The 69695-nt window shown below is 37.1% G+C and overlaps 3 protein-coding genes across 3 annotated transcripts; all 3 read left to right on the top strand.

The window, feature by feature from the left end:
* The first annotated feature begins 17296 nt into the window (after positions 1–17296).
* Positions 17297–27657, top strand: LOC135201987 (alpha-(1,3)-fucosyltransferase C-like). Its single transcript, XM_064231264.1, has 3 exons — positions 17297–17335; positions 17487–18236; positions 26724–27657. The coding sequence occupies exons 1-3, from the start codon at positions 17297–17299 to the stop codon at positions 26904–26906; spliced, it is 972 nt and encodes a 323-aa protein (XP_064087334.1). The 3' UTR covers positions 26907–27657.
* A 653-nt stretch (positions 27658–28310) lies between these two features.
* Positions 28311–33664, top strand: LOC135201986 (uncharacterized). The gene is made up of 4 exons (XM_064231263.1): positions 28311–30118; positions 30235–30375; positions 30990–31183; positions 31740–33664. Exons 1-4 carry the CDS (start codon positions 28311–28313, stop codon positions 33662–33664), a joined length of 4068 nt encoding a protein of 1355 aa, XP_064087333.1.
* Positions 33665–40404: 6740 nt separating this feature from the next.
* LOC135202026 (alpha-(1,3)-fucosyltransferase C-like) lies at positions 40405–45636 on the top strand. Its single transcript, XM_064231303.1, has 5 exons — positions 40405–40556; positions 40781–40898; positions 41326–41464; positions 41809–42522; positions 45367–45636. The coding sequence occupies exons 1-5, from the start codon at positions 40421–40423 to the stop codon at positions 45553–45555; spliced, it is 1296 nt and encodes a 431-aa protein (XP_064087373.1). The 5' UTR covers positions 40405–40420; the 3' UTR covers positions 45556–45636.
* The last annotated feature ends 24059 nt before the right edge of the window (positions 45637–69695 follow it).

Below are 69695 nucleotides of genomic sequence, written 5' to 3'. Positions count from 1 at the left end.
TATATGTATATATATATATATATATGGAAAAATGGAGAGTTTTTTCCCGTAGACTTCATTAAATCGTCACTATCTTTTACCAAAATGATAATATAACACTCATTAGTCATTTATCCTTTTCTGGAGTCTCAGATAAATCTTCATTTAATCGCAACTGAACGTCCCACTATTTATCACGTGTTTTTCCCACAACTGGTTACGTACGGTTGCATATTAGCTTGTTACAGTCCCGTGGGTGGTTTCATGTTATCCAGTTTTGTACGAAGAGATACGAGATTTTCCTTTTAGCTAGTTCTTATTCAGCCTAGCCTATTTTTTTCCTACTTCTTCTCCTTCTTCTTCTTCTTCTTCTTCTCATAGAGTAGCCCGTAGAAGTCGTAAACGGTAATTGAAGTAAAACTAGCCTTTTGATTTTAACAGGGGATCCACTTGCTTCTCTCCCGTGACCCGGTGATCACGTTTAGTATAGTATCAATATTCCTTTATTTTGAATGGAAGTCAGTGTCTTTACAACTAAAACATCTTATTTAATAGCAGATTTTTTTTTTGTGGTTATTGCAAGAAAGACGCCAGTTGCAGTATGTGTTTAATCCAAGGTTGTGGTTCCCGTGTCTAGATTTCATGCATTTGCACTGACCTGTTTGAAATTCAGAAACACTTTGCATATATTTGTAATGTGTATGAGAGAGAGAGAGAGAGAGAGAGGGGGTGGTGGAGGGGGGGGGAAGTGTAGTGGGGGCGGGGGGTTAATCTATATAATTACAGGATGCCACACAGACAGCGATGTATTCAACAGCGCAGTCTGAGATAATTACGAATAAGGTTGTTAATTAACGTCACTGACACGAACTTTCATGAAAATAATTTTTTTTTTAAATCTATTTGTGTATTTATTTTATTTCATTTCATTTTATTTATTTATTTTTTGCACATTTATAGAATACGTAACTTGTGTTAATGTCACTTGAGAATTATTCTTATCTCTGACGTTTGCACTAGGCCGTAAACGAGATGCAAAGCGCACTGATGGCGACTCTATGACTCGCATCCTGCTCAAAACGGTCGCGAAGGTGCAGGGCAGCTGGGGAAGTTACAAGTTACACAGCAGATTTAGCCCGAGGTGCAAATGAACTCTGTGCTCCACTGAAGTTCCCAGTGACATGAAGTCACAAAATATCCAGTTTGGGACTTTGAGCTTTCGCGAAAGTTGCCGCCCTTCGCAAGCATATTAAATCAAACCCCTTCAGTTCCACTGTGTCGTCTATCCCTTCTACGTTCGCCTATCCGCCATCCTCCAAGTCTGTCCACTTTAAACTTCGTCCTGTCTTCCTCCTCCATGTCCGCGCGCCTTCGGCGGCTGAAATCGCATCCTAAACACTCTGATGTGTCTTTCCTTGTATGCTCATGACAACGTCTTGTCGTACCTCTACCAGAAGGGCAATGTTGGCATCAGTACCGTAAAGGCTGTTTGCAGCTTCCCTTCGGCAGAAATTGTACCCACTTTTTAGCCTTTTACTTGACCTCCAACCCTTCTTCCTTTCTTCAGTCTTGCCGTCCAACCTCTTAAACTATTAGATATTGGAGCATCATTTACATTGAACAAATTTGAAATGAACTTGTAATTAACCTCTTCTGTACGAGTTGCCGACTTATTATTATATTTTTCTGACGAAAAGACTTGTATGTATTTTTAGGTTGGACAAGCGATTTACATAAGAAATAAATTCTTGTCAGTATCTGAAAGCCGACAACGGATTACAGCAAATCGTCAGTCAGCTGCCACACGAGATATTAATAGTGTAACCTGGAGGCGGTTCTTGCAATTTAGGCTGCCGTAGAGAGCATCCCTCGTCGTTGCATGAGTACGCTATTCTTTTCAACGCAAAGATGCATAAACTGGGTATCCCTGTCCTTATCTAGACAGGCCCGGCGGAGAGTGACCCAAGCGAAGGGAGAAAAATGGATTTGTTCGACCAACCTTTCGAAGAGTGTCAAGGAAAACGTAAGCTTGGAGGTAAATTCAATAGCATCCGGATATTCGAGAAGTTAAGTCTTAACATATATTTTTCCGTGTAACGCTCCACATTTACTGTAGTCGTCGTCTAGTGCTCCTATGTAATTGCCTGTAATTGCATATAATTATCTTCCTCGAACCCCTGGCATATAGCCGTCAAGGAAGGTGATATATACTGTGGAAACAAGCGGCTGTTGTAAGTGAGAGTTTAGAAAACGGGTGGCCTCGGCCAGAGTCAAAGTATACAGGGTCTGCTCACGAAGCGCTACTAAAACCTATCCCCGCCCCTTGTGAATGTCATCAGTTACAAAAGGACCATATTCTTATGAAACTATATTTACGATAACATTTTCATATAACTATTTTTGCGATGGCGTTTTTTTATATAAATTTTCCTCTCATTGCATGTTGCCGTATACTACGTTAAAGTACAAAGAAATCTCTTTCAAATGGTATATAGCACATTACAATTACGATTACTTTCAAACCCACAAGCGCGCACAGAAAAAATTATCTACGCACACAAAAATGTGCAATTACTTTATCCGTCAACCTACATACATTCACGTTTCGTAGCGTATCTGACTAAGGGATGATTATAGAAAAAAACTGAAAAATGGATTAGAAAGCTGATAAAATTTACTATATAATGCATAAATAAAATTGATAGGTGTTCTCAGAAATTTTCGAGGAATTCTAGGTCAAGACAGACCAAAATTTTTAAATTCTATGTAAATATTTACCAAATTTTTCTTACATAATTTTTCATCTTATTACATTTTGCCATATACCAAGTAAAAGTACAAAGAATGCCCTTTCAATTGGTATATGACGCATTACAATTACAATTATTTTCAAACCCATAATCGCGCACAGAAAATATTATCTTCGCACGTAAAAATTTAAAAAATTAAGCATTCGTGGGAGATCTGAAATCTAGCCCCGCCCCTTGTGGTCATCATATATATCCAGCCTGACTGACGAATACCTTTTTGTACTTTTTCCGAAAATATTATAATCGTTTGAGGCATGCATAATTAATACCTTTATGTATACAGTTTGTGTTATATGTAAACTTATGTGTTCGGAAGTATATTTACGTGATATGAAGTGCTAATGAGAAATTTGCTGGAAATGTGTTCCCTGTATCATTTTCTTCATCATTTATTCCATTGATACCTTATATCGTATATGATGTAATTCTTATACTTTTGATATTGTTTTCTTTTTTGTGGTCAAGTCGTGCAAATGCAACTGCCATTTTTTACACTGCCTGTATCCACATTTTCTTTGTATTTATTGCATAACAATAAGTATTCATAATAAGATTTGGAAAATATAATTAATCTATCATTCTAACCTTTAGCATAAAAAGAAAGTTGTTTTTCAAAGTAAGGTATGAACACAGTGACAGACTAAATACATTTCTTAAGAATTATTTAAAATCTTGATAATATTACTACCTGAAAGAGAGAGAGAGAGAGAGAGAGTTGTCATGTTATAAGAAATGGACTTGAAGAGAATACAGCAAACCAGTATATAGGTAAGTAAATAAATAAGCAAAGAATAAACATATGAAGAAAACTGGAGTAGCTATGTGTGTGTTCAAACTGGTATATTTTGTGCAATAAAACAAGGTTTGGTGACTAAATGAGAGAATGGGTATTAAAACAAATCAAACATGTGGCTTCTCTACAGATTTTATCATCAAGATTTTATGAAAAACACCATGCGATATGGATTAAATGTATAAAAACTAAGGGTTCTTTAAGTAATTCAATGGAGAAGCACGGAAAGTGTTATTCTTGTGACGTCACAGTATTAGCTCCGCCCCCACTGCCGAGTTGAGCAGACCCTATATACTTTGAATGGGTATTAAAAAACATCTAGCATGCGACCTCTTTACAGGTTTTATCAAGATTTTATCAAAAAAACCATGCGATATGGATTAAATGTATAAAAACTAAAGCTTCTTTAAGTAATTCAATGGAGAAGCACGGGCAGTGTTACTCTTCTAACGTCACAGTATTAGCTCCGCCCCCACTGCCGAGTTGAGCCGTGGCCACCGAGAGTACAAGGCCATTTCACCCTCTGGCCGCTTCGTCCTAAGTAGGCTGACCTGGCTATCAAACACTGGGACGGGCTGGTGACATTGTAGTTCTGTGAGGAACTCATTACCTGAAGTTTTTATGCATTCTTACATACATACATACATAATACATACACATTATATATTTAACTAGCTAACGTTTCCCCACCACCCTAGAGGTAGTTAGCATGGCGCGTTTTTTATATTTATACTGCAGTTACCTTATAGGCCTAGTCTGCAGTGATTATATATATATATATATATATATATATATATATGTGTGTGTGTGTGTGTGTGTGTGTGTGTGTGTATGGGCCTGACCTCTAACAAAAAACATGTATATACACACACACACATACACACACACACACACACACACACACATATATAATATATATATATATATATATATATATATATATATACATATATATATATATATATATATATATATATATGTGTGTGTGTGTGTGTGTGTGTACTAAAACCATGTAATGAAATAATAATTATGCGCTTACTTTGCTAAAGTCTGCAGTTTTCTCTTCTTTTCTTGAGATACTTGTGTTTTTTGTGCTTGAATAGAGTCATTTTCCTTCTGACAATAGTTATTTAAGAGAGAATTCGTTGATGCCCAGACAATCATCTTTTCTATTTTCTCTAATGGATGATCATTCTCACATTTCTTCCAAATGGAAATGAGCATCATCTTCCTTCAGAATATCGAGAGTGATAATTCAGAAACAAGCTGCCTCTGGTTTCTTGAAGATTTGAAAGTGTCATTCTGAGTGAGTTTATTTACAATTATGTAGTTGTATCTCACTATATTTATTGTTGCGCTGTCAGGGAAAAGCAAGGACCCTCTGCTGACACCCTTTGTATAATCTAAACTCAAATCCTGGTCTTTCTCTTCATTGGTAACTTCAGCTCTTGTTAGGATCTCTAAGCATGATTTGCATTTCATTTTTTTATTTACACTGTAACAACAGTAACCTGCTAAATAAGTTATAACAGGAAGAACGCCATTACATCCTTCAATATCATGTTGTGTTACCTTAATATCAAAATCAGAAGATTCATCTATTTCAGAGTTACTCATGTTCGTCCAATTTATCTCAATAAATTTTTTCAGTGTGATACCTTTTCCCTGGAATGGTAAAACCATTTTCATTAATGACACATTCCTAATTTTCTTCTCGCATTCAAACATTTGCCTAACTGATATGTTATAATTTCCCCCAGCAAGTTGTCGATATTCCCCAAACCTGGATTCCAAATGATCTGTTTAAAATTTTCCTGGAAGAATATAACTCAGATTAAGCTCATCTTTACAATATTTGGTTAATTCTACAATTGCAGACGTTGTGTGATTTAATGCTGTGAATGTTTCCCTCGTTAATTTCCCTCCTGGAATTTTCCCCCAATAATCTAACCAGTCTAAAAATCTTAACAGAGAATTGTATTTACTATCATTTTCATCATACGTAAGTGGGGTACAGTATTCATTATTTATTCTTTTCCCTTTGAATACTGACTTTACATTAACTATTGACCACCAAATCCAAAATATCTCTATAAAATTTGCTGTATCATTGTAATTAGGCAATTTTTTCTCTTTTCCAATATTTCGCATTCCCTGAATAATATATTCATTAAAAATTTTTAGGACTAAATTCATGTTTTGTTTTTCAAATGTCGATGGCCGCAGTGCTTTTATTGTTAACTTATAAGATTGTCTCAACAATAATTCTGACTCTACTAAATACAAATCCTCCTCTAATGATTTCCAGGGAGCAAAGGATACATTTGGTTCGCTACAAATTTCGCTGAATGGAAATTTTGGAAATACCATTGTTTTGGATTCATCTTTGAGACCCAACCAGTTATTTCTGACACACTTCAGTATGTGTGCACTATCAAACAAGAAAAACAAAGGTCTGCATTTTGCAGCTGGATGGGGGTAAGCAATTGACAGCTTTGGTGGGGTTGCAAAATGCGACATCGCTTTTCCATTTATCGCATTATTATCAGTAATGACACTGATTACTTTAAATCCAATTTTTTCCAACCCTAGCATTACTTTTTTTATAACTTGGAATAGCGTTTCTGCTTTTATAGTTTTTACCGGAATAATATGTACCACATCTCGAAATTTTGATAGAACAGCACCTATCATGAAAGCATATGCAGTGGGTTGCTGCTTCATTGCTGTTAAATGCAGATCCATATTTTACAGCACCTCCCTTATAATAAAAAAAAGGCTTTAAATGGATCTCGTCAATCATTAATGTTACTGGTTTGTCTGTGGGTTGTAATGATTTTGATTTTTGCCTGATATACAAAAGAAAATGATCATCATACTGCTCTGTTTCTGGATTAAGTTGCTTAGACATAAAAACCCGCCTGATCGTTGACATACTGGGTAAAATTAACCATCTTCTATCCCTAAAGTATCTGTAAGCTCGAGGTGAAATATTGCATAGCAAAGATGAAGAAACCAAAAGATCTGTGGAATACTGAATGCTCTTTTGAGTCATCAAGTTTAGTTGCTCAAAGATAAATTTCAAAGTCATTGAATGCTTGAATGGTTGGTCTATTATGGTGATTAGAAAAGTTAAAATTAATTGAATAATAGCAACTGTCATACTTTCTTATTTCTTGTAACATGACTTCGATGGTATTTGTATCTTGCACATGAGAAGGAATGATATAGTCATGCAACTCACGTACGGGCACATTATCGATATACGCCTGGACAAATTTATCAGGATGTATTAGTACAGACATCATCATATTAGGAGAAGGTGAAAGCGATATGTGACTGATCAAGAGATAAGGTTCTTTATGAATTATGTCCCAGTACTTATCCAGCTTAAGTTTCCTCGAAAGTTCTTGCAAATCCCTAATCCAATTTGCGTTTCGTATGCCTTTGCATCTGATATACTACTTTCAATTGCTACTTTGACTGATGTCTCTTCTATTCTTTGTCTTTTAGAATCGGGTGACTCTCTTCGATGTTCAGTTAGGTTCAAATATTGAGGATAGTTTGGAAACATTGTGGGAACATCATTTTCTTTAATATATGGATGCTTTAATTTTGCAGTTATTTTCCTCCCAGTTTTTTCATCCACAATAGAAGTTTCCCTCACAATATCATCAGGATGAAAATGCTGTTCACAAACCTGCAAGTACAATGATATGCGACAGTCAGGAAACGTATCAACTATTTCATGAAAACGTATTTCCAAGACCATCTTTTCTTGATGTTTTAATAATCAGAGACACGACAGAATACAAATTTACCATATACAGAAAACCAACGTTCTCACTTTCATATATTCACTACTTTAGCTATCACGACATTACTATCAAGATAGGTGTAGCTAGCAACCTATTCTTAAGAGCCTTACGAATTTGTTCCCCAGATTTCCTGGAAAAAGAATTTGAACTAATTCGCAAGCAACTTTCATCTTTAAAGTATCCTGACCATATAATTGAGAAAGCAATTCAAAAAGCTAACATAATTTTCTACCGACCCCCTAAAGACAAGACCAGAGACACACCCAACAATAAAATAAAAATTCCTCACCTGGAGACGATTAAGAGAGTAACCCACACCCTTGGGAAATCCAACCCTTTTGCATTTACCTACCCAAACACCTTAGCCAAATCCCTGATTAACGTCCAACAAAAGACATCTCCCAAAGACTGGGGTCTATGAGATCCCATGCCAGGACTGTGACCAATCTTACATCGGATTTACAGGTAAATCACTTCCCCTGAGATTAATACAACACAAACGGTCAGTTAGGTATGGTCAACAGAACTCGGCTATTTTCAACCATATAAATGAACATAACCATAGAATAAACTGGAATTTGTCACGTGTAATTTATAGCAGCAACTGCCGGTACAAGAGTCAAATGATGGAACCAGCCTTAATAAAAGAGAAGCAGGTAATGAACATCTCAAAAGGCGCGTGGATTTCAGATGTCGTCGACGAAGTTTTCATTCAACCAACGTTTAAGAAGATTAAAGGAAGATTATCAGCGGGGGTGACCTAAATTGGCTTACTTGTGGACGGATCTCTTGGTATAAATACCACTTTTCTGTAAACTTTTCTCATTCATATACCTGAAGAGAGAGACAGCAGTCTCTGAAATATAGTACTTTTCTCTCTACATTTTGGTGTTTTTATGGGCTCCTTTTATTAGATATATATGTATATATGTATATATATATATATATATATATATATATATATATATATATATATATATATATATATATATTAAATGTTTTAACTATGCCTACCATAAAAATAGTAAAAGTGCTGTCCGTCTCTTTCTTTCATATATATATATATATATATATATGTATATGACATAAAGAGATGCACGGACAGGCAGAGAGAGAGAGAGAGAGAGAGAGAGAGAGAGATGCTTAACAAATTATCAGCATACCCGATGATTCTCCGTAGGACGAAAATTTTCTTTCTTGATGTTTCTTAGCCATTTCTCTTTAACTTGTCCATTTTCAGGAAACCTGAAGATATTAACTTTTGGTCCGTTGTCGTAAATACCCTTACATTTAGGTACGCAGCACTTGTAAGGCATCTTCTTCCAGGAGCAAGCACGTGTGGTACTGTACACAAAACTTCTATCAGCCTTTTTCTTCTTTAAATCTTATTTTTCAGATTCAATAATTGTTCGTTCGTTCACATAAACTCATATAGAGCCAATTAAAATGCACCAGCACTTGAATGTATTCTCCTAAATTTCACTTTAGAATTTGACTCCAAGCAGCGTGACCTCACTCGACCAGTACCCCGGAAGGACTACTTATCTTAGCCCAGGTCAGCCTACATACGAAACGTATTAGGGATTTAAATGCCCGGGTGAAAAGGCCTTCTACTCTCGTTGGCCACGGTTGAGCAGACCCTATATACTTTGACTCTGGGCTCGGCATCAATAAATCTTTTACATAAATAGGCGCTTTGGTTTTCAAGTATGGGTTGTGTCCTGTCACTCAGTTGTCTGATCGTTTCTCTCTCTCTCTCTCTCTCTCTCTCTCTCTCTCTCTCTCTCTCTCTCTCTCCACTTTCCACTGTTCAGCAAAGCAAGCATTTATCTCTACTGACACAAGTGTTGTAAGCCATGATTTACCTTTTCAGTTTTTCTCAGTCCCAACCTCCTGATAAAAAAAGAAAAAATAATAAACGTAACATTTGTAACATTCAATAGCAAAACTGGCAACTGAAGGGAACAGATTCATCTGAAGTGCTGATTATCCCCTATTATAGCGTCGCTGTTGTTGTGATAATGATGTTGTGATTGTTGTTGCTTTAGCTGTTATTCCACAGATTGCTCCCTGTTCCAGAGATGCCGCTCAGTAGTCTAGCTTCGTTTAATTTCTCGGATTCATCGCCGTGTGAATTTGATTTCAAGAGTTGTCAGATTATAGAAGAAGTGCTTTCTTTAAACGAAGTGGTCTAAGTGCTCTCACGCAATTCATTAACCCGTGAATATGATGAAAGAATAGTTGCTCACAACCAATTTTTCTCTTCGAAATGGATGGAAGGGGGAGGGGGAAGAACAGAAGGGGTTGGAGGACATGGTAGGGGGTTGGCGGGCTGGTGATACAAGGCTCAACTGTGAGTTAAATAACGTATAATAGGGACACGTGGGAGGAGGAGCTAATGCAGAAACAGTTATTATATGAAAATAAAAACGCTCTAACTGAGCAGGTGTCAAGTAGCAAGATAGGAAACGGTCTATGTGGCAGACAGATACAACAGTCTGGGTAAAAGATTCTTCTTAGTCAGACGTATTCATAAGCACTAGTGCTCGCCTATCCTTCTCTTCTTCGTTTCTCTCCCTATCGACGCAGGATTAATCGACGGTAGATACTTTCCTGGCGTTGTACTGTTCGGAAAGCAAAACATTAGGGTGCAGTTGGATGTAAATTAGGAATCTGTCTTTGCTGAAGAACTGTGAAAGTGGAAAACTCTGGAAAATCACTGGAATCATTATCTGTACGAAGAAATGAGAGACGGATTTCGCTAATTACATATTCTTTGTATTTTAGCTCGTGTGAGCAAGAGATAAGGCGTTGGAGTAACGCAAAACACTCCAAAATTCTGCAGAAAATTTCACAATTGAACCGAATGGTTCCAAGCTCAACGAAAGGGAAGCTATCTCGTCGAAGCAAAATGGTCGAACTCAAAATGGAAACCAAGCAGAGGAATAATCGCAGTTCATCTTCATCCATAGGTCTAGCCAACTGTCTCGTAAACCAACTTTAGACCTATATCCTGTGCGCATATTCCCGAACTATAACCGAGTACCGACCCCTCCCTGAAAAAGAGGGAAGCCATTGCGTCCCGTGCCGTTGCCCGTGCACTGTCTCTAGGCCCAAGGACCCTAGAGAATACAAGGTCTTCTCACGACTGACCCAAAATTGGGATCTATAATGCGCAGGTTGAGGTCGTGACGTCACGCGGTCTACTCACAGTCCTGATTAATCAGTTCGTTTACAAACAAACACAGCGTAGACCTCGCTTCCCTGTATTTGATATTAATTGTCTATAACAGTGTCGTTATATTTGTTTTCACTAGACCTTGATTCTCTAGACCTTGTTTAGGCCTATATCCTCGTTGGCGTCATATTTAATAATGACACTCGTTTGCCTGAACGCTGAATGGATTAAAAGATTCCGCCGTCAAAGTTCCAGAGATCAATCAGCCACGCAAAGGAGACATAAAAAAAAAACGAAAAAAAACGGCCATGGCTGCACTCCCGGGAAAATGCTAATCGCTTTTAATCCACGTTGCTTGCCACATGTTCAAAGTAAATGGGTCTATATTTCATTTTATATGAAATTAAGTCTGGAAAATCGAAAGACAGCCATAGGATAGGATGCGACAATGAAATTGATAAGTTTCTAGTACTTAACAACACCTATGAAATAATGGAAAACAATTTTGTCTAGAGAGATTTGGCACTAACGTAGCTGCCATATCTCTGGAAAGCAGAGCCACGTCGTATGGCAATTTGTTATTAAGATTCTCTCTCTCTGAGTCATACTTAGACATAAACATGGAATGGACATGCGCGTATAAATGTATTGACGCTGATTGTCACTGTGCGACGCCATTGAAAACGGTGGACATGACGTTGAAATAAGCTATTAAATCATACTCTTTTTTTACTCTGGCGTCCTTAATTTTCCACCGATTTTAATAAATATAGGCTCATTGGAAAGCTCTTGGAAATCCCTTTTAAATACATATAATTAAGCGTGTAGAATACAATTTTTTTAATATAGATTTTGATAAATTTATCATCTGTTAAAAGCTCTTGAAAAGCACTTTCCAATAAACCCAAATGAAGCACGTACTATATATCTCATGCAATAGAAATAATCATGCATGCCAAGTGCTGAGACTCTGTGATTTCATGTCTTTGCCATGGGGTTGTGTAATAGATTTTACCACTAAAACCTGTTGAACCCGTCGTATTTGATATCCTTCTGAGTATCAAAGTCTTTGTATTCATTCTACTTTGCATTTTATGTCCTACACCTAAGTCTTGCTAACCAGTGTGTCACCAAGGGATTAACCCTATCGCCTTTACACAGTGGACTTAAATTGTAATTACGTTGACTTATGCTTACTACTTACTTATATCAGTTATCATTACAAAAAGAAACACTTGTTGATATAAATCATTCATTTTTACCTATACTGAATAACGTGTACTACTAAATTTACTTTAACATAATGCAACAAATGTCATAGATGACCAGGTATTGTCATGGAAAATTGAGATTACACTCCAATTTGGCGAGTTGGGCATTATGATACAAAGCTCTCTCTCTCTCTCTCTCTCTCCACCGCTTGCAATGACAGCATGCTGCCCATTGCGATTTCGCTCACGTCCATTCCTTGTTTATAATTCCATGGTCACAACATTGATTTTCTTTCTCTGCAAAAAAGTTTGCATTCCGTCTACAAGGTGAATGATACTGTAGAAGTAATCTGGAATTATACTTCTGACTTAATAATAGCTCTGCTGTCACTAATTCAGAGGTATCGAAACATTAGAAATAGAAATAAAAATAAAATATCGAAACGTTAGAAATTGAAATAGAAATAAAATATCGAAACGTTAGAAATAGAAATAGAAATAAAATATCGAAACGTTAGAAATAGAAATAGAAATAAAATATCAAAACATTAAAATAGAAATAGAAATAAAATATCGAAACGTTAGAAATAGAAATAGAAATAACATATCAATACGTTAAAAATAGAATTAGAAATAAAATATCGAAACGTTAGAAATAGAAATAGAAATAAAATATCGAAACGTTAGAAATAGAAATAGAAATAAAATATCGAAACGTTAGAAATAGAAATTAACGACGTTACAATCAAATCCTACTGAAACCAGGAACACGAAGGCGTACATTTCTTATCGATGAAATACACGAAAACACAGAAATTGGATATGATGGAAACTGAGAGAGAGAGAGAGAGAGAGCAGCGGGGAGGTGGGGGTCGGGGGTTGCTGGGGCTACAGCAACCCCCCAACCCCCACCTCCCCGCTCTCTCTCTCTCTCTTCTCTCTCTCCTCTCTCTCTCTCTCTATATATATATATATATATATATATATATATATATATATATATATATATATATATACATATATCAATAATATCATCCCCTCGTTTACTGGGACCGTTTTCTGCCGATTACTTTCGGGAACACATCTCAATGTTTAGATTAAGGGGATATAGTTAACTGAAGTAATTATGAATTTTTTCTTCAGGAATCTGTAGCTTTGGGCTAAATGCTAAGTTTTTGCCATTGAACTAAAATGTTATACTCACATTTTATGAGTGATAAGATTTTCGGCCACTTGGCAATGGATTTAACATATGTGCACATTGTTTTTATATCATACATAATAGTCAGATAAATACAGTCAGTTATTTCTAGATTAAACAAGTCGGCAGGATTTCCTGCCACGGGGAATAATGGGTTAAGGCAGCTAAGAATCAGAGTTAGAGAATAAAACTGGGGCATATAAATAATGAGTGTTATGCGCTTTCCCTTTTAATCAATCAACCCGTAAAATGGCTTCATTGGAAGGTGACGATGTCGAGGAGATGAGCAGCCATCTTGGAGAAGTCTCCTTTCATGTTAGATGTCCTTATTCGTATCTGCTTTTGACGATTGTTGAATATTATTTTGGAAGATCGAAAGTATCATCGTAGCCTAGATTGAGATAGAAGAGGAAAGACTTCAATGGAAAGGATGCCATGAGAGTTGTGTTAAATTTAGCAAGCCTGTGATATATAAATTGTACCGAATTGGGATTTGGAAAGAATTCCCGCGTTGATTTGCCCGAGAATTTATTTTTTTTTACGATGAAAAGTTGTCCATTCCATTTACTTCATCAGAAGATACCAAAAACACTTGTACCTATCATACAAGTGACGTGGTTTTTTAAAAGTGTTCCCTGATGTATTGTAAGATGAAGCAGTCTTCCAATCATATTTAACGACCTTTGAACAGCGATCACATAAAAACAATATATTGCACTCAGATTTACGAACGAGATGAAGCCATCGCCGCCATCTTGGTGTAGGATAGAAACGCCACGCCGGTCTGGGAGTTGCAAAGTTTTTAATGCGCGCTTATCGAGTAGTCTGTGATCTAATCTATCTTATTCCCTACTTAGGAATAAGATAAAATTTTGAAAATTGTCTTAAGTGAAAAATACAATTTATGAACGCTAACAGTATCATTCAAAACATTAATAACTTCTTCTTTATAGTTTTTACAGTTAAAAAAATCTGAAATGTTTATATGAGTTTTAAATCGTGACTTGAAAAGGTGGTTCTCTCTGATGACATTTTTTAATTTTTAGGGCAGAGACGACACCAAAGCGACAAAGTTGTAGCTAGCGTTAAATATTCTGAATTAAATAAAAAAAATAAGTTGAGGGTTGTGTAGTTTGGCTAACATTGTCCTACGTTTTGCATTTGATTTTTTAGCATTTATTAAACAATCATAATACTTGTATCACTTCACTTATCACAAATAAAACCTTGGAACAAATAGTGAAGAGCAGATTCGTTGTAAAAAGCGAACTGTTATTTGAAATTCTCAAATGAAATTAAAAGAAGAAAACATTGTTCGTCCATATTCTAGTGACTATTGTACAATTTCGAAGGTCACTGGCTCCATTATCAATTCAAATAAAACTAACCTTTGAATTATTAATGCATCAATAATACATTTCGTTCTTCAAGCAGGCCACGAATAAAAACCACTAAACAACTTACAAATAAGTAATTTAACGTAAACTTTAAAATACACAAACTAAATCCACTTTTAACTGAGAACAGCCAAGATGATCCATTCATGATTTGAATTTCGTTTTTATTTTTATTTTTCTATTTTCATTTATTTATTTATTTTTAATAATGGAGCCTTTGAACTTGGAAATTGTACATTAGTCGCTAGACTAAGGAGAAACTGCTGACGGATTGACACGTAACCTAACGATCCATATTAACATTACTTTCATCTTTCATGAATAATCATTTTGCCATTGTGTGTGTGTGTGTTGCTTTTTCAGAAATGCGCAGTAAAGTGTAGAAAGGGAAAAGTCAGTTTCGTTTCAAACTGTTACTTGATACAAATATTAAATTTTACTATAAAAAATTAACACAAAATTGGGCTCATTTGATAAAAAAAAAAGCCTATAAAATGAATTATTAAACTATTTCAAAAATAATTAAATTATTCTGTAATAAAATCATTACAACAAAATGCAGTAGTGTAAGATAAATGAAAAATGCTATTCAAATTATCACAAAACATCAAAATAATAGATTAAATGAGGCTGTGACATTAGCTTCTTACTGTCCAAAAAAGTATTGTTTTTATTAGGTGATATCTGACTTGAGCTTGGTTTGGCTAGTGGCGGAAGCGCTTGCCACTTGGGCGAGTCATCCCACCGCCATCTTGAATTGAGTTCAAGATGGCGGTGGTCATCCCCGGCCACCGCCATCTTGGTGTAGGTAGCGCCTTGATAGAGCTCCCAGGCTGGCTTCACTCAAGGTTACCTTGGCTTCACTGATCGGATCCTATGCCCAATTTATTCTTATGTGATCGTTGGCTTATTTAACCCCAACGTATAAAACCAAGAAAACTATTAAAATATCCATTATTTATATTCAACATGAAACTGACAGAGGTATTGTCAACATATGTTGTTACAAATCGCATAACTCATACAAAAACGCTGACAAAAGTATTATCAACATATATTGTTACAAATCGCATAACTCAAACATTACCTTTATCTATGAAATGGGTTACGATTAAATGTAACTGAAAGATTAGACTAGTTATCAACAACAATATTTATAAATCACTGTGGAATTCACCCGCTAAAATTAGCTCTCTTTATTTTCAGGTGTAAATTTACAAGATAAATTATGAGGAAAGATAAAAATTTCTTCGTTTACATATTCGTATGTGTAATGTGTGTAGTAAATCTTTATCTCTTGTATCAACCATTTTACAACTTTCTGACTCAGCCTCTACGTAACGGTAAGTCATTGTTCATCTGTCAACCCTAGACGTTGCCTTTTGAATTTAAATTGTTTAATACATCCGAATTTTTACAAAGGCAAGACATTAGCAATGGTTAATCAGTATCTGTGAGAATAATGTTGATGTTAGCTCACTTTTTTTTTAGTTTTTTTTAAGTTAACGAAATGAATTCTTTTGTTTGGATTATTTTCCTTCTTCTTCTTCTTCCGCTTCATTTCCAGACATCATCCCGGGTCATCAGCTGAATTTCAAGATGTAGCTTTCGCGCCGTTGATGGAGCTCTTTCGAAAGAAAGCTACGGGAAAGCTCGTCCCGCAGTTAAAAAGGTATTTATCTCTAGTATCTAGAAACTGCTATCAGGGCTATTACTATTGATATCATTAATATTGTTATTACTGGAATTGACTAAACAACGTGTGGAGATGACGTTGCGAGGACCAGAGAGTAAGACAGGTAGCTGGGTTCTGATAATTTATTACAGACGAACTGGGTTGACATAGACAGGTGCGGACGGATAAGTAGTACCGACTCGCACCGAGAGCAGGAAGTGAATCTTGGACAGTAAGAAAGTGTGTTCTTACAGACATTTTACATTTAAAATAGTAGGGCATACAAATAATGAAATTACATGAGTTATACATCGGCGGCAAGGCCGCGGAACGCTCTATAGAATGGTTAAAGGAACAAAGCGGCTTGATGATGAGATGCAATAAAAATATAGAAAAAGCGTTGTCCTTACAACGTCATGGATAACGTTATCTCGCTTTACTTTCTTAATTTTTCAGTTTCCTTCTGATTCCATTTTCAAATTTCGTCTCTCGTTAAATTCTATTTCCACAAAATATTCTCAACCAATCATATTCCAGGTGCGCTGTCACCACGCTGCTAGAACTATAGTAGATTCACATCACCCGTGCATCTGATGTCTAGGCCAGCCGCCAGTCCATTACGACGCTCCTGATTGGCTGTTGATAAGCCAATCACAGGGCTGGAAACTCTCAGTCTTTCACGAGAGTTCACGAAGGCAGGATATATGTTCCACCTCTCCTGAGGGATACTTTTGAAAGATGTATCCCTCACACATCCTGCCTGTGTGAGCTCTCTCGAGAGACTAAGAGTTTCCAGCCCAGTGATTGGCTTATCAACAACCAATCAGGAGCGTCATAAGGGACTGGCCTAGACATCAGATGTACGGTTGATGTGAATCTACTATTGCTCGAGTTCTACCAACCCTCCCCTCTCCCTGCTGCAGCCTTGTTCCAATCTCATTATTGTTCCAAAGAGTCATAAGGGTTCCCCTTCACTCAGGTTCAGGTCGGGCTCCGTGCCCCGGGTACTGCTGTGGTCACGTCCCTTCGAGGGGAATGGCTATTGGGATGCCGCCTTCTCCCAAATCAGGAGAGGGGATTGCCCTCTGCCTTGTGAAGTCATCTACGACGTCAAGCAGGTGGTTTTACAAGAAACTTTCCTCATCCGCTTTTGTTTTTTGATTTTCTAAAAGCTTTTGTGATACTGGTTTCAGTTTGCGTGTGCGTGTGTGCATTTTTTTTTTTTTATCCCAGAATGTCAGTTTTGCTTTGCCGTGAGCTAGCAAATGACAATGTCAGTTGTAACAGTTCCTAAATGATTTTTTTTTATTGCCTTTTATTGATAAATCAGTTAAGCAGCTTGAAAGGGAACTGCAATACTGTTGTGATATATTTCATCAACATATTGACTCTAAATCCATTTCTGATGATTTTTGACAACCCAGTCTTCGCCATCAACCTACACATCAGTTTCATTTCCAGAGAGATACCACCGACGCCATCCTCATCTACCTGAGAGGCGCGAAGGATTCCCAGACAGTCACGGCGGACCTGTCTCCCCGCGACCCCCGCCAACCTTGGATCATGCTGACCTTGAAGTGCCGGCTCTCTCGAACAACGTGCACGGAACCCGATTCGAGAAATATGACGGCCTCTTCAACCGCACGATGCTTTACCGCCGGGACTCAGACGTCTTTTTCAGACACGGCTTTGTCGTCCCAATGCAGGACGCACAGTTCCTTCCCAGGTCGTGGGTCATCCCTCCGCGGACGGAAGTGGCGAATCGCACGAGAAAGTTGGCGGTGGCGTTGATATCCAACTGCGCAGCTCATTCGAAACGTCTGCAGTACATCTGGAGAGTTCAGAAATACGCGCAAGTCGACATCTACGGAGGATGCGGGAATCTGTCGTGCGGCGGGTCGATGTACGCCCAGCACCTGTACAACACGACGACGGACCGGTGTCTGAAGATCGCCGGCGAAGGTTATCTCTTCTACTTCGCCTTCGAGAACGAGCTCTGCAAAGATTACGTCACGGAGAAAGTCTACAATCTGATGCACTATCCCATCGTGCCCGTGGTTTTTGGCCTCGAGAACTACTCCCTGGTCCTTCCGCCGAATTCGTACATCAACGCCTACGAACATTCGCCGAAGGAGCTGGCGGAAAGGTTGCTTTACTTGAAAGAAAATCCTCAGGTAGAATTCACTCTCTCTCTCTCTCTCTCTTTCACTTATATAAATAACTCTCTGGTAAAATTCTCTCTCTCTCTCTCTCTCTCCTCTTTTCCAAACTTTCCATACATTAAACCTCAGGTAGAACTCTCTCTCTCTCTTCCTCTCTCTCTCCTCTCTCTCTCTCTCTTTCCACTTATATAGATAACTCTTAGGTAAAATTCTCTCTCTCTTCTCTCTCTCTCTCTCTCGCTCTCTTCTCTTTCCCCAACTTATATAGATAATCTAAGTAAAATTTCTCTCTCTCTCTCTCTCTCTCTCTCTCTCCCCCCCCCCCCCCCTATCTCTCCCGCTCTTCTCATTCCACTTGATCATCGGAATAAACCCATAAGGTAAAAATTAAAAAAATCTTCTCTCTCTCCTCTCTCTCTCTTCTCTCCCTCTCTCTCTCTCTCTCTCTCTCTCTCTCTCTCATTTTTCCACATTTTATATCGATAACCTAAGGTAAAATTGCTCTCTCTCTCTCCTCTCTCCCTCCTTCTCCCTCTCTACTCCTCTCTCTCTCTCACTCTCTCTTTACACTTATATAGATTAACTCAGGTAAAATTATGTTTCTCCTCTCTTCGATCTCTATCCTCTCTCCACTTATATAGATAACTCTCAGGTAAAATACTCTCTCTCTCTCTCTCTCTCCTCTCTGACTTATATAGACAACCCTCGGTAAAATTTCTCTCTCTCTCTCTCTCTCTTTCCAGTTATATAATCACTTCCTTGGTTAATTCCTCTCTCTCTCTCGTCTCTCTCTCTCTCTCTCTCTCCTTTGTCTGTCATCACACATCTCTCTATCTCTCTTTCCACTTATATAGATAAACTCTTAGGTAAAATTCCCCTCTCTCTCACTCTCTCTTCTCTCTGTCGCTTCTCTCTCTTCTTCTCTCTCTCTATCTTTCCTTCCTCTCTTAATTCGGTGGCCCTCAGTGAAGAACCTTTTTCCTCTCTTCTCTCCTCTCTCTCTCTCTCAGGATTTTTGCGGTGTTTAATTCGAAGGACAACTGTGACAATTGAACAGTAAAAGCATGCTCCAAAGAAGAATAAGTGAATAAACACATGTCTTCCTCGGATGGGACAGACAAGTCTGAGACATCCTAATCCTTTGTATCTCCTTGTAACGTGAAGAAGACTCTCTCTCTCTCTCTCTTTTCACTTATATAGATAACTCTCAGGTAGAATTCCTAATCGTCTCTCTCTCTCTCTCTCTCTCTCTCTCTCAATCTCTCTCTCTCTCTCTCTCTCTTTCCACTTATATAGATAACTCTTAGGTAAAATTCTCTCTCTCTCTCTCTCTCTCTCTCTCGTTACCACTTATATAATATAACTCTTAAGTAAAATTCTCCTCTCTCTCTCTCTCTCTCTCTCGTTATTCCAACTTATATATATGACTCTTAAGAAAAACTAAAACAAAAATTCCTCTCTTCCTCCTCTCCGTCTCTCCTCTCTCTCTCCTCTCTCTCGCTATCTCGTTTTCCACTTATAGATTATAACTCTTAAGGTAAAATAAAAATTATCTCCTCTCTCTCTCTCGCTCTCCTTCTCTTTCCACTTATTATATTAATAACTCCTTATTAAACTTCCTCAAACTTTCTCTCCTCCCCTCTCTCCTTTCCAACTCTCCCTCTTTCTCGTCCACTCTCTTCTCTTTACCACTTATATAGATAACTCTCAGGCAAAATTCTCCCTCTCTCTCTCTCTCTCTCTCTCTCTCTCTCTTTCTTTCCTTTAAATAGATAACTCAGGTTAAAATTTCTCTCTCTCTCTCTCTCTCTCTCTTTCTTTCTCTCTCTCTCTCGTAGTAGCCATCTTGCTTGGTGAGACGTACCCGCGTGAAGTCAGATTTAATCAACAGATATCACAAGTTTAACATACGGACTAGAATTTGAGAAATATCTAGAAGTGTTCGTGAACTATCGGTGATAAGATTAGTGTGAAAATAGTAGGATAACAAAGCGTCTTCTAAGTTAGTTTATCAAGTGTAATACTATAAATCAGAACAAGATGGCAGTAAGTTACAACTGCGGGAAGAGGTGGCGTAATTTAGCGTGTTTAGCAGATTCGCAATACGATGAGGTAGCAGGAAGGGAACTGGCATTTCTCATCTATGAATCAGCAACGTCCTAACCAAAAAGATACAAAAGCATTCATAGATATATTAGAAGGATATAATCCTTCAAACTGGAACAAATCTAATGAAACATCTTGAAAATAATTGAAGAAGTTCCAAATAAAATCCAAGTGGTCAAGAGACTCATAAAGAACAAAATATACATAAACCAACATATTCCGACAAAGAAAATGAATAAGGTGAATCTTGTGAATATCCTAATTGATGCATTAGGAAAAACAAATGCCAAAAGCATTCAAACTGTGTAAGGTTTGGTATAGCATAGTCAATCCACAAAACCTAATCAGGAAAAATGTGCTGCATGCAACATTCCGACCATCCACAGTGTGCTGAGGTAATACAAGATTTGAGAAAAGATACAAGAAATAATTTTATGTTCAACATGTCTATCATGGATAGACAATGTTATTAAATCAAGATTGAATGTACAAATAGTCATTGATGAAGATAAGAAGAGAAGAAGGAAGAAGAAGAAGAAAGAAGAAGAGGAAAACGGAAGAGAAGTAAACAAAAATGAAATGACAGAAAAAAAAATAAGGAAAACAAAGAACAAGATAAAAGTATGGATGCAGAGATACTACATATGAGGCAATAAAGCAGCATACCTACGAAGAAATAAATTACGATATGACAACAGAAAAGCAAATCCCGAAGAGGCTCTACCCAGATCTACATAATGACGGGAAAGAGGAAAAAATAGACAAGAAAGACAAAAATCTGCAACCATTTTGAAAAGAGGGAATTGCAGATTTGGAGAAAGATGTTACTACAAACATCCTAAGATATGTCAAAACTATGAAATATATGGTAAATGCATACTTAGTGGACTGGGGATGATGGATAGGGGGATGATTGCAGAGATCTGCATCCAAAAATATGTAAAAACCTAAAAGAAGGAAAAGGATGTAAGTTCGACAAAAAATGCAAATATATGCACATGCTGTAGCCATGAATCATAATCAAATAAATAACCAACCAAGTAATAAAATCCAAAATAAGAAAGAAACAATAAAGAGAGAAATCAAGAATATCAGGTAAAAAGAGAAAAGCAAACCAACCAATGAGATATGCAGAGGTGTCAGCAAAAAATTTCAAAGCATCAGCTCCGAAATTCTACTCAAGAGATAATAACTGTATTTATTATGCAAGAGGATATTGCAAGAAACGGAGGAAAATTGCAGATTCAGATTCACAAAATGAATAATTATGATGAAGGAAGATCAAAAATATTTGGACAAAAGTTGGATTTTTTTAATGTCAGAATTTATGGATAGAAAAAAAGAACAACATACAGAACAGGAAAGAGACATGGGGAAAATCCTTATTACTACCATTATTAAATGAAGGAGAAAACACGCAAACCATCATAGTGATGAATGCGCAGGGTTTAGTTACGAGTAACTCAAAAAGAAAAATAGAGTACTTAGAAGAACTAACCCAAAATGAAAAGAAAATAGATATAATGAATATAAGTGAAACCTGGTATTCCCAAGAGACGCTGGGAATGATGATCAAATAAAAGGGTTCCAAACTTATAGATCAGATAGAAAAAAAAATAGGAATCAAGGGGGAACCGCAAATATATGGGAAAGACAAAAAACAAGGAAAAAATATGAGAAATATAGTAACTCAGAATGGAACTAATAGCGTTAGAATTTGAATCTGAAAAATTGATGAACATAGGTACTATATAGACCTCCTAATACTAAAGAGTTTGACTTAATAATTGAAAATTGGATGATATATGTAGAAATCACAAGGACTGGACTATTCTCCTATCTGGTGACTTCAAACTTTCCTTTCGTAGAATGGAAAGAACGAATAGGAGATTGTGGTTGTACTTATACATATAAAAAAGAGAGTAATAGTAGTGCAGAAGATAAGAGGCAATTTGAAAAAGCTATTAGATATGCTACTAGAATACAACATTCAACAAATATAATCACCTGCCAACAGAAAGGAAAATACTTTAGACCTAGTATTTGTGAACGAGATGAATTATGTTAAAGAAATAATAGTTTATAATGCGAGTATTTCAGACCATAATGTCATAGAATTAAACAGTTCATTCCAAAGCAAGTGAAAATTAGAGATAAGCAAGAAATGAAAAAGTGGGAAGGATATGGAAAATACAACTTCTACAGTAAAAAATAAAAAATAAAATGGTCAGAAATTAATGAAGAATTAAACAAAGATTGGGATAACATTTTCGTAAGTGATGACATAAGGTAAATACGGAGATATTATATAAAATATTGGAGAAAATAGTGGAAAAATATATACCGAAGAGAAAAAGTAAACATCATTCATGCATACCACCGAGACAGAAGGTATCTTGTTCCAGAAAATAGAAAGTGGAAAAAAGGTCTTGCAAAAGAAAAAAATGCATGGAAAGTGATAGAACTAAAAAGTAGATAGAAAATGCAGAACAAAAGATTATACAATCAAAAGAAAATGAAAAACGGGACTTGGAAGAAAAAACCCTATTAAATATCAAGCAAAACCCCAAACTATTATACTCATATGCGAAGAAGATGAATAAAAGAAGAATAGAAAATAGGGCCCTCTGAGAATTGAAGGAGATTAACGAATGAAAAAAGGAAATTTGCAACATACTGGCAGAACGATATAACGAGAGAATTCACCCTAGAATAGATAATGAAGATTAATGATATAGAAGTAAGGAAGAAAAATAGTGAATATTTAGCTGACATAGAAATTAATGAAGCTGATATTGTGCAGGCAATTAATGAAATAAAAATGGAGCTGCTGCAGGGCCGGATGGAGTCCCTGCTATTTTGTTAAAGAAAGTAGTTCATTCTATCGCAAAGCCACTTGCAATATTATAAAGACAAAGTGTAGATACAGGCAAGATTTATGATGAGCACAAAGATTAGCATATATCACCCCACTTTCAAAAAGTGGATCAAGATAGAGGCAAAGTAATTATAGGCCTGTGAGTCTAACATCACATATTATGAAGGTGTATGAAAGGGTAATGAAGAAAAATATTATGAAACATTAATAAAAAATAATTGTTTAATATAGGACAACACGGTTTCGTACCCGGAAAAAGTACACAAACCCAACTGTAGTCCACCGTGAGAACATATTCAAAAATATGAAAAGCGGAAATGAAAACAGATGTGTTTATATAGACTTTGCAAAAGCTTTTGACAAAGTAGACCATAATATATTAGCAAAGAAATTAGAAAACACAATATCGTAGATAAAGTAGGAAGATGGTTAAAAGAATTTTTACACAACAGAAAACAGATAGTTATTGCAAACGAGAGAAATCGGATGAAACCAAGGTAAGATCCGGTGTGCCACAAGGTACGGTGCTAGCTGCAATATTGTTTGTTATATGATTGAAGACATAGACAGTAATGTTAAGGATTCGGTAGTGAGTAGTTTCGCTGATGACACAAGAATAAGTAGAGAAATTACTTGTGATGAAGATAGGAACGCTCTACAAAGAGACCTTAACAAAGTATATGATTGGGCAGAGGTAAATAGGATGGTATTTAACTCTGATAAATTTGAATCAATAAATTATGGAGACAGAGAAGGAAAGCTATATGCATATAGGGGACCTAATAATGAGACAATCACAAAATAAGGAAGCAGTTAAAGACCTTGGTGTGATGATGAATAGGAACATGTTATGCAATGATCAAATAGCAATTCTGTTGGCAAATGTAAAGCAAAAATGGGAATGTGTTACGCACTTCAAAACAAGAAAAGCTGAACACATGATATGCTTTATAAAACATATGTTCGTAGTCCACTTGAATATTGCAATATGATATGGTACCCACACTATCAAAAGGATATTGCACAATAGAGAGTGTACAAAGGTCCTTTACAGCTAGAATAGAAGAAGTTAAGGACCTAGACTACTGGGAAAGGACTACAATCCTTAAAAATTATATAGTCTAGAAAGGAGAAGAGAACGCTACATGATTAATTCAGGCATGGAAACAGATAGAAGGAATAACAGAAAATATCATGGAACTAAAAATATCAGAAAGAGCAAGCAGAGGTAGATTAATAGTGCCCAAAACTATACCAGGAAAAATAAGGAAAGCACACAGGACATTAATCCACTACGCACCAGCATCGATAATGCAGCGTCTATTCAATGCGTTGCCAGCTCATCTGAGGAATATATCAGGACGTGAGCGTAGATGTGTTTAAGAATAAGCTCGGGCAAATATTCTAAAACGCAGTCCCAGACCATCCAAGATTGGGAAGATGCAAAATTTTACCGGAAGATTGTACTAGCAACTCTCTGGTTAGACAATTAGAGGCGCCTCACAGAGGGACCTGGGACCCGAACGCACTGCTTAAGGTCTGTAAGGTCTCTCTCTTTCCACTATATAAGCTAAACCGTCACGTAAAATTCTTCTATCTCTTTCCTCTCTCTCTCTTTCTCTCTCTCTCTCTCTTTCACTTATATAGATAACTCTCAGGTGGTAAAATTACTCTCTCTCTCTCTCTCTCTCTCTCTCTCTAATGGTTCTTGTGGTGTTAATTCGGTGGCGTGAAGAAGACTCTCTCTCTCTCTCTCTCTCTCAGGATTTTTGCGGTGTTAATTCGAAGACACTGTGAAGGAACAGTAAAAGCTGCTCTAAGAGATAAGTGAACACACGATGTCTCCTCGGATGGACTGACAAGTCTGAGACATCCTAATCCTTGTATCTCCTTGTAACGTGAAGAAGACTCTCTCTCTCTCTCTCTCTCTCTCTCCTCTCTCTCTCTCTCTCTCTCTCTCTCTGTCTCTCTCTCTCATGAAAGCTTTTCTCAGAAAACGCCACGGTTATCCTTCATAAGCTTTATCTGCATTAAATCGTCTTTTATCTCTGATAATTTCATTACCTATTACTTCCAACTCAATGAAGCCATCAACAGATGAAAGCAAGGAAGATATAATACTTACATAGACCAAATGTCTCTCTCTCTCTCCCTCTCTCTCTCTCTCTTTTCACTTATATAGATAACTCTTAGGGTAAATTCTCTCTTCGCTATCTACACCTCTCCCTCTCCTCTTTTTATTTTTTCCAACTTATATAGATAACTCTTAGGTAAAATTCGTTCTCCTCTCTCTCTCTCATCTCTCTCTCTTTTTTTCACTTATATAGATAAATCTTAGGTAAAATTATTTCTCCTCTCTAATCTCGATCTCTCTATCTCTCTCCCACTTTCCCACTTGATACCCTCAGGTTTTAAAATTCTCTCCCTCTCTAACTTTCTCTTTTATATAGATAAACCGGTCAAAATTCTCTCTCTCTCTCTCTCTCTCTCCACTTATATAGATAACTCTCAGGTAAAATTCTCTCTCTCTCTCCACTCATATAAAATGACCCTTAGGCAAAATTCCTCTCTCTCTCTTTCCCAATATAAGAAAATAACCCTCAAAAATTTTCTCTCTCTCTTTACACTTACATAGAAACTCTTATATAAATGTTAAGAATCATACGTTGATTATGGTGTCAGAGTATGAATCTGCATTGTAGATAGATAATCCCTACGAGACCTACTTATGATGCTGTGCATGATACATGCTCATATACTTATAGATGATTTGAGTGTCCTCTTTATCATTTTGTATCACTATTGTATGATAATATTGTGGTATGCATCATTTTTATATTTGGGATAATCTGCAATATCTTAAATGCTTTTTTCGCTTACTCGGGGGATTAGTCCATAAACTAATTTGTTGCTGTTATTGCTGTTGGTGGAGTAGGAAAGTCCTATGGAAAAGCCTATAAAGGTCTGAAAAAGGTGTTTAACGTCGAGTTAACGATATAGTACTCTTAGGATAGGATATTTATGATTTATTTATTGGAATGAAAATGTAAAAAATAAATAATGTGCATGTTAAATAGTACAGAAAAATTACTTCTAATAATGTATATTGATTTATCTTAATTTTCGTTGGTGAAACGAGGCTCTATTTGACTGTAGATTTTAGCACGTTTTAATTCATTTGGGGTTCTAAATTTAGAGGCTATGTTTCTGGTCGATTATTTTGTTCCCACTCATAACTGAGAGTATTTGAACGTGTTTAATTTGTCTCCTTTTCATTTGATCCTTTTCGTTGGTGTTAGTAGTGCTTAGTATGAGTATTAATTATGAAGACCACTTCACGTTAAGTTAGGAATATAATGTTTATAGCTTATGCGTGAGGACGAAATCTTGCACGCGGCTCGATTAAGCTGGTTACATCCACGTCTTGTTCTAATTTATTTTTAGGAGAAACAATTGGAAAGGAAGACATGTTATGCTAAAGCTAATAATTCTATTCTATCTCACTGACTTTACAGGAATACGAGCAATACTTCGAGTGGAAGAAGTATTACCGAGCTTCAACGGTCGGTGGAGTGAGAATCATGTGCGAATTGTGTTCTCGATTATACGAACCGGAATTTTACGAGCACAAAGTATACGAAGACTTCCACGATTGGTTCGTCGGGAAGTCGGGCTGTGTGGCTGGAATGGACCTATGAAGACATCAGGAGGGTCGTCTGCATTGTCTGCGTTTATAGGAGAGATCATGTTTGCAAACAAATGAAGCGTATGTGGCGCATGCGCAGTACGCTGGTGGGCAAAAGAGAACATGGCAGACGATGCTCTCACCTAAATTTAACTTTGTCATGGGTTTTGTGCACACTATACATGTATGGCAGGGTGGGGATTCTTTCTTGCTTATTAGGCTACGTTATGTATGTATGCTCGTGTAGGGTTGTAATAATTTCTCAAAATGTGAAAAAAAAAATATTCCCAAAGTTGCTTACGTTTTAAGTTTTTCAGATTGTTAGCTTCACATCCCATGAGAGAAATAACATTTCATGGCAACATTAAATATTCAAATATAAGATAAATATTATTTTGCTTTCCATAAAGGTTTAGCATCCATTAGTTTCAAACAACTTTCACTTGAGGGCGAGCTGTCTGTGTCACCCCTCTTAATTGTGGAGTGGTCTGAAATTCATTGGTCCTTTATCTCGATCCATTTTCTGTGAATCCCAACTGTTGCTCCTGTGAAGTATATCGGTATTTGTCACTTTAAAAACATGGAATTATAATTTTATGTATTTGTTGTTAGTATATAGGTTCAAATAAAAAATTATTTAGGAATGTGATGGAGTAATAAAGTTTTACATTTTCTATGTAGTGAAATCGCGTGCATTTTTAAGTAGTCTTCCGAAACGATGTTAACGAAAATATGTAAATCTGAACTGTCATAAAATGACACGTTTAATTTTCATTTCCATTAAAACAAAAGGTTTTAATTTCTTTATCATTAACTTTACTTTAGATTTTGTGATTAACTAATTATTGATTATTAATTATTTTTAATTGTAAGTGATATTTTTTCGCCTGTATTTCGCAAATGCGACAAGAGTTTCCCTCCGTTTTTTCCCGCCTTAATGTTGGGGTAATGTGCTGCTGTCAGTCCTTTGCTGCTGGCTTTGCTAGCCTAAGGTTTCTGGCTATTTGTAACAGCCTTTGGATTTGGCTTTTAGCTCATTTTGACTGTATGTCAAGTCTTTTGCTGTTGGCTTTGCTAGCCTAAGGTTTTTGGCTATTTGTAACAGCCCTTTGGATTTGGCTTTTAGCCCATTTTGACTGTATTTTCAGTCTTTTGCTGTTGGCTTTGCTAGCCTAAGGTTTTTGGCTATTTGTAACAGCCTTTGGATTTGGCTTTTAGCCCATTTTGACTGTATGGTCACCTTTGCTGTTGGCTTTGTTAGCCTTTTGGTTTGGCTTGTTTAGCCTCTTGGTTTTGCCTACTGATTTGACTATTTTACAGCTAGCAAATTGCTGTTGCTAACAAGTATCTGAAATTTATTTATGATCCATATTGAAGTTACAGTTTGCTAGTGAATCATATTTTGTTAAGCTGTATCATGGCAAATTTCAAGATTACTGATCTCTCGCTTAATGGGTTCAAGGGAGCTGTTAGTAGAGCGCTACATAGTGGTACAGCAGCTATTGGTGTAGTTAGTCCAACTTTGATGACTGTAAAATCCAATGTGGAAACGTTACAAAATCGATGGAACAAATATGTGGAGGTATGGGATCAATATATCTCTGAGAGAGATTCTTTGAGTGATGATGAGTTTGATGCACTTGAGAAGACTCATGCTCAATATGAAGTTTTGTATTATACAGAGACCAATAAATTATTAGATGTTTTAGATCAACTACAGAGTGTAGGTCCTGGAATTTCCAATCCTGTTCCAACACAACAGAGTGCCAGGGTACGTTTACCTGAAGTAAAGATTAACAGCTTTGATGGAAGGGTAGAAGAATGGCAAACTTGGTGGGACAGTTTCCGTTCGTTAGTTCATGATCGTAAGGATATGGACAAGGTATTGAAAATGACACAACTTAGGTCCTGTTTGAAAGGTAAAGCATTGTTAGTTGTCTCAGGATTTCAGGTCACTGACCAAGACTATGATGATGCTATTGCAGCTTTGCAAGATAGATTTCCTAACCCAGAGAAAGTAAAACAAACATTAGTGCTTCAGTTGTTTGATATGGTTAAGCCTAAGAATACTGCTAAGGAATTGGAGCAGTTTAAGCTGGATTTTAAAAGAATTATAAAGACTCTTCAACACTATGTTACTGATTTACAGTCTTCCCATTGGCTTATTGCTGTTCTGTTACAGAGCAAGTTGCCTACAGAGGCAGAGATGTTCATTTTTCAGAAATTTCAGACTAAATATTTTACAGTTGATCAAATCAGCACAGGTTTTCCCGACCACCTTGAATTTCTTGATAGGATGCAAAACAGTGGCAAATTACAGTCTGATAGTGATAAATTACTACAGGATAGTGGCAAATCTCAAGTTAGAGATAAAGTGAAATCCTTCAACCAGACACGGCAGGTATTGGCAGATAAGACTCAGATTGGAACTTATTCAATTGAAGCAACATCTTCTAAAAACCAATGTTTATTGTGTTCATCAGATAGTCACAGAGCCAGGCGATGCTCAAAGTATGCTGATGCAACTTCCCAAAGAAGTAGGCTGATAGATATAGGACGGTGTTCTAGATGTTCAAGAAATAAGCATAATGGCAGGTGTTTGCAGCCTGTAAAATGCTTTGTCTGCAATAAGACTAATCATAATGAAGTTTTTAGCTACAGCAATTTTGGAGGCAAGTTGCAAAGTGAGGTGAAATCAGATGGTACTGTAAAGTCAGATAAGCAAGTTAACAGTACTACAAGCATTGAAGTTAGGAGCGAAGTTTCAAGTACAAAGAGTGCTGGGTCCAAATATTCTTCTGCTTTAGCTACAGCTCAGGTCAAGGTATCGAATAATGATAATTCCAAGTCACAGTATGTTTGCTGCTTTTTCGATCCTGGATCGCATATTTCATTTATTACTTCCAAGTTAGCTACAGCACTACAGCCAAAGACTGTTGAAAGTCAACAACTTGTTTTGCAAGGTTTTCAGTCGCAGCCAAAGGAGGGGCAATTTGATATTGTGACACCTCTAGTTTCTTTAGGTAGGAGGATTAAGAAGATGAGAGTTGTAATTGTGGATGAGTTACCAGGTAGTATTTCTACACCAGGCATGCATAAGGTTTATCAAATGCTGCAGGGTAAAGGGATTAAAACTGCAGATGAAATTCCATCCAACACTGTCTCAGGGATTGAATTAATGGTGGGTTCTGATTATTTTGCTGATTTTGTTGGTGGTGTTACCAAGTATGAAGGTGTTAGATTGTTTGAGACACCTGGTGGTTACATTCCATTTGGTAAGATTTCCTCATAATTCTCCAATAACCTGGAAACCTCCGTTAGACAAATGTTGTTGTTTGCAGATTAACTGCTAATATTTCTCCTCTTCATGTTAATGATTTGATTGAAGAGAATAATGAACAAGTTCATAAATTATGGGAATTAGAATCGATAGGCATCAATCCAACTGCCCCGCCTGTAGAAGATGATTGTGTCTACAAAAGGTATGTCAATAGTGTTGAGTATCAAAATGAACAGTATTTTGTTCGTCTTCCTGGAAAGAAAATTGCCCTCTTTTGCCCAACTACTATAGAATGGCTTTAGGTCAAGTGTATACATTAAGGAAAAATTTATCTAAGGTTCCTGGAGGTTTGGATGCATACCATAATATCATCCAGGATCAGTTAAAACAGAAATTTATTGAGAAAGTTCCTGATGCAGTAGCTGGTGCTAATACACATTATATTTCGCATCATGGGGTGCTTAAAGATTCGGACACTACCCCCTTAAGAATAGTGTATAATTGCAGTGCTCGAGATGGAAAGGATAATCCTTCTCTCAATGATTGTTTAATTAAGGGACCCTCCCTGACAGAGAAGTTAGGTGATGTTTTGTTAAAGTTTAGAGTCCATGATTTTGCATTTAGTGCAGATATTATCAAGGCCTTTTTGTGGGTAGGCCTGCAGAATGTTGATTGAGATTTTGTTAGGCTTCTGTGGTTCCAAGATCCACGGTAGCCAGAAGCAGGTTTAGACACTTATAGATTTGCTAGTGTGCTGTTTGATTGCATATCTTCTCCATTTTTGTTGGTGGCAACACTTGACTATCATTTGAGTAGGTCAGGTAGCCCCTTTAAGAATTTGATTGCCAAATCCTTTTATGCTGATAATCTTCAGGGTAGTATGTCTAATGAAATAGAATTGTTAGAATTTTATGCTGAGGCTAACAAGCAACTGAGGAGTGCCAATATGCCACTCAGGACTTGGGTAACTAACAATGAGAAACTTAAAATTAAAATTGAAGAAGATAACGGTGGTTATGTTGTTCCTACCACTACTTCAGCTCTTGGACTGAATTGGGATGTCAACTCAGACATGCTTACTCTGAAGTCGACTAAAATATTCGTACCTGACGTAATCACAAAACGCAATTTACTTAGTTTGGTCTCAATGGTTTTTGATCCACTAGGATTCCTTTCTCCAGTAATCATAAGGGGTAAAATCCTTATTCAAGCTGCTTGGAGGACTAATGTCTCCTGGAATGATCCATTAGGTGAAGAATTTTTAAGTATTTGGATGGAATTACATATATGAAGAGTTCAAGGCACTTAGTGAATTTTCAATACCTCGCAAAGTTGCAACTCAAGGAGTAAACTATGTTTTGCACATATTTTGTGACAGCTCGACCAAAGCTTATGGTTGTGCAGCCTATTTGGTAGGAAATGGAGAAAGTAATCTTGTTATGGCAAAAGCTAGGGTTGCTCCCCTTAAAACAAACACTCTTCCACAATTGGAACTGACATCAATTTGGTTAGGAACTAAATTAGCCAACTACATTCACAAAATTTTAAGTGATATTAATATTTCAGGAACTGTGATTTGGTCTCATAATGAGGCTGCTATTCAATGGGTCAGACATTATAATTGCAAAATTACTTATGTCAAGAACAGGGTGGCTGAGATCAGAGAAGTGTCAGCCAATTATCAAATATTTCATGTATCTACTGGAGAAAATCCTGCTGACTTAGTGATTCGTGGAGTTGAAGTTAAAGACTTGGTGTCAAATTCTTTATGGTTTAAAGGTCCTTCTTGGCTACCACGTGAAAGTTTGTGGCCAAGTCAAAAGGATGAAGTTGTAGTTCATGAGATAACAGCGGAGAGACAAATTGATCCAGTTAAGGTTGAATGTTTGTTTGAAGTTAGAGAATGTTCTTCTCTGGAGAAGATTTTCATGATAACGAAATATGTATTTCAGTTTCTGAAAAAATTGTTACTCAAGATATCACCAAATCGAGTGTCAAAGATAACTTTACCAGATCCAGCAGTTTATTGGCTGAGATATTATCAACTTACTAACTTTAAAGAAACTTTTTCTTGGCTGTTTTATTCTGTGAATCCTGATCCTATTGAATTTAAGAGCTTGTATGATCTTTTGCAGAAACCACATAGCTTGTCTGTTGAATGTTCTGATTTGATTAAGGACTTAGGTCTGTATTTTGATCCATCCATTGGACTGATGAGGTCAAGAGGTCGCCTCCAGCATGCTGAAATTGCTGTGAATTCCAAATATCCTGTACTAGTTCCACCAGGAGAACATTTAACTAACCTTTTCATTCTAAAGGCACATAGGTATAATTTACATGGAGGAGTACAGGAAACTCTTGCTACTATTCGTCGACAACTTTGGATTCCCAAGGGAAGGCAAGCAGTACGCAAAGTGATTAGAAAATGTGTTCTCTGTAGCAAAGTTGAAGGTAAACCCTGTGTTTACCCTGGTCCCCCTTCTTTACCTTTACATAGAGTTGTTTTGAACAGACCATTTGAGAATGTAGGTGTTGATTATTCTGGACCTATTGTCATTACAAAGACTGAAGATAATGAGCCAAGGAAGGTTTATATCTGTTTGTTTACTTGTACAGCTACAAGAGCAGTTCACCTAGATGTGGCTTTAGATATGACAGCAGAATCATTCTTATTAATTTTTCGTCGGTTTTGTGGCACCTGGCCTGTTCCCAAACAAATAATTTCAGATAATGGGACAAACTTTAAAGCAACTGCCAAGTTTCTTGAGGAAATATGTAATGATCCTCAAATACGAGAATATTTTAGTAATCGTGGTATTGTTTGGAAATTCATCGTTCCCAAAGCACCTTGGCAAGGTGCCCTCTACGAGAGGATGATTAAGGTTGTTAAGAATTGCTTGAAAAAGGTTTTCTATCATAATAGAGTCAGTTTAGATGAACTTCAGACTGTGGTTGTTGAGATTCAATCTCGTGTTAATAATAGACCGCTCTCCTATATCAACAGTGATAGCATGTCTCCAGAACCCTTGTCACCTTCACATCTCCTATATGGCAGATCAATTGAAGCTATGCCACCAGTAGTTTTAGCGGATGAATCTGATCCTACTTACATGGACCACGATCAATTGAATAAGCAGTTTTCCTTATTGTCTTGTATCATTTCCAAGTTTGAGAAGGTCTGGAAGAACGAATATATAATTTCCTTAAGAGAACGTCATTATGGTTCTGATAGAGCTAGGGAATTGAATAATCTTAAAGTTGGGGATGTTGTTTTGGTCCAATTTGAATCTCCAAGAAGTGAGTGGCTTTTAGGTAGAATTGTTGAACTTCGACCTGATTCAGAAGGAGTCATACGTTCTGTAGATGTGTACTGCAAAGGTCATGTCAGTACACGAACAGTTGAAAAGCTCGTACCTTTAGAGGTTAGTGAACCAGTGAATAAGGAACTTATAGGTAATCTTGATGATAATGTGAACACTGATGATTCCTAGTTCTGAAATGCCTCATCCCCCTGGTCAAATGATTGAAACACGTCCTCAACGTGCTAGCAAAACTAGAGCTACACTAGAGAGGAGGGAGCTCATAAAACAATGAGCTCTGTAAGTTAAGTTTAATTCCTATGTGAGAAATCACCCTTTTTTGTTGCTTAATTTATTTTTGGCTTGGCCCGAAATGTCATAAAATGACACATTTAATTTTCATATCCATTAAAAGAAAAGGTGTTAATTTCTTTATCATTAACTTTACTTTAGATTTTGTGATTTACTAATTAATGATTATTAATTATTTTTAATTATAAGTGATATTTTTTCGCCTATATTTCGCAAATGCGACAAGAGTTTCCCTCCGTTTTGTTTTCCCGCCTTAATGTTGGGGTAATGTGCGGCTGTCAGGGTTACTGTGCACGCATGGCAATTTAAGGGGACATTCTTGGATCCCAATAGTGGCGAGCGCTGCTATTCTGTATTGGTTATACTATGTAATTAAGTGTACTTATCTTCCTGAAGACGACGAACCAGCTAAGTATCTTATATAAGTTAATTTGCATGTTTGGCCAAATGTGTATAGGAGCTATATAAGAATGCTAGGTTATTTCTCATCTCTGCGTTTGGCGACTACCAACGAGATTTAAGGTAAATACAAGTTGATTTCTGGTTTGTAATAAAATTCCAGTGCCTAAAATTCCTACCGTTGTTGCCTTCTTAAAGAAAATTATGTGCTGTTGACCATGTTGAGCAATCGGAGGATATAATTTCACCACATGAACATTTCAATCCGCAAATGTTTTTCTGCTTCAATATTTTGTATTAGATTATAATGTTTCATAAAGGTAAACTTCCAATTGAAAGACAGTACGAATTAGATACGTACGGGTGAAAACTTCTGTCCATGTGTTGGTGGTGGCGGGAAAATATTATTGGAACGTTGTTCTCGGCAATGGTTGGCAGACGTTCTCTTTATGGTAGTGTACACATGGCGGCGCTATCGTCTGGCGCTCTTTTGAACTTAGTAATAATATTACTCATTTACTGAGCAAGTGCTCTACCTTATACCTCTTGAGCAATTTAGGCCAGGTTACGAAGTGCTTTGTCCCACTGCTTGCTTTCATCTTAATTCTCTTTAAACCCTCAATGAGTTGGACAGTGAGTGGCTGCCAGCCACTAATTTCTCCTTTCCTTGTCACTTTTGCTGTGAATACAATGCCAGGATACTAGGCTTCGCTTACCCCACCTATTCGTGCATCTTACAACACACGACTGAACCATTGCTTAGAAACAAGGTGCAGATTAACTTGAAAGGTCAACGTTCGTCTTATGCAGTAGTGAAGCGGAAAGGCTTTTTGCCCACCAGCAGTTTCATTGTTGGGAAAAGATGTGTTGATGACGTCACATTGATGACTCCTAACTGGGTCCTCTCTAATATAACGACATCCCGTAAGTTGTTTCATAACCTAAAGCTTGAGCTACCATCTACAGGTGCTTTTCAAATGAAGACTCAACCCAACTTAGCTACGCGATTAGAGCCGCGGGACTACAGTAGCCCACTAGGTCTAGTGTCCTACAACTTGGTAGCCCATTCGATTTTCCAATACCACGACTTTAGTTGCTCCAGTTCCATGGTTCTCAACCATGGGGGAGTTCCCACCTAGGGGGAATTTCAGACTTTCAGGAGGGAATTGTGACTAGAGATTGGGTGGCTCAACCTGGCTTTAGGAACACTACCCACGAGAAGAACATTCTCACATAAGGTGAAGGGTGCGTGGGCGAAAAAATGCTCATCTGTTTTAACGTTGGTGTCACGGTAGAAGCACCTGAGTTGCGCTTTATCTTCTCGAGGAAGATGAACGTTTGATATTATTGGAACAGCGACAGCACTGGGTCTTGGTTTCTTTGTATAGGACATCAAATTCCTCTGCATATTGGCAGTCGCTGGAGACCTTGCACTGATGGGGAAATCAGAACCACATCTTCGGCGTAACAGAGGTTGTTTAAAGTTGTTTCTGTGACAGTGCATCCGATTGGGAGTGAGTTCAGTTTGACATTCAGGGCATCTGTGTACGTATTGAACAGGTATGGTGAGAGAATGCCCCTTTGGCGAATACCGTTTAGGGAACCAAATGTGTACCACAGTACGTTACCCCATTTGACACAATCGCTGTGTGAAGAACCAGCAATATAAAATGCCAATTAAGTATAGAAGTGTGTCTCATTTATGCATCTTCAGGAAGAGCTTCATGTAGTTTACTCTGTCAAATGTTTTTCTCTCATCCACAAAACATAGGAAAACAGGAGAGGCTGATGATAGGTAGTAGTTCAGCAATTCTTTCAGTATGTAGATGCAGGTGTCGGTTGAGTGGTTTGCTTTAAATCCCCTGGTTGTTAGTGTGTGTGTAGAAAGGGGAGAAGTCTCACTAGAAGAACCGACTCAAGTGTCTTCGACACGATCGTTGTGAATGCAATCGGCCGGTAATTGCCAGGGTCAGCTGCATCCTTTAGCTTGTTTTTGATTAATGGCATCAAGTGAACTAAGAGTAGGGAGTCTGTAAAGTGTTAAAAGAAATATTTTACATTTCCCCTTTTCAAACAAATACCAGATGATAGATTAGGGTAGTGTTTTCCCAAAAGACCAGTACGGACCTTCGTCCATTTTTTTTCTTTTTTAGATTTACGTTTCTACATTTGTCTCTTGGTCATTTATTAACCTGTGAATGAGGTAAAAGAACAGTCTTGAAGCTGGACCGGTGATTTATTTCCCTTGAAATGGATGGGGAATGGGGGCTCGTGGAAGGAGTTAGAAGGGGTGGGTGGGGGGGGAGGGAGGGTTAAACAGAATTTCGAAAAATAGTGCAGTAGGAACTGAAGAGACAGTAATGGAAAAAAAAAATCGAACCAATATCCAGGCAGTTCTGCCATCAGCTGTGAGCCCTAATTCTCAAAAGGTTCTGCTATCAGAGGTGAGCTATAATAAGAAAAAATAGAAAGAAGTAATTTCCGACAAGTTCTTTTTTTTTTCTCTCTCGAAACTTTGCAGGTGTTCACGGGCTAGCACGATATGGACTGTTGCCAGCAGGGACTGCAGTTCGGGTTCGGGGTTTTTCTTAGTGAGACGTATTCACAAGAAAAGGCGCTTTTTTTTTTTTTAAATCTAAATATCTGTCGTCGGTAAATACTTAACTTGCGCTGTACTGTTCGGACAGGAAAACATTAGGACGTAACTGGACGTTCATGTGATCTATTTTTGATGAAACTGAGAAGCTTTGGAAAATCACGCAAATCGTTATTTATACGAAGAAATGAGAGACGGATTTCGCTAATTGTGTAGCTTATATATTCCTGAATTGTAGCTCGTGTAAGGAAGAGATATGGTCTTGAAGTCACGCCGAGTACGCCAGAATTATCAAGTAAAGTTCGCAGATGCAAAGAAAAGTTCAAAGTTCAACGAAGAGAGTTTATCGTCATCAACGCAAAAGTATCGAACTCAAAATGGAAACCAACTATTGAGGAATAATCGCAATTCATCTTCATCCATAGGCCTAACTGTCTCGTGAACCAACTTTAGACCTATATCCCCGTGTCATCTTAACCCAGTAACTGTTCATTGTACTGTCTTTACATCTATATTTCCGTCGGCGTCATATTTATTAATGACACTCGTTTACCTGAACAGCTAATAGATTAACAAATTACGCCGGATTACCAGAGATCCATTAGCGACTCGGAGGAGATTGTAATGTAAATGAATAAAAAACAAACACAAATCCAAACCATCCCCTCATGGCTGCTCCGGGAAGAAGCTTATCGCTCAAAAGAGCCACGTTGTTTGCCACATTCAAAGCAGTTGATTTCATTTTATATGAAATTAATTTGTGGCATTCGAAAGACAGCCATAGGAGAGGATGCGACAATGGAATTGAATCAACTATAGTATTTTACATCACCTATAAAGTGGCTGATAAAACCACGTAAATTTTTTTGGTGGGTACGCCTGATCAGTTATGCTGGATAAACGTACCTTTTCATTTCATCTTTCTGAGTGTTGGTTGGTTAAACCTCTTTGACCGTTTGTTATGAAGAAGATTATCTCTCTCTCTCTCTCTCTCTCTCTCTCTCTCTCTCTGAGTCAAACAGGCCGAGAATAGCCTTTATCAGGTTCAGATCTGTATAAACTAATCCTGTACAATAATAATCGGTGATTTATACTTAGTCACAAGGTTCATTTTCTTTCTTTGTAAAACGCTGCATTTTGTCTACATGGTAAACAATAATACTATGAAAGTAAGCTGGAAATTTATTTTAGAGTTATGAAAAGCTCTGCTTTGAAGACAGTGAAACAAATTTCAAAACGTTCTAAACAGAAATAAAAGCCTTCCATGTTTTGCGTCTGCAGTTAATGACAAACGTGCTTTTCGTACTCGAAAGAGAATTACCTACTCTGTAGGATTTAGCGATAGAACAGTCAGTTCTCATTCTAAGCATGACAACCAATACACACGTGATATAAATGAGTAAAGTAGAAATACGAAAAAAAAAAAAAAAAAAAAGTCGGGTGGGGCTAGAGAGGGGGGGAGCGGCTGATGTCGTGGCGATTGCAGTTGGATGCAGCTGGGGGGTAGTACCCTGCGCCGCCATGACGGATTGCTTGGACTATTACTCTTACATCTCAGTGCCTCGTCCTTTTGTTTACCGAGTCTAATCTCTGGTGATTCTGTGCCCATAAAAGACATCTCGATGTTCGGGGGAAGGGGCTTTAAGGCTGCTAAGAAGCAGAGTTAGAGAATAAAGCTGTGGCATATAAATAATGAGGGTGTTATGCGCTTTCCCTTTTAATCAACCCATAAGATGGCTTCATTGGAAGATGATGATGTCGGGGATGTGAGCAGTCATCTGGAGGGAGACTCCTTTTCATGTTAGATGCCCTTATTCTTATCTGCTTTTGACGATTGTTGAACATTATTTTGAAAGATCGAAAGTATCATTGTGTTAAATTTGGTTGTGTTAAATTTAGCAAACCTGTGATATATAAATTGTATCGAATTGGGATTTGGAAAGAATTCCCGGGTTGATTAGCCCGAGAGTTGATCATCTTTTACGATGAAAAGTTGTCCATTCCATTTACGTTATCAGAGGAAACCATAAACACTTGCACTTTCATACAAGTGGCATGATTTTTGAAAAGTGTTGCTAGATGTACTGTAAGATGAAGCAGTAAAAAAAAAAAAAAAAACTAAAAAAAAAAAAAAAAAAAAACATTTAAAACCATTTTAAGAGGCCAGACGGAGGAAGTCATCTACAATGTCTTCAAATATTTCTTTCACAAAAGAAGAGGAGGCCGACCTTTAATTGACATAGCAACACATGAATCGTGTGACTGCTGCGATAGTAGGTACGTAAAGATGAGCACAAGCCTGTTTTTTCATGAACCAATAAACCATCATTCAAGAACAGAGACTGCATGATGATTTTGGAAAGTGCGTCTCACTCTGAACTGTATTAAACTTTTATGCAAGAACAACCAAACCAATGAACAAGCATTATGATTTGAGACTCAACGGCCTAGTATCATAAATTGAAACCATAGGCCAAGGTTTCGGATTTAGAAGATTACAATGGCTCCAGGTAGGCCTAAAGGATTGTTCTTCCACATAAAATCTGACAATGCTGTATTACTCTGTTTTAGCGCCAACCCACCACTTGCACTGGTTCTACTGTAGTAATTCTTACTCCAGTGCTGCAGTTAAATCGAATCTGGTCTCCTTGAAGAACAAAAGGAAGGCTGGGATGAAGGATTTATGCATTACAGCTTTTTGTCTCTGATTTGAAAAAAAAGCTTTGGAGGCCTCATAAATGACAGTGTTCCAGTTCTTAACTGACACATGGCAACCAGTGTGCCTTCCACACTCAGCTACCACACCAGATTTAGGCGGCGTCATCTGAGCCATGTGGTCTGAGACACCACATTTCCATTTCTACACAGTACCAAAACTGGTACAGAACTCAGTAGTTAACTTGATGAGCTGCCCTGTGAGTAAAAGCCGGTGCTAACGTAAACCCAATAAGTCAATGTAGTCTGGGGACCCCATGTAGGACGTAGGGAGAGTCCTTGCTACAGAAAACATGTCATCTACAGATGTTGCTAACTCACAACATATTTATCAGTAACAGGTTGAAAACAAATCATCAAATATAAACGGAGAACAAGTCGTGTGTTGATGCTGGATAGCCGTGTGAAATACCTGTTAGAACTACTAATAAGCTGTTAACCTGCATTCAACCTGTTTATGATGTTAGCGCTGTGTTTGTACCTGTCTTAGCTTCGGTTGCATGGGAGTTCTTCTTGTATGTAACAACATTATATATATATATATACTATATATATATATATATATATATATATATATATATATATATATATATACATATGTATATAGTATCTATATACAGACATATATATGTATGTATGCATACATATACACAATTATATATGTATTTATACATATGTACTAATTTTCAATAAGATGACGCTTTAATTTGGTATCATATGCTGAATAATAAAAAGGTATAGAAATATCTATATACAACTTGCTAAAACGTTAAATCAGTAGATTTAAGTCATTACACTTTCAAGCATTACCTTTTTCTATGAAAGCTTGGGCTAAATATCAACAAATATATATTATAAATCACTGTGGAACTCACCGCTGAAATTAGCTCTCTTTATTTTCCAGGTGTAATTTTACAAGGGAAATTATGAGCAAAGCTAAGAAGTTCTTTGTTTTCTTATTCGTATGTATAGTGTGTGGACTGACTCTTCATCTTTTGCCTCACATAACTCATAACATTTTGACTCGGCCCTCGAGTCATTTTGCTGAACCTCTACTTAATGGTAAGTCATCATTCATCTGTCAGTCTTCGACATTGCCTCATACCCCAAGCATCTTTTGAATTTAAACTGTTTAATACATCCGAGTTTTTACAAAGGCAAGGCATTAGCAATGGTTAATCAGTATCTGTGAGAATAATGCTGGTGATAGCTCACTTTTTTATAGTATTTTTTTTAAGTTAACGAAAGGAATTCATTTGTTTAGATATTTTTTTCTTCTTCTTCAGCTTCTTTCCCAGACACTATCCCTGGCCCATCAGCTCTATTTCGAGATGAAACATTCGCGCCAGTGATGGAGCTCTTTCGAAAGAAAGCTATGGGAAAGCTCGTCCCGCAGTTAACAAGGTATTTATTTCTATCATCTAGAATGTGCTATCATGTCTATTATCATCATTGTTCTTATTGTAAGTGACTAATCAACGGGTGGAAATGACGTTATTGATAACTTCATTTCGCGTTACTTTTTTATTTTTTATTTTTTTCGGTTTCCTTTTGATTTTATTTTCATTCGTCTGTCGTTAATTTATAGTTTCCTTAATCACCTTCCCTCTCTCTCTTTTCTTTATTCTTCACATGAATAACGAATAGACCTTTTACGGAATCATCCAAATCTTCCATTTCTACTTTCGACCAATTATTCTCTAGTCTTCCTCGTTCTTGATGAGTTGTTATCATGTCACTAGGCCTAGTTCAGGCTTCCACCCCACCTCTGCCGTAATTGTTCCAGTTTCACTGTTGTTCCAAAGAATCATAAGGGATCCTCTACCCTCAGATTCAGGTCAGGCTCTGTGCCCCGGGCATTGCTGTGGTCACGTCCCTTCATGGGGAAAGGGTATTGGGATGCCATCTTCTCCCAAGTCAGGAAAGAGGAATGCCCTCTGCCCTGTGAAATCGTCTACGACGTCAAAGAGGTAATTCTTATGTAGAATTTTTCTGATCCGTTATATACTTGTTTACCTAAAAGCTTTTGTGATGTTAGTTTAGATATAGATTAAGTCTCAGCTTTGCCTATCCCTGAGTTAGCAAATAACAAAGCCAATTGTAATATATTCTATACTAGTTTTTTTTTTTTTTTTTTTTTTTTTTTTTACTGCAAATTGCCTTACAATGGTGAATCAGTTTAGTAACTTGAGAATGAACTGATATACTGTTGTGATATGTTTCAACCACATATCTTCTCAATTCATTTTGAATAATGACTTGACAACCGATTCCCTGTCGTCGCCATCAACCTACACATCAGTTTCATTTCCAGAAGAATACCACGGACGCCATCCTCATCTTCCTGAGAGGCGCGAAGGATTCCCAGACAGTCACGGCGGACCTGTCTCCCCGCGACCCCCGGCAACCTTGGGTCATGCTGAATTTTGAATCGCCGCCTCTCGCGAACAGCGTGCACGGAACCCGATACGAGAAATACGACGGCCTCTTCAACCGCACGATGTTTTACCGCCGGGACTCAGATGTCGTGGTCAGCCATGGCTTCGTTATCCCCAAGGAGGACGCGCACTTCCTCCCCAGGTCGTGGGTCATCCCTCCGCTGACGGAAGCGGGGAATCACACGAGAAAGTTGGCGGTGGCGTTCATATCCAACTGCGGAGCTGCGTCGAGGCGTCTGCAGTACGTCAGGAGAGTTCAGAAGTACGCCCAGGTCGACGTCTACGGACGATGCGGGAATCTGTCGTGCAGTGGATCCATGTACGTCGAGCACATGTACAACACGACGACGGACCCGTGTCTGAAGGTCGCCGGCGAAGGTTACCTCTTCTACTTCGCCTTCGAAAACAACTTCTGCAGCGAATACGTCACGGAGAAGGTCTACAATCTGATGCATTATCTCATCGTTCCCGTGGTTCTAGGTTCGGCGAATTACTCGTCGGTCCTACCTCCGAATTCGTACATCAACGCCAACGAATATTCGCCGAAGGAGCTGGCGGAGAGATTGCTTTACTTGAAGGATAACCCTCAGGTAAATTTCTCTCTCTCTCTCTCTCTCTCTCTCTCTCTCTCTCTCTCTCTCTCTCTCTCTCTCTCTCTCCACTGATATAGAACCATAAATATGTTACGAATGATAAGTCGACTGTGGGCGTCAAAGTGAATCTGCATTATAGATATACATACCATCCCTACACGTACTTATGCCCCTATAAGTAATACATAAATGTATACATATGAATCATATGAGCGATATATCGATGTTAGTAGTATCTTCATTTTCATATTTGGGATAATCTGCAATAATTAGATGTTTTTAAATCTATCCTGAGAACTGCAAAAGCAGGAGAATCAGTTAGGGAGGGAGACATATGACAAACAGGTAATAATTCTATTCAAACTCACTGATTTTACAGGAATACGAACAATCCTTCGAAGTTGTGTCCTTTTTATTTAATCCTTTTTGTTAGTATTAGTAGTGCTTAGTCTGAATATTAATTATGAAGACCACTTCACGTTAAATTAGGAATATAATGTTTACAGCTCATGCGTGAGCGCAAAATCTTGCACGCGGCTCGATTACCCCTCTTACGCAGATTGGACGTATTAAACGTCAAGTCAAAATGTCTCCCATATGCCGATTGGACGTATTATACGTCGGTTCAAAAAAGTTTTTTTAAAAATTCACGGAAAATACTTATAGGCCTACCAGCCGAAAACTTTTGAATCACGCGCCTTGGGGGATGCTGGGAGTTCACGGATCAAGGCGTTGTTTTGTTTACAATCGTTACACAGGCGCGCAAGCGCGAATTTCTTTCTTATCGCACTAAAAAGTATCAGTGACACATCTCAAAAATTATTTTGTCACTTTGACATAATTTTTGCACCATTTTAAATTATCCGTTACATGGAATATTAAATATGAAAATGTGTGCAATTTCACGTAGAATACAACAAAAAAATACTCATGATTGTAGCTTTTATCAGATTTGAAATATTTTTATATAAATAACGATAAGTGCCAAAATTTTAACCTTCGGTCAACTTTGACTCTACCGAAATGGTCGAAAAACGCAATTGTAAGCTAAAACTCTTATATCTAGTAATATTCAATCATTTGCCTTCATTTTGCAACAAATTGGACGTCTCTAGCACAATACTTCGATTTATGGTGAATTTATGAAAAAACGTTTTCCTTACGTCCGCGCAGTAACACTTCCGATAAATTTTTTCGTGAGATTGTCCTAATGTTTGCACCATTTTAAATTTGCCGTTACATAAAGTTTTATATATGGAAATATGTGCAATTTCATGCACAATACAACTAAATACAATCCGTGGTTGTAGCTTTTATCAGTTTTGAAATATTTTCATATGAATAAAGATAAGTGCAAAAATTTCAACCTTTGGTCAACTATGACTCTACCGAAATGGTCGAAAAACACAATTGTAAGCTAAAGCTCTTATATTCTAGTAATATTCAATCATTTACCTTCATTTTGCAACGAATTGGAATACTCTAGCACAATATTTCGATTTATGGTGAATTTATGAAAAAAAAAAAAAAACATTTTCCTTACGTCCGCGCGGTAACTCTTCCGAAAAAAATCAGAAATATTTTCGTGCGATTGTCGAAATGTTTGCACCATTTAAAATTAGCCATTACATAAAGTTTTATATATGAAAATGTGCGCAATTTCATTTAGAATACAACAGAAAACGATTGAAGGTTGTAGCTTTTCTCTTTTTAGAAATATTTGCATATAAATCATGATAAATAGAAAAAAAACCTGTTCGGTCAACTTTGACTCTACCGAAATAGTCGAAAAACGCAATTGTAAGCTAAAACTGTTACAATCTAGTAATATAGTCATTTATCTTAATTTTGAAACAAATTCGAAGTGTTTAGCACAATATTTAGATTTATGGTGAATTTAAAAAAAAAACTTTCTTTCCCTCCGCGCGCTGATTCGCGGCTGCAAATCTCCGAAATGCGTACGTTGCATTCTCCTAATATTTGCTCCTTTTCATATTAGGCGTTTTATAGAGTTTCATATATGAAAATGTGTGCGAATTCATGAGGAATACAAACAAAAATATTTAAAGGTTGTAGCTTTTCTCATTTTTGCAATATTCACATATAAAAAAAATATATATAAAAATTTCGACATTCGGTCAACTTTAACTCGTCCGAAATGGTCGAAAACTGCAATTCTAAGCTAAACCGCTTACAGTATCGTAATATTCAAACATTTGTCTTCATTTTGAAACAAATTGGAAGTCTCTAGAACAATATTTAGATTTATGGTGAATTTTTTAAAACATTTTTTTACGTCCGCACATTACGAATTCATGCATCATTTTGTGATAATATTTTTTCTGTGTTGCTTTGATCGTTTTACAATTTATTATATATCAAAATGATCGCAATTTAGTGTAGAATACAACGAAAAAAAAGTAACTCGTTAGCTTTAACCGTTTTTCGCACAGCTCGATTTGACTACAATTATGTATGAATTTGTTTTTTTGTCGCTACCATATATCGCATTATTTATATATGATGATGATATTGTTTTCATTTCTGATGGTTGCATACTAAACTTCAGGCAATGAAAAAAAAGGAGCCAAAAATGAACTCTTAATCTTAAAAACTAAGCACGCTGTGATTTTTTGAAAAAAGTATTTTTTCCGCTTCCGCTGTCACTCCAAACCCGCCTCGGCATACGGGAGACGTTTTGGTTTTTAGGGCTTAGGCGTAAGAGGGTTAAGCTGGTTACATACACGTCTTAGTCTAGTCTTTATTTTTAGGAGGAACAGTTGTGAAGGAAGACATGTTATGTAAAGCCAATAATCCTTTTCTATCTCACTGGTTTTACAGGAATACGAGCAATACTTCGAGTGGAAGAAGTATTATCAGCCTTCAACGATCGGTGGAGTGAGAATCATGTGCGACTTGTGTTCTCGATTACACGACCCGGAATTTTATGAGCACAAAGTATACGAAGACTTCCACGATTGGTTCGTCGGGAAGTCTCACTGTATGGCTGGGATGGAGCTGCGCCGATGACACCTGGTGGGTCGTCTGGAGTGCCTGGGTTGATCAACTTTGTTAACTGAGTCCTCTATATATCTTTGATTAATATATAGACGTCCCGTAAGTTGTTTCATAACCTAAAGCTTGAGCTACCACCTAGAATTGTGCTAGGTTTCTTTTTGGACGTGTCGTTTACATGCTCGACTACCGATCTGAGGGTCCGTGTTCGATTCCCTGCTCTGCCAACGCAGGACCAAAGGAATTTATTTCTGGCAATAGGAATTCATCTCTCGATATGGTTCAGATCCCTTAATAAGCTTTAGGTTCCGTTGCCAAGTAACCAATTGGTTCCTAGCCACGTAAAATTATCTAATCCTTCGGGCTCAACGGTCTGGTGAAACTAAAATATACTTGACTTCCAATGAAGCGACTCAAGCGACCGTAACTGCATGATCAGAGCCGCTCGACTACAATAGCCCACTAGGTCTAGACCTTGGTAACCCATTCGCTGTTCAATACTGCGACTTTGGTTGCACCAGTTTCATTGTTGGCGTTTTGGCAGAAGCACCAAACCACGGTTTACTCATTACTGATCATTATCATGGCCCTGAAAGTTCTGTCGTGTGATTGTGTTCTGTTTAGAGAAGATAAAGTCACCAAACCTCCAGAGTACAAAAACAAGAGATAGTATTCACTATGGCTGACTATGAAAATCGAGGAATTTTCTGCCTTTTATTAAAAAAATTGTAAAAATATGCTAAAATGATACTAAAACTCTAAGTATGCTAGAATTTATGCCAAGTTCCAAATCTTGGGTTAAATTATGCTAATAGCATAAAATTACGCTAGATTTGGGTAACACTGGCATTAGCTCAGTCAATTTTAAATTTTCCATGTTTGTGAGAAAGAAAACAAGAAAAACAACTAACCGCCACTGGACTGCTACCAGGCTTTATAGAAGTAAGGTCTTAGGGATAAACCTTCAGGTATTTAGTACCTTACCCTTCGGACAATGGAGATAGTATAAGTTCAGTCCCCCTTCCCTCTACATTATTCCTCGGCGTGAAGTAGCGCTGAGTGGCGTGGTCGGTTTGGTCTTCGTCTGCCACCTCGGTGGCCGCGAGTTCGATTTTCTGGCATTTCCAGGAGAGGTCAGAGATGTGTATTTCTGGTGATAGTGAACGAAGTTCACTCTTGACGTCGTTCGGAAGTGACGTGAAGCTGTTGATCCCGTTGCTGAATAACCACTGGTTCCATGCAATGTAAAAACACCATACCATATCGACGTGACGTAGCTAGCACCGCCCACGCACGCGAGAAGACCTTTTCTTTAGAGTTTAGACCTTGGATTGGAGTCGCATATCTGGACTGGAGAAGTGTGAGTAGTTAATTCAGTCGTACAACTGTAGATGCGACATTGGAAACGGTGCTGTTTGATATAATGATATGGGGTGCAAAATGGGAGCTGTAATGCTGTAGGTGTTTGAGTCACGCCATTGAAAACGAAGAATGAAGTAATTCTTTATCCTGCTGCGGCACGAATCCTTACATTCCCCAGGATTTGACCATTGTGGAAGTTTGACCTCGGAAATCGTTCAAGCAAGCGAATGAAGGATCATGGATACTGTATATTTGGTAGTCATTTAAATGGGCGTATGACCTAACCAGACGCAAGCTCAGACGTAATTTAACCTAAACTAGCCTAGGACGTCGTGCCCTAACCTGGTACCTCCACCCCATCCTCCTGACTTCCACGAAGTAGGGACAAGGATGCTGTAGGCCTAGTAGGTATTTCTTTTGTAGGCATTTTAGTGGGAATATGACCTAACCAGAGTTGCCTTAATAACCTAACATTTCTCTACGCCGTGCTTTAACCCAGTAACCGTTTTCTATGGGAAGCAGCTTTGGTGCCCCCAGCTGTCAGATAAGAGTGCGGGCAGCAAAAATTTATGCTGCCCAGAATGTCAGCAAAAAATAAAAAACACAACGTGGCAATGGCAACTGACCTCCCAGGCGCACTATCTTTTGAGTGCAGGGGGCTACATTAACTAATTTTCAGTTTCTGTATCTTATTCCGTATATTTTAACTCATATAAGTGCAGTAACATACATACGGCTGTTCCCTTTTACCATTGTCACGTATTTATAAGTCTACTCTTTCCAGCCATGATAATAATAATAATAGTTCATCCCTTAGTTATAGGATTATCAGCGTGGCGCCATTGGAAAATAACATTCTCTTAGAATAGACACACGTGCATTGTTTCATGTAAGGAAGTTTATTCGTTGTACACTCGACAAGAAAACTGAAGATACAGTTTTCATTAGCTTTCGTTCATCGAATTTCCCATTTGTTTTTACTGAAAAGACATAATATCACTAAACTTAATCTAGAATATGAAAATACGCTGCAAAATGTATCATATTAGTTAAAACTGCAAAACAAAACCGTTCAGATACTTAAAAACACGATATATGTCCGAAGTAATTGCAATTTCTCAGATAGATTCGTTCATAGAGATCTGGTAGATAGAATGTGAATTTCTGATTGTAGTACTATGTATCACGACGACAATATATACTCGTTTTCCTTCATGAACGTGTATATTATTGTATCATTGTAAGTGGTGAATGCAATTATTTTCAGCTTCTACAAACTCATGTTTGTATTCCAAAGCGTTTAATGTTAGCTGACGTCAATGGCAGCCAATGTTGCTAAGGCTAAGGTAGTTTGAGCAAATCTAGTTGCATCCGCAAGAGAGTTTTCTATGATGTGGAGGAGCCCTAGAACTTCGAGTGGGGAAGCTCAAGTCACTGGATACTGGCTTACGTAACGGATTTCACACTTTGATTACTTTGACGTTGACATGGATCGAATGCTAGTTGCTGTTTACAAAGCTACCGTCTTTAAACATAAATCTTTATCAAGGTTAAAGTAGCATGTCAGCTCAAAGGTGTTCTGGCTATATGCTCCCATTACAAAGCAGTTCGTAGTAGCCTACAGCCCTACTCGACTGCATTTCTTTGCTGCGAGGCTGAAAGATCTCCCAACACATCAGCATTATTTGCACGATATAAAACTTTAATTGCCTGTGCAGTACATATTGGGTTATTTGTGGTAATAACTATTTTTACTTAGCACAGCTTTTTTAGGGAATTATTTGTGGATGAAACCCGATTTTCAAAAGTACAGATTATATCAAGAGAGCAAGAATGACCGCAGCCTGTGTCTAAAATTTTCCACGTCTTTTAACAATCTTTGAATGTTATGGCAACTGTCGAATGAAATCAAGATTTGGGTAAGAATTTCTTAGAGAATTTTCTTGAATATTATGATCCTTCAGATTTTATCTAGCATAGTGCAGCACTATCTTGGCAGTCATATCATCCCGTTTCCCAGGTATCTGTGCACCGACTCACCGCTCTTTATTCTGCCTTTCCCCGTCACAAGTCCGTCACCAATACTATAATCTCTCTCTCTCTCTCTCTCTCTCCACTTCTAAAACATACTTTAAAAATATATATTACCACTCAATCTCCCAAAGAAAATATAATGAAATTAAGTAGTTATAAATAGGCCTAAGCTTTCACGTAAGCAGATTTTGTTCTCTCTCTCTCTCTCTCTCTCTCTCTCTTTTTGAAACACATTTGAAAAAATATTATCACTCAATCTTTCAAAGTAAATATAATGAATTAAGTATCTCTACAGATAGGCCTATGCTTGTGCGCGGGCTCTCTCTCTCTCTCTTCTTCACTTCCAAGTCTCTCTCTCTCTCTCTCTCTCTCTCCACTTTTGAAACATTTGACCCAAGTCACTTAATCTCTCAAAGTAAATATAATGAATTAAGTATCTCTATCGATAGGCGTCTGTTTGCGCGCTCTCTCTCTATCGTCATAATATTTCATTCTTTACTGTATTGTTCCTCACGATTTCCACAAGTACTGAACAAATTTTAAAACACTTTCTCTCATTGTTTAAGATCCGTCTTCAATTACGCGTGAATGTTACGTGAGTTGAGTGTCAAACATTACTTATAAATAAGGTTTCACAGTAGGTTTTAAAGAAGGATGATCGATATTCTACCCTGAACTGACGTTACCAAACCAACATTAACGAATGATATAGAGCCTGTTTCTACATTCAAGTATAAATTATTAAAGGACCTCTACAGAATCTTTATGGCGTAAAGTTAATGGAAATCTAGAAAGCAACAAACGCTATGATTTTGAAGTTCCGCCCCCTTTCTAGAGTTGCCAGGTGTGGCATTATTGAACACTATATGTCCGAAGATTTAAAAAAACTTAACATTCCTTGCCGAGTGTACATAAAACCCTTTCTTCTTTTGTCGCTCTACAATTTGTAAATAATTGGAAACAACAATTGGCCATTCGAATTATTGTTAATACTAATCATCAGATTTTTCTTTGACAAGCCATAATAATATGTAATAAAGTTGATTCAAAAGATCTCGCATTTTGTAGTCCGTATAATCCAGTCTTTGGGCTAAAGCTAGGTTTGGTATGAATTCTACATCAAGATGCATGTCCGTTTTGGATATACAAAAAAATTAAATAAAAGTAAACTGTATAGAATTTCTAAGTGATATATATATATATATGTATAATATATACATATATATATGTATATGATATACAATATATATATATATATATATATACATATCATATATACATATATATAAAATATATATATACATATATATACATATATATATTATATATATATATCATCATATATACATATATATATATATATATATATATATATATGAATATATATATATATCATATATATATATACATATATATATACATATATATATATATATACATATATATACATTATATATACATATACACACACACACACATATATATATTATAGATATAGATATAGATATAATATAGAATAGATATATATAGATATGATATAGAGGAAAGAAGGGATCACAACAAAAAACAACAACTGATAGTTACCTTGAATATGCCTCTCTCTCTCTCTCTCTCTCTCTCTCTCTCTCTCTTTGATATATATATATATATATATATATATATATATATAGATATATATATATATATATATATACTATATGTATGTATATGTATATATATACATACGTATATGTATGTATGTATATATATATATATATATATATATATATAATAATATATTATTATAAACTAAGCCTTAGCCTAGCCTGTTACAGCTTATAATAAGAACATTTAAGAAATATCAATCAATGAAGGAACGTGTAAAACTCAGATCACAAAATATAACCATTTAATAATAGAAATAACAAGCAATTACATTGACATTTACTTTAGTAGAAAACAATTCGCAAGTTGAACCAACACAATTATATGAACCAATGAACGAACACACAAACAATTAAACAAACACCTGATTAAGTATACCAACGAAACACAAAATAAAAGAAAAACACACTGACTTACTTTAACAATAGGAAGATAATTATCCTACACCGTGTATACAGAATATGTTGTCGTTAAGGTGGCCTGAGAGCGACTCTGCCCTCAAAATATTACAAGCCAAAGTAAACTAAATGAACGACAAGGATACTTAAATGACGAACAGTAACGAAAAGTTAGGCAAGGATACAAAAGGTCAAAACAGGAAAACAAAGTGTTACAAACCTAGTGGTAAGAAGGAGTACCACTACAAGAATAAATATATACAAGCGACATAATTACAGAGAATGGAGACATGGTATACATAATATCACACTCCTCCCCGTTGAAGAAATGGCCTATCAGGACATTATAAGGATCATGAAGAGTATTCCAGAAGACTATCAGGAGTTCATGTGGGTCCGAGACAGGGCATCCGCAATGCAGTTATTAGTTCCTTTGATGTAGTGGATGGTTAGGTCAAAGTTTTGCAGAAACAAAGACCATCTGAAAATACGTTGATTTGTTAACCTCGCTCGTCCGAGAAAGGTTAGTGGGTTATGATCCGTAAAGATGGTGATCGGGATGTTGGATGAGAAATATATTTCATATTTCTGCAAGGTTAGGATGATTGCCAGCAGCTCCTTTTCTACGGTCGCATAGGAACGTTGGTGTTTTTTGAGCTAACAGGATGCAGCATCTGTGTGTCACTGTTCTTCTGCATCAAGACAGCACCAATGCCAGTATCACAGGCGTCAATCTGTATGATAAAAGGTTGAGCAAGATCAGGAGCAACAAGGACAGGATTAGAGCAAAGTATATTCTTTAGTTGATCAAAAGCTTGTTGACAATTAGAAGACCATACAAATTTATTTTTGGGGCTGGTTAGGTCAATCAAGGGAGTGGCTACTATACTATAATTTTTACAGAATTTCCTGTAATAGGAGGTCATGCCTAGAAATCTTAAGACTTTTCCTATTTCTTGGGACAGGGAACTCAACAATAGCACTGATATTTTCATCTTTTGGAACAATTTCTCCACTACCTATGATGTGGCCTAAATACCTAACCTTCCCTTTACCAAATGAAGATTTCCCTAAGTGAATAGTAAGTCCAAACTCCTGAAGACGACCAAACAATGCTTTTAGTCGATGGATATGTTCATCCAAGGTGTCAGATGTTACAACAATATCGTCGATGTACACATACGTACCATCAAGATCCTGAATTACACTATTCACCAAGCGCTGGAAGGTGGCGGGGGCATTGGTTAAACCAAATGGAAGCCTCTCATATTGGAATAATCCAAAGGGAGTTATGAAAGCAGATATTTGCTTTGCTCTGTCTGTAAGTGGAATCTGATAATATCCACGCAATAGATCGATCTGTGATAAATATTTGGCATTACCAATGGCATCTAAAATGTCATCAATCCTTGGTAATGGATAGCTATCTTTGATAGTAACATTGTTTATTTGGCGAAAGTCAGTGCATAACCTTACTTTACCGTTTGGTTTTGGAACTAAAAGACATGGAGACGCCCAAGCTGACGTGCTTCTAGTTGCCAGTCCATTCTTCAGTAAATATGATACTTCCTCCTTCATCCGTTGCTGCTTTTCCAGGCTGGTCCTGTAATAGTGTTGACGAATTGGTCGTGTACCCGGCTGTAATTCAATGTCGTGTTCAGCATCGCTGCAACGTTGAGGCACATCCCCACATATACTCTTGTATTTTGTGGAATATTCTGCTAGCTGGCTCCTCTGCTTTCGGGGTAGATGCTGTAAATATACTAGAATATTCTGCAATATTTCCTGGTTAGTAGAGTCTGTCCAAGAAATAAAATCATTAGAGTGATATAAATCTGCATCATGTGGCAATGGGGTTTTACTTTGGTGTGCTGATGCATTATATTTCTTAGAATCTAATACATGAGATTTACATGAACTAATTGGGTTGACTTTCTTCTGTCAGGAGTACTGATTATATAATTGTTATTATTGACACATTTCTGAATTATATAAGGACCAGAAAATTTATGTTGGAGAGGAGAACTAGGAGTAGGGAAATATACAAGTACAAAATCCCCTTCTTTAAACTTACGAACTTTAGTTTTTAGATCAAAGTATTCCTTCATCGCATCTTGACTACTTTTTAAGTTATTAAATGCAAAATTATGGACTTTCTCAAAATTACATTTTAATTTATCGACATACTGCCCTACAGTTACGTTATCTAAGGTATCATTGTTCAACATTTTATCTTTAAGTACTTGTAGTGGCCCCCTAACTTTATGTCCGAATAACATGTCAAACGGTGACATACCTAAGGAATCATTAGGGACTTCTCTAATTACAAATAATATTAAGTCTAAACTCTCATCCCAGTCTGTTCCAGTCTCCATACAAAATTTTCGAAGTAATGATTTTAAGGTCTGATGGTGTCTTTCAAGAGCACCTTGTGATTGTGGGTGATATGGTGATGCAAGAGTATGTTTTACATTAAATTCCTTTAAAGTTTCATTGAAAAGGTCACTTGTGAAATTAGTACCCCGATCACTCTGTATTTCTTTAGGGAATCCATAAGTGGTGAAAACTTTAAGGAGGTGTTTCACAATATTTCTAGCACAAATGTTACCAAGGGGAATTGCAATAGGGTATCTAGTGGTAGGACAAAGTATAGTCAAAATATACTGATTACCTTTTTTAGTTTTTGGCAATGGGCCTACACAGTCAATTATGACTTTACTGAAAGGTTCGTGTGGTATTACAATTGGTATGAGGGGTGCTTTTGGAATTACCTCATTAGGTTTTCCAACTACTTGACAGACATGACACTCTTTAACAAATTCAATTACATCATGTTTCATACCTGGCCAAAAGAAATCATTAGCTATACGGTTGTAGGTCTTTGACACTCCTAAATGGGAATCTGCTTGATGAGCAACACTCAAAATATTCTTACGTAAAGTTAATGGTACTAAAAGTTGTTCTTTATTAGCCCAGGTATCATTAGAGGACAGCTTTCTTGGTCGGTACAGCCTAAACAGGACTCCTTTATCAAAGTAATAGCCAGGTACCTTACCTTCCTTAGTGGAAGCTTGTTTAAGTGCATTAGTTAAAGTCACATCTGCTCGTTGTAAGTTTATCAAATCAGAATTAGTACAGGGAATGGTTGTCTTTACTATATCTGGGACACCTTCATTCACAGCTTGTTTGGCTTTTGCCCTAGTTACGACACCAACAAAATTCTCAGTCTGGTCACATTGATCGGTCTCTACTTCGGTCTCTACTTCCTCAATGTCATTTTCACCTAAGTCACTAATGAAATTATTTTTCTTTAATTACATGTTCAAAGATATCCAAATCATTAGAGTTATTATCCAGTGGCTGATTATACAAAATAAGGTTAGGTAAAGTTAGTTGACCAGCTAAATCATTCCCAAGTAATACTTGAACATCATGTACAGGGAATGGTGTGTTGATAACAGCAATCTTTACTTTACCAGATACATATTCACAGTTTAAATTGAGCTCTGCTAAAGACAAACTGTTAGTGTGACTTAAATCCCTAACTAGTACCTTTTCATCAAGCAAAGAAATTGTAGGCACTGCACTATGTAAAATCATGCTTTGGGTTGACCCAGTATCACGTAAGATTCTTACTTTAACAGGAGTACCATTGGGAATTGTTACTGTACCCTCTGAAATATAATTAGCAAACAAGGCATCACTTTCAGGCGTTACTACAATGCATAGTTCCTTACCTTTTACGCTAAATTTACTGTCTTTATATTTACCAACATCGGGGTAGGACAGCTGAGAGCCAAAAAACTTAGATTTCTTACAGGTTGGGTTTTTACATTCATTTATGTCATGACCTTGTTGTTTACAATATGAACAATATTTAACACCCTCTTTCTCACCACTGAACCCTGTTGCTTTGCCTTGCTTTACAAACATCTCAGTACCTTTGTGTGTTTTGTGTATCAAGAAAAAATGGTCAGCTAACATAGCAGATTTCTTTAAATCCTCTTCCTCGCGGTCAGCAATATGCATTCTAATATTTTGTGGCAGTTTTCTCATGAATTCTTCAGTCACAATCAGGTTAATGAGTTCCTCAAAATTATTAACATTGGCAGCCTTAAGCCATTTATGAAATAATCTTAGTTTTTCATTTGCAAATTCATACCAAGTTTGAGCATTTGATTTAATGTATTGTCTAAATCTTTGTCTAAGACCCTCGGCAGTTACCATGTATGCATCTAAAATAGCTTGCTTAACTACTGTATAATTTCTTTCCCCTACCAAATTACTAACCACTATAGCAGCCTTACCCTGGACTTTGGATTTAAGTAACCAAACCCATTGATCTACTGGCCATTTCATATTTGAGGCAATATCTTCGAAATTACGGAAGAAGGCATCTACATCGGTTTCTGTAAATTCAGGGACTAACTTTAAACTCTTCGTCAAGTCAAACTTGAGTGGTTGATTAGATTCTAGGGCCATTATTCTACTATGTTGTTCTATACTAATCCTACTTTTTTCAATTTCCATATTCTGAGTTAGACTAGCTTCATGATCTAATCTAGCTTTCTCCCAAAACTATTTGAAACAAGGCGAACCAATGTAAATGAACTCGGTTACTTTCTACATTAACTTAGATACGACCGCAGCTATAATAGCGATGTCCGAAAACATGAATTGGAATGACTTAAATGTCGAGAGAAATCGCTATAAGATAAATAGGAGAAAAGAACCCACGCAACATACTGTAATAAATCTATTCGATAATCACAATGTATAAAAATTTAAATTATCGTACGTTGGAACATTCACGGTGACTTGACTGTCAGTACTTTGGTAGTTTAATCAGGTGTGTTTACTTGTTTAAGATCCCGGTCAGGCCCCCAATTATTATAAACTAAGCCTTAGCCTAGCCTGTTACAGCTTATAATAAGAACATTTAAGAAATATCAATCAATGAAGGAACGTGTAAAACTCAGATCACAAAATATAACCATTTAATAATAGAAATAACAAGCAATTACATGGACATTTACTTTAGTAGAAAACAATTCGCAAGTTGAACCAACACAATTATATGAACCAATGAACGAACACACAGACAAACAATTAAACAAACACCTGAATTAAGTATACCAACGAAACACAAAATAAAAGAAAACACACTGACTTACTTTAACAATAGGAAGATGATTATCCTACACCGTGTATACAGAATATGTTGTCGTTAAGGTGGCCTGAGAGCGACTCTGCCCTCCTCAAAATATTACAAGCCAAAGTAAACTAAATGAACGACAAGGATACTTAAATGACGAACAGTAACGAAAAGTTAGACAAGGATACAAAAGGTCAAAACAGGAAAACAAAGTGTTACAAACCTAGTGGTAAGAAGGAGTACCACTACAAGAATAAATATATACAAGCGACATAATTACAGAGAATGGAGACATGGTATACATAATATCACAATATATATATATATATATATATATATATATATATATAGTATATAATCACTTAGAAATTCCATACAGTTTACTTTTATATATATATCTATATAGTATATATAATATATATATATATATATATATATATATATATATATATTTTATATATATGTATATATATATATATATAATATATATATATATATATATATATATATATATATACATATATATATATCAAAGAGAGAGAGAAGGCATATCCATGGTAATGATCAGTTGTTGGTTTTTGTTGTCATCTCTTCTTTCCTTCCACCTGCATCGAGTTTGGTGGGTGGAACCACTAGTACATTAGTAAGAGAATGGTGCCTCGGATTATCCCTTGTCCTCTTACCGATTCCAATTCCTTGTTTCATGGGCAATGACGGATTTAGTGATCTCCCTTTTGTACAGGTAAACGAATTTTACTTTCCCCGTGACATTTGACCGTCGACAAGGGAATTCCGAACTGGCCATTATCAATGAAAAAGGAACTGGAATCTTTCAAAAGGACTCGTTGTAATCCCAGACCCTAATACCAAGCGCCTCAAATTCATCATGGGTGGTAGGTAACGGGAGCAGTAAACAAAAACAACCGATCATTTCATTCAATACCAACTAGCCTACGGTGCTGTCGTACAAATTTCTGTATTCGCCAGTTATTTGTATCATAGTCAAACCAAAATGACCATGGACATGTAGTAAGTTTTAGACCCTGCCACTTTTCCCAGATTTGATTCATATAACCTTGACCTAAGCTTGGATGTAGTGTAGATGCGGCACATGCCGCCACACCTTTCCATGCTAGGTTCTGGTATCTAACCGTGAAGACGTAAAATTAACTGAAATCTGAAGAACTGAAATAATTTAGTAAACTGCTTTGATAAAAAGGTAGGGTGAAGATAATCTAGTTTCTAATCACCTAAATAAATCATACTAACTCCCAATGTCTAGCCCAGACTCACCGATGAAAATAAGTGAGACAGTTCGATAAAAAAAGAAAAAAAATCTGTTATTGCTTCCTCAAGTGATGGCAGACTAACTCGGCCTTGTCCCGGAACGGCCTCTTTCTTCTGGACAGCCCGGGGGAGGGATAAGTAGGATTTTATGACCGGATTAAAGAACCCCGAATTGTGGAATGCAGATTATCTATAGTCAGAATGTAAGTCGGGAAGAAGTTTGGAGACGTAGCTAATGACACCCATATCGTGTAGTGTTTCTGTGTACACTATAAGTCAAATTATATACATGACACTCATACATACTCATATATATAGTTCTTCTTGTAGTGTTGTTAGAGTTCTCTAACGTTATATTTTATCAATGTCAAAATTGTTAAGTTCGAATTTCTGTATATGGCATCAGTGTTCAAAGGAGGGTAAAGAAGAATACAAGAAAACAGCTCTCTCTCTCTCTCTCTCTCTCTCTCTCTCTCTCTCTCTCTCTCTCTCTATTTACACGACTTAGACTAAAGGGTAATTTGATTAAGAAAATGGTGATAGAGATAAATTTCATCATCTGTTTTTATAGATTTTCCTTTATCGATGCAATGAAACTGCCACCGCATTCAGAATCATATACATATTCTTAATTTATTGCTTTACCTTGTTTACCGTCTGTTTTCGTTTTCATCATTATCACTGTCGGATGAATTTTCAGCAATGTTTGTTGTGTAAGAATTTTGTACATAACTTTCATTTAGAATATGGTACTTGTGCATTGTTTCATAAATGAAAGTTTGTGCGCTACATCTAACCTCTTGTTCTGTAACGTTCCAGTACATTTTTTTTTATATTTCAGTGGAAAAAATGTCGATAAATTACAATTACGTACTTATCGTTTTTCATTTGCGCTAGAGCTGGAAAAGAAAACAGAAGAAAACAACTCACGACCGGTGCTAAGTTGGCTTAGAAAGGATTATAGCCCCTCTACCCCTTGCGTTGAAAGACCAAAATTCCGTGTAAATGAACGACCAGCCACGAGCATACTGTCTAGCTACATAGCGAATCTGCCAAGTGATTGGCGAATTCCCGCATTAGATATAGAAAAACAGGAAAATTATAATAAAAGGGGTTCGGGAGGAAGTGTTTTTGTTTGGATAAGGTCAACAACACTTCCTCAGACCTAGAGAGAATACATTATAGAGGATTTACCTTGAAAGAACGGCAGGAAAAATCAATCGTATATATACGTACTAAACGTCACATTCAAAACATCTGCTCCCCGTATATATACGTACTAAACGGCTTAGATAGCGTTGGTGTGCTACGTATATAATATATATGTACTAAACGGTTAATGGGTTAACCTGGCAGAGTGGGTGGGTGTTTGATGGTCTGCCCCCTCATTCTGTATTCTAACCCGTTCAAGGAAGCAGAATGTAAAATGTATAAAAAAAAACCTTATTCTTATTTTTAATTTCATTTTTGTCTTTGGTCATTTCACTAATCCCCGTCATATTTTCTCTCTGTTTTCATGTGGATCTATTATTTTATGCTCCTGTCCACTTATTTCCTTTGTTGCTTTCTACATGTGAACATTCCATTCTCCAATACAAGGGAATAACAGATACCTAATATGGACCTTTCGACTATGAATTGCCTCGGTCAGTCTCAGGTATATCAAGTTAATTGTCCAGATGGTTCCACTGTCTAGTTTTTGTATACCTTACGACTGCTGCTACGCGCTCTTCATTTGTTTTGGCATACTACATTGCCTTCCTATAACTTGGACGCCGTTAAAATTAAAAACAATTTTACTCGGAGACTTGTAATTGTTAATTAAAGATGGAAATGGAGATGCAATCGCATAAAATTAGTTATTTCGTAAATATCCATGGAAAATTGGCTGCGTTGATAGAGAAGTAATTACTCTATTTTGAGGAAAAAATGTCTATTCGTTTTGTCGCGTGACTCACTGAAACAATCAGTATTCTCTAATTGTTTATCAGCGCCTCGTTGGCGTGGTCGGTATGGTGTTGGCGTGCCACCTCGGTGGCCGCGAGGTCGATTCTTGGGCATTCCATTGAGGATTGGTTCGGAAGTCACGTAATTAAAGTCGTTGGTCCCGTTGCTGAATAACCACTGGTTTCATGCAACGAAAAAACACCATTCAAACAAACAAACAAATCAAATTGTTTATCCGAACCCTTTACCTGAGCCCATGGGGTGTAATAAGTCTTACCTGTCAACATCAACAAATTTGTGTTTATATATATATATATATATATATATATATACATATTATATATATATATATATATATATATATGTTTATATATATCTATATATATATATATATATATATATTATGTTTATATATATATATATATATATATATATATGTTAGATGAAAGAGAGCTATAATTAATAATATGTTTAATGTACCATTATGATGTGATGTGCTGTGACTTTTTTAGAATGTGCAGATTGATCATTTTTAACTTCCCATGGAGACAGAGTCCGGGCGACAACCTGAGAATGCTGATATCTTTTTTTTTTGGGTGGTATGATGTTAAAGTTCCTTACTTAAGCATATCAGTGCCGTGAGGGCTTGTTCAAGGTGCCTTTGAAAACTGGCTGTGACCAGTTAATTGGGCCATTGACAAAGAGTGTGAATTCATGTGTACGTGTACGAACTATGTCCATTCTTAATGGCTTGGTTTAGTGAAGAACTAGGGAGACAGCTACGGGAGAAAAGGCAGAATGCTGGGATAGCTCTGCGAAAGTTATATTTGTTAAAGTGTGCGAAGTTCCAAGCTGTAATGGGCAGTTCTAGTGAGGGGGCCGAGTGTCCTAGTGAGGGGACCAAGTGTCCTAGTGAGGGGACCGAGTGTCCTGTGTGGAGGGAACTATAATATTTTGGAGAAGAGATAATTGCTGTGACTAATTACTGATTAAGACATTTAAATACCGGGGGGTTATCTGAGTTAGTTGTCTGTGAGACTTGAACTATCATTCATTAATTATCCTGTAAGAACCTGAATTATTCAACTAGTACTTTGTTTAAAATAAACGTATATATTTTTGTAACTCCGACTCTGATTTGATGACCTGATGGAATGGAGAGGAGAGAGAGAGAAAGAAGGCTATGGCAGTGATCACCTTGAGAGAGAGAGAGAGAGAGAGAGAGAGAGAGAGAGAGAGAGAGAGAGGAGGGACTGAGGGGTACCAGTTTGCCTAGCGCTCTGGCTAAACGCATACCAAATATTAAAATGGGGGGGGGGGGGCGGGGGGGGGGGGGGGGGGGGGGGGGGGGGGGGCGACACCCTTCGCTGTTAATAGTGGTGGGCAGCGGTGGTCGAACGAAAAAGCCTTTTGTGAGATTGTGGAAAATTGATTTCAGTTGCTAAGTGAGAGGGAATGAGAAATATCCGTCCGTTAACTGTGGTAATGTGAAGGGGAGAATTGTACTGGAGTCATCAAATTTGCCCAGGGCGAGATGCCTCGAGGGAGTTGGACTCAGTCTGTCTTGTGTGTGTGTGAAATCATCGAGTGCCTTCTCGCCGAGCGCGTTTGCGCTGTGCAGACGAGATTCGCGTGTTTATGATTGAGCCGATTTCAGGGTTTTCTTTCATTGTGAAGCGGTGAGTGTTACAAGTCCTTTGTTTTTTTTTAATCATTTTGTGAGTTGTGGGATTTGGTTTAGGATACCACATTTTTTTCCCCCTAGTAGTAGAAAGTGACGTGTTTTTTTATTGGCGCATGTTTGGAAGAGATGCATTCATCTTTGTTTGATATATGCGTGTGTATGAATGGTTTTCATGCATGCAAAACTGTGCTTGAATTGCATTTTTTGCTTGGAGACACAGAGCGCCCATTCGTTCTTACGCGGTCAGCATAATTTCAGCTAACCGACCCACAGGGGTATTGCAAGGGGAGAGTAGTAGTGGTCTGCCTCGGGGGGTACTCAAACTTATTCAGGAGGTGTTCTAACGCTCAGAGGAGGGTGAAACTTTTTTTTTTTTTTTTTTTTAGTGGGGGTGAACTCCTCCTTTTTTTTTCTTTGTGTCGGGGCATCGGGGATGAGTTTGCCCTTGAATAATGAATTTCCAATGCCACAGGACATCAGCTGATAATGATTGGTTGATGATGTGAGATGCCCATAGGGGGTTTTTTTTTAGAAAGAGATTTTCTTTCTCTTGAGTGAAGAGAAAAGGAAATGACGTACATATGGGATGTGGTGTAAGTTTTTCTTGTGCTTTGAAAGGCATAATTATAAATGAGGACACAGTGATTATTTTTTTTTATCTTTTTTAATAGAGATTTGCTTGATGTTGGAGAGATTACTTTAAAATGGTGCTAAGTGGTGATGAGTGGTGATGACTGACGTTGTCAATTGGTGATGCCAGTGCTGAATGGTGATGCCCGGTGGTGCTGACTGATGATGATTGCTGACTGATGTTGTCAGGTGGTGTCGCCATTGCTGGTGGATGGGGCCTCGTGTTGTATTTGGTGTATACAGGGGAAGTGGTGTTAAGTTTTGCGTGTTGCAATATGATGAATACTGGGAAATGGCAATATTAATGCCCTTACTTGAGATATTTGCAGGAGAATTATTACTATGGAGAATTATTATCATTACTTGAGATATTTTACGGGAGAGGTACTTGAGTAGAATTATCATTATTTGCGATATTTCATGGGAGATTATTTTATAATTATTACAGATAATTATATTATGGAGAATTATTACAATGAATTATAGGAGAAGTTTTGTGGTTAATTATTTATTGAGTTTCTGTGACTTTGGAGAATATGTCAGTAGTTCATGGTTGATGAATCTGGCTGAATTTTTGGTGAATTGTGCTGAATTTTGCTGAACTTTTGGTGAATTTTGTGCTGAAAATTTGGTGAACGGGCAAGCATTAACATTGGTGATGTTTTTTATACTAATACAGGTGATTTTTTTTATATACTAACGTGGGTGTTGTAGTGCTGTCAAGGGTGGTGTGGTTTTTTTTTTATTTGGGAGGAACTAACGACACATTTATTTTTCTTTTTTTATGAGTTCAGCAGAAAATTGCTTGACACCTACGTGAGTCACGGGGATAGTTAACAGTGCCGTTGATTTTTCTTTTTTCCTTTTTGGAAGTTAGCCATCGCTGACACAAGTTTTTTTTATCATGGGTGAATTTGAAACTGTTTTTTCTCTCCAGTTTGTGTGAATTTTTTAATGTCTCAGTTCGTGACTTAGAGTCATTGTTCGGGAACGTGTTATGATTTCAGTTGTTTGATGCTGCAGAGATTTATGGGAGAATTTTTGCATTTTTTTTTAATGCATACGTAATGGCACTACATTTTTTTTTCTGGATATTTATGTTCCAGAAGTTATGGGTTTCTTGCACATTACCTTTGTTGTATTTGTGACAACTTTGCCAGAGATAGGAAACTTGGCTAAGTTTCTAGTGGCCTATGTCATAGTGCATATGGAGAAGTCTTTGCTTAGACACTTTGAATTTGGAGTTCTGTTATAATGAGTTGTGGCACATTGGTGATTTTTTCTGGAATTTCTTGGACAATTTTATTTGCCGGGTTTTTGCCCTTCTTCAGCAGTTATGCTAAGCAGAAGGTTTATAGTTTTTTACTATAACGTTGAGTTATTCTCTGAAGAATTGGAGGTATATTATTTTGGAGATATAATTTGAGATATATAATTTTGGAGATATAATATTTTTGGCCATTTGATATCTTTTTTTATTTTTTGGAGATATTCCACAGTTTAGGCCTATGGTGGTGTGAGCTATGTTTAGTTCAATTATTTTGCAGCCATCTTTGTTGCAAATGGAGACACATTTTTGAGGAGATATGTGGCAATATTTTTTTAGTGTGTCAGCTAGATGCTTTGATTACATTTTTTTTTTTTTTTTTTGGAGATGGAGTTACATTTTTTATTATCCTGCTTGGAGATATATTCTTTGGAGACTTGTTTTATTCCACATGGAGTTATTGGTGAAATAGAGGTAAGTATTTTTTGTTTGCCGAAACAGAGGTGAATATATTTTTGTTACTGGAGTGGTGGTTTTATTAAAATGTGGTTACTGGTGAAATAAGAGAGAATATGGTGGTGTGGTTATTAGTTAAATGGAGGAAATATTTTTATCACCGGAGTGGTTTTATTATTAATTTGGTGATTTATATATATGTGGATGGCATTAATCTTTGGCGGGTGACCTTTTTTGTGGTTATGACTTTTTTTTCTGGGAGTTTTTTTGAGCCGAAAGAAGAGTTCTGTGGTTCTTTTTGGTTTCGTGACTAATTGGAGGCGAGCGGTATTACTGCATTGTGGTCCTATGGAGATGTTATTTTTGGAGGCATATAATTGCTGAATTACGAGTTTATCGTAGTTTTTTTTATCCCGGATAGGTGATAATTTTTCATATAATTGGGCAGTATCATGTAAGAGTTGTCTTTGAGACAAATTTTGAACACCTTAGATATATCCTGGAGCTCATTTTGTGAAATGTGCTTACTTGGTGTCAGTATAGAACCTTTTTTTTTGAGAATCATGGGTTTCCGAAGTTGGAAGTCTGGTTAGACATTTTTATGCTGCAGTTCGAGCACACGTGTCCGCAGATGGATTTTTTGCTGACAGTGCTGTGATGAGTCCGGTGTGATGGCTCTTTTCCTCTAGTGGTGATTGCTCAGAGTTTTGCAATATCTGGAAATGTTGACCATAGCATTTCATGAAAGTGCATGTGTAATGGGTTGCTTTCTGGCCGTATCCGATAGCTGGAAAAGTTGCGATGGGAAAATTCCGTAACTATGCATATTGCATTTGTTGGGGAAAACGTGGGGTTATGTATTTCATGCATATATTATGTGCTTTGTGATGGGGAAGTTCACTTGTCATTATCTTTTTTTATTTTTTATTTTTCTTTTTTTTCCTTTTCTTATGAGAGATGTAATTGGGGATTGAGCTTTAAATAGCATTTCTTTTTGGACGAGAGATGTAATTTATCGGGGTTGTGATTTACATAAATGGGCGTTTGACATTGTCTCATTATAATTAATTATATAAGCAGTGAGGGGTTTTTGCTGTTAAACATTGGAGATTTTTACTGATTTTGTGGGTTGTTGAAATATCAGAGCTTGTGAGAAAATTTTTGATTTTTGGGTCTGGGCTTGTTACGTGATTTTTTTTTCTTGGGCTCATTACCTTTTTTCTTTTTTTTTACTCGTGAGAATTTGAGTTTGAAATGTGAGTGCAGAAGTCCGTGGAGTTACTGTGAGTTTTGGATTGTGTGTGCTGGTGTCTGAGTTTGGAGAAGTAAGTTAGAGAACTTAATATTTTTTTTTGTTTTTGCGGAGTTGTGATAATGACTTATATTTTAGTGGTCATATTAAATGGAGTTAATTGGGAGACGTTCAGTTAGTATTTCTGAATTTTTGAGGTCATTATTTGATAGAAGTAGTATGTCTGGAGTTAATTTTCTTTTTTAATTGACCGATGACTTGACTGACATACTTAAACACACCATAATCGTCGTTCCCCAATGCTAGCAAGACCCCCACCAGCCGTGCAGAGATGTTGCTGCCGTTTGCCTGATTAAGAGAGTTTCTACGAGTCTACAGAGTTCTACAGCGCTTTTGGGTCTACAGAAGCCGTTAGATGTCTTCTGCAGGAGGCCTTTCGCCTTCCTACAGCGTGGTACAAGTCTGTGGAGTTGCAGTTGTAGACAAAGAGGGATATTCAAGAATCCGAAATGCAGAAAAAGTTTATACACCCAATTGCTATTGGAGATGAAGCGTGATAGACATTACGTTGTGCTGCAGAGACGTGCAGTTACTACTATATTTTGTGTTTTGAGCCGGCCAATGTGTTTTTTATATATATGAGCTGATTATGTGAGCTATGGCTAAGCAGGGGCTAGCAATTCTGGGTGGCCGAGCATCTGTTAGATGAAAGAGGGCTATAATTAATAATATGTTTAATGTACCATTATGATGTGATGTGCTGTGACTTTTTTAGAATGTGCAGACTGATCATTTTTAACTTCCCATGGAGACAGAGTCTGGACGACAACCTGTGAATGCTGATATTTTTTTGGGGTGGTATGATGTTAAAGTTCCTTACTTAAGCATATCAGTGCCGTGAGGGCTTGTTCAAGGTGCCTTTGAAAACTGGCTGTGACCAGTTAATTGGGGCGTTGACGAAGAGTGTGAATTCATGTGTACGTGTACGAACTATGTCCATTCTTAATGGCTTGGTTTAGTGAAGAACTAGGGAGACAGCTTCGGGAGAAAAGGCAGAATGCTGGGATAGCTCTGCGAAAGTTATATTTGTTAAAGTGTAATGGGCGGTTCTTGTAAGGGGGCTGAGTGTCCTAGTGAGGGGACCAAGTGTCCTAGTGAGGGGACCGAGTGTCCTGTGTGGAGGGAACTATAATATTTTGGAGAAGAGATAATTGCTGTGACTAATTACTGATTAAGACATTTAAATACCAGGGGGTTATCTGAGTTAGTTGTCTGTGAGACTTGAACTATTATCATTCCATTAATTATCCTGTAAGAACCTGAATTATTCAACTAGTACTTTGTTTAAAATAAACGTATATATTTTTGTAACTCCGACTCTGATTTGATGACCTGATGGAATGGAGAGGAGAGAGAGAGAAAGAAGGCTATGGCAGTGATCACCTTGAGAGAGAGAGAGAGAGAGAGAGAGAGAGAGAGAGAGAGGAGGGACTGAGGGGTACCAGTTTGCCTAGCGCTCTGGCTAAACGCATACCAAATATTAAAATGGGGTGGGGGGGGGGGGGGTGGGGGGGGGCCGCACCCCCTTCGCTGTTAATAGTGGTGGGCAGCGGTGGTCGAACGAAAAAGCCTTTTGTGAGATTGTGGAAAATTGATTTCAGTTGCTAAGTGAGAGGGAATGAGAAATATCCGTCCGTTAACTGTGGTAATGTGAAGGGGAGAATTGTACTGGAGTCATCAAATTTGCCGAGGGCGAGATGCCTCGAGGGAGTTGGACTCAGTCTGTCTTGTGTGTGTGAAATCATAGAGTGCCTTCTCGCCGAGCGTGTTTGCGTTGCGCAGACGAGATTCGCGTGTTTATGATTGAGCAGATTTCAGGGTTTTCTTTCATTGTTAAGCGGTGAGTGTTACAAGTCCTGGTTTTTTTTTAATCATTTTGTGAGTTGTGGGATTGGTTTAGGATACCACATTTTTTTTCCCATAGGAGTAGAAAGTGACGTGTTTTTTTTATTGACGCATGGAAGAGACGCATTCATCTTTGTTTGATATATGCGTGTGTATGAATGGTTTTCATACATTCAAAACTGTGCTTGAATTGCATTTTTTGCTTGGAGACAAAGAGCGCCCACTCGTTCTTACGCGGTCAGCGTAATTTCTGCTAACCGACCCACAGGGGTATTGCAAGGGGAGGGTAGTAGTGGTCTGCCTCGGGGGGTACTAAAAAATATTCAGGGGGGTGTTCTAACGCTCAGAGGAGGGTGACTTTTTTTTTTTTGTGTGTGTGTCGGGGCATCGGGATGAGTTTGCCCTTGAATAATGAATTTCCAATGCCACAGGACATCAGCTGATAATGATTGGTTGATGATGTGAGATGCCCATAGGGTTTTTTTTTTTAGAAAGAGATTTTCTTTCTCTTGAGTGAAGAGAAAAGGAAATGACGTACATATGGGATGTGGTGTAAGTTTTCCTTATGCTTTGAAAGGCATAATTATAAATGAGGACACATTGATTATTTTTTTTTTTTTTTAATAGAGATTTGCTTGGTGTTGGAGAGATTACTTTAAAATGGTGCTAAGTGGTGATGATTGGTGATGATCGACGTTGTCAATTGGTGATGCCAGTGCTGAATGGTGATGCCCGGTGGTGCTGACTGATGTTGTCAGGTGGTGTCGCCATTGCTGGTGGATGGGTGCCTCGTGTTGTATTTGGTGTATACTGGGGAAGTGGTGTTAAGTTTTGCGTGTTGCAATATGATGAATACTGGGAAATGGCAATATTAATGCCCTTACTTGAGATATTTGCAGGAGAATTATTACTATGGAGAATTATTATCATTACTTGAGATATTTTACGGGAGAGGCACTTGAGTAGAATTATCATTATTTGCGATATTTCATGGGAGATTATTTTATAATTATTACAGATAATTATATTATGGAGAATTATTACAATGAATTATAGAAGTTTGTGGTTAATTATTTATTGAGTTTCTGTGACTCGGGAGAATATGTCAGTAGTTCATGGGTGATGAATCTGGCTGAAATTTTGGTGAATTGTGCTGAATTTTGCTGATCTTTTGGTGAATTTTGTGCTGAAAATTTGGTGAACGGGCAAGCATTAACATTGGTGATGTTTTTTATACTAATACTGGTGATTTTTTTTATATACTAACGTGGGTGTGTAGTGCTGTCAAGGGTGGTGTGGTTTTTCTTTAATTTGGGAGGAACTAACGACACATTTTTTTTTCTTTTTTTTATGAGTTCAGCAGAAAATTGCTTGACACCTACGTGAGTCACGGGGATAGTTAACAGTGCCGTTGATTTTTCTTTTTTCCTTTTTGGAAGTTAGCCATCGCTGACACAAGTTTTTTTTTATCATGGGTGAATTTGAATCTGTTTTTTCTCTCCAGTTTGTGTGAATTTTTTAATGTCTCAGTTCGTGACTTAGAGTCATTGTTCGGGAACATGTTATGATTACAGCTGTTTGATGCTGCAGAGATTTATGGGAGAATTTTTGCATTTTTTTTAATGCATACGTAATGGCACTACATTTTTTTTCTGGATATTTATGTTCCAGAAGTTGTGGGTTTCTTGCACAATACCTTTGTTGTATTTGTGACAACTTTGCCAGAGATAGGAAACTTGGCTAAGCTTCTAGTGGCCTAAGTCATAGTGCATATGGAGAAGTCTTTGCTTAGACACTTTGAATTTGGAGTTCGGTTATAATGAGTTGTGGCACATTGGTGATTTTTTCCGGAATTTCTTGGACAATTTTATTTGCCAAGTTTTTGCCCTTTTTCAGCAGTTATGCTAAGCAGAAGGTTTATAGTTTTTGACTGTAATGTTGAGTTATTCTCTGGAGAATTGGAGGTATATTATTTTGGAGATATAATTTGAGATATATAATTTTGGAGATATAATATTTTTGGCCATTTGATATTTTTTTTATTTTTTGGAGATATTCCACAGTTTAGGCCTATGGTGGTGAGAGCTATGTTTAGTTCAATTATTTTGCAGCCATCTTTATTGCAAATGGAGACACATTTTTGAGATATGTGGCAATATTTTTTTAGTGTGTCAGCTAGATGCTTTGATTGCATTTTTTTTTGGAGATGGAGTTACATTTTTTATTATCCTGCTTGGAGATATATTCTTTGGAGACTTGTTTTATTCCACATGGAGTTATTGGTGAAATAGAGGTAAGTATTTTTTATTTGCCGAAACAGAGGTGAATATTTTTTGTTACTGGAGTGGTGGTTTTATTAAAATGTGGTTACTGGTGAAATAAGAGAGAATATGGTTGTGTGGTTATTTGTTAAATGGAGGAAATATTTTTATCACCGGAGTGGTTTTATTATTAATATGGTGATTTATATATATGTGGATGGCATTAATCTTTGGCGGGTGACCTTTTTTGTGGTTATGACTTTTTTTTCTGGGAGTTTTTTTGAGCCGAAAGAAGAGTTCTGTGGTTCTTTTTGGTTTTGTGACTAATTGGAGGCGAGCGGTATTACTGCATTGTGGTCCTATGGAGATGTTATTTTTGGAGGCATATAATTGCTGAATTACGAGTTTATCGTAGTTTTTTTTTATCCCGGATAGGTGATAATTTTTTATATAATTGGGCAGTATCATGTGAGAGTTGTCTTTGAGACAAATTTTGATCACCTTAGATATATCCTGGAGATAATTTTGTGAAATGTGCTTCCTTGGTGTCAGTATACTGTAGAACCTTTTTTTTGAGAATCATGGGTTTCCGAAGTTGGAAGTCTGATTAGACATTTTTATGCTGCAGTTCGAGCACACGTGTCCGCAGGTGGATTTTTTGCTGACAGTGCTGTGATGAGTCAGGTGTGATGACTCTTTTCCTCTAGTGGTGATTGCTCAGAGTTTTGCAATATCTGGAAATGTTGACCATAGCATTTCATCAAAGTGCATGTGTAATGGGTTGCTTTCTGGCCTTATACAATAGCTGGAAAAGTTGCGATGGGAAAATCCCGTAACTATGCATATTGCATTTGTTGGGGAAAATGTGGGGTT

The sequence above is a fragment of the Macrobrachium nipponense genome, chromosome 30 (genome assembly GCF_015104395.2).
Source record: "Macrobrachium nipponense isolate FS-2020 chromosome 30, ASM1510439v2, whole genome shotgun sequence".
In the NCBI taxonomy this organism is placed as follows: Eukaryota; Metazoa; Arthropoda; class Malacostraca; order Decapoda; family Palaemonidae; genus Macrobrachium; species Macrobrachium nipponense.
This window is presented reverse-complemented; position numbering and strand designations above follow the sequence as displayed.

Coding starts and splice junctions, on each gene's coding strand:
- LOC135202026 (XM_064231303.1), top strand. CDS start 40,421: ATGAGCAAAGCTAAGAAGTTCTTTGTTTTCTTATTCGTATGTATAGTG. Junction 40,557..40,780: donor TGCTGAACCTCTACTTAATG/GTAAGTCATCAT, acceptor CTTCTTCTTCAG/CTTCTTTCCCAGACACTATC. Junction 41,465..41,808: donor TCGTCTACGACGTCAAAGAG/GTAATTCTTATG, acceptor TTTCATTTCCAG/AAGAATACCACGGACGCCAT.
- LOC135201987 (XM_064231264.1), top strand. CDS start 17,297: ATGTCAGTTTTGCTTTGCCGTGAGCTAGCAAATGACAAT. Junction 17,336..17,486: donor GTGAGCTAGCAAATGACAAT/GTCAGTTGTAAC, acceptor TTGACAACCCAG/TCTTCGCCATCAACCTACAC. Junction 18,237..26,723: donor ACTTGAAAGAAAATCCTCAG/GTAGAATTCACT, acceptor CTGACTTTACAG/GAATACGAGCAATACTTCGA.
- LOC135201986 (XM_064231263.1), top strand. CDS start 28,311: ATGGCAAATTTCAAGATTACTGATCTCTCGCTTAATGGGTTCAAGGGA. Junction 30,119..30,234: donor TTTGTTGGTGGTGTTACCAA/GTATGAAGGTGT, acceptor TGTTGTTTGCAG/ATTAACTGCTAATATTTCTC. Junction 31,184..31,739: donor TAAAATTGAAGAAGATAACG/GTGGTTATGTTG, acceptor TTAATATTTCAG/GAACTGTGATTTGGTCTCAT.